Genomic DNA, 60948 nt, shown 5'->3' on the forward strand with positions numbered 1-60948 from the left:
CACTCCAGCCTGGGCGACAGAGCCAAACTCCGTCTCAAAACAAACAAACAAGCAAACAAAAAAATACATGGCACATCAAAAGTACTCATTAAATGACTTTTTTTTGAGACACAGCAAGACTCTGTCACCCAGGTTGAAGTGCAGTGGTGCAATCTCAGCTCACTGCACCTTCGACTTCCTTGGCTCAAGTGATCCTCTCACCTCAGCCCTCCTGAGTAGCTGGGATTATAGGCAAGTCCCACCACGCCCGGCTAATTTTATTTATTTTTTGTAGAGGCAAGGTCTCACCATGTTGGCCAGGCTGGTCTTGAACTCCTGGACTCAAGCAATCCTCTTGCCTCAGCCTCCCAAAGTGCTGGGATTACAGGCATTAACCACCACACCCGGCCAATGGATGTTATTCATAATATTTTAACCAAAATAATACTATGCTGTTCTATAGCCCCTTCTCCACCTTTTCTTCAGTCAACCACACATCATGAGTATCTTTCCATGTCTGCAAATACACTCCTATCCCATTACAATTAAAGCCTGACAAGCGTTTCACTGTGTAAAGCTTCCACAACGAATCTGCCAATCCCTTATTGCCCCCTCTTTAAACAGATATCTTGGAATTCAGGGAAAGAAGGTGGAATATGTACAAGCTTGTTAACTTCTTCCAAGTATTGATAAAAAAAAAAAACCTAAAAAATAAATAAAAATAGGGTAGGTTTTATGAGCCTTGAAACCAGGAAATAGTGCCAGCCCCGTTTCATAAACTCAGAACAATATTTCCCAGTACAGCTTGACTCAAATGAGAGAAAGTGCCATAATTTCCTTTAACACACTGTTCTCGGTACTTGATAAAAAATAACATAGAAGTTTTTCCATGCTACCTAAGACGGATCTATCTATATGGTGCTGTTCCTTATTCTCGTCATAACTTAAAGGGAAACTTTCACAATGTCCAGAGCCCTTTATGTCCTGCAAATGAAAGAGAAGGATGTCCTCAAATTTCTTGCAGCAGGAACCCACTAAGGTGGCACCAACCTTGACTTCCAAATGGAACAGTACATTACAAAAGGAAAAGTGACCACCATCAATCTGAAGAGGACCCGGGAGAAGTTTCTGCTGGCAGCTCGTGCCATTGAAAACCCCTCTGAGGTCAATGTCATGTCCTCTAGGAACACTGGCCAGGTGGCTGTGCTGAAGGTTGCTGCTGTCATGGGAGCCACTCTTATTGCTGGTAGCTTCACTCCTAGAACCTTCACTCACCAGATCCGGTCAGCCTTTTGGGAGTGTCTGCTGGTGGTTACTGATTCCAGGGCTGACCACCAGCCTCTCGCAAAGGCATCTTGTGTTAACCTGCCCACCATTGCCTTGTGTCCTCTGCACTGTGTGGACATGGCCATCCCATACAACAACAAGAGAGCTTGCTAGTGGGTCCAAAGTGGTGGACGCTGGCCTGGGAATTTCTTTGCACACGTAGCACTTTCTCCCATGAACACCCATAGGAGGTCATGCCTGATCTCTGTTTCTAGAGATCCTGGAGAGATTGAAAAAGAAGAGCAGGCCACAGCTGGAAAAGCTGAGACCCAGGAGGAATTTCAGGGTGAATGGACTGCTCCAACTCCTGAGTTTGCTGCTACTGAGCCTGAGGTTGCAGACTGGCCTGAAGTTGCGCAGGTGCCCTCTGGGCCTATTCAGCAGGTCCCCACTGAAGACTGGAGCACTCAGCCTGCCGCTGAAACTGGTCTGCAGCTCCCGTGCTCAGGCCAGTGAATGGGTAGGAACAACCACTGAGTGATCTTAAACTGTTCTTCCACAGGCTCTTAAGCAACATGGAAATAAGGCTGATGGAAAATAAACATTAATTTCTTAAAAAAAAAAAGTTGAAGAAAGGCTCTAAAAGGATCTGAGCAGTGAAATAAATTAGGTTGACCTCAGTGCTCTCATAACTTTTTATAACATCTTCCATCTTGGTAAACTCAACCATCTTATTTTTAAAAAATATTTACATTATGGAAATAAGGTTTTTACAGTGCTCCCCCAAATAAAATTACAATATAACATAGAATATGTTGTTATCAAACAATACATCTCACCTCTCTTTCACTGCTGCCATGCTCTCTTTACTCTGTACTTTTAGTTGAGAATCACAATCTTTTTTTTTTTTTTTCGAGATAGAGTCTCGCTCTGTCGCCGGGCTGGAGTATAGTCGCGCGATCTTGGCTCACTGCAACCTCCACCTCCTGGGTTCACACCATTCTCCTGCCTCAGCCTCCCAAGTAGCTGGGACTACAGGTGCCCACCACCATGCCAGGCTAATTTTTGTATTTTTGGTAGAGACGTGGTTTCACCATGTTGGCCAGGATGGTCTCTATCTCTTGACCTCATGATCCGCCCGTCTCTGCTTCCCAAAGTGCTGGGATTACAGGCGTGAGCCACTGCACCCAGCACAATCTTATTAATAGTTGTGTATGGAGCCCTGCAAGCAGAGCACACACCTCCTTCACCAACTCCATGGAACATTTCATGAAATTAATCTCAGAATCATGGTGTCAGAAAGAAGAGTCTTATTTTGTCACTTCAGTTAGATCATTAGTCACTAGGCACTTCCCTCTCCCCTTCCTGCTCAGGATCTAGTTTAACTGTTAGCTGTAAGTAGACTAGATAGAAGGTTTCAGGAACATACTAAGACTTCTGAGTTAGGCTTCATATTTAAGTGTTACCTCTGCCACAGCAGGCTGGGGACAGAGTTTATAATAGAGTTTCAATAATAATGATGAGCAATATTAATTTTCTGGTTCTTTTTATTAATATGAAATTCTTTATTTGGATCAACAGATAAATGATTATCAACAAAACAGTTTTCATTATGAGTGTAATTTTACTTCGACGAGCACGCTATAGACCTTTGGAACTATTTTAATGTAGAAAATGTATAGGTGTGATATAGAAAATACATTATGTTGGAGTTAAAAAAGGTGGTCTGTTACTTATTCTCATTATGTTTTCCATATGTTCTTTTGTAAGCATAAACATAAAATGTATGTAATTTCAAAATCATTTAAATATGCAATTTTTATTTCTCCATGCAACCTCCAATTTCAGGTGTTGTTTTTCAATTTATTTATTTAGAGACAGAGTCTCACTCTGTCGCCCAGGCTGGAGAGCAATGGTGCGACCTCGGCTCACTGCAACTTCCGCCTCCTGGGTTCAAGCAATTCTCCTGCCTCAGCCTCCCAAGTAGCTGGGATTACAGGCACCCACCACCATGCCCAGCTAATTTTTTGTATTTTTAGTAGAGACAATAGAATCTCATCTTTACCACTTTCCATCTGTGGCAGATTATATTTTCTGAGATGACACAACAGTTCTCCTCAGGCTCTTCTTAAAAAGTGACATTGGCACTACTCTCATCAAGGTTGGGCAGGGGGTTGGTTCCCTCTCCTTGAATCTGGACAAGCCAGTAATTATAGTAGAAGTGAAAGTGTGTGACTTTCCAGGTTAGGTCTTAAAAGGCAATATATAAAATATTACTCAACAATAAAAGGAACAAACTATTGATACATGTATAGTTGGATGGATCTCAATGTGCTTAGTGAAAAAAGCCAATCTCAAAAGATCGCATACTGTATGATTTCATTATGTAACATTCTGGAAATGACAAAATGAGAGAGATGGTTGCCAGGGGACAGGTATGAGGGTGGGAAGGAGCGAATGTGACTACAAAGAGACAGCATTGTGGGCTCCACACATGCACATACAAATGAGTGCGTGTAAAAACTGGCAGAACAGAATAAGTTCTGTAGCCTAGTTAACAGTTTTGTGCAAATGTCCATTTCCTGGTCCTGATACTGTTCTACAGTTATAGAAGATCTCACCATTGGAGGAAGCTGAATAAAACATTCATTAGACTCTCGTACTCTATTTGCAGCTTCCTGTTAGTTTGTAATTAATTCAAAATAAAAAAGTTTTTTTCTTTTTTAACAAAAGGCAATACCACTTTTACCTGAAATGCTTGCTTTTGAAGCCCAGCTTCGATGCTATGGGGAAGTCCAGGTCACATGGAGAGGCCATGTGCAGGACTCTGGATGACAGCGCTATCTGGAGTCCCAGCCAATAGACACATGTGGGAGGAAACATTCAGATGATGCCAGCCACAGCCACCATCTACCACAACTCCGTGGAAGCCCCCAAGTGAGCCTCACTAAGCGAGAATCGCCTAGGTGAGCCCAGTCAGCTTCCAGAACCATAAGAAGTAACTTAAGCAACTAAGTTTTGAGATAATTTATTATGCTACCAAAGATGACCAGAATACCATCAATGTGACCTGGGCCAGTCTGTGCCTCAGTTTCTTTTTTTATGAAACAGAGTACCTACACCACAAGGTTATTGCAAGCATAGAACAAGTAATCAAGCAAAAAATCTAGGACAGTGCTTATATGAGGTAAACAAATGTTAGCTACAATTATCATTACTGTGCATCCAAACTATAATAAAAGGGCAAAAAAGAGGCCGGGTGCAGTGGCTCACGCCTGTAATCCCAGCACTTTGTGAGGCCGAGGCGGTCGGATCACGAGGTCAGGAGATCGAGACCATCCCGGCTAACACGGTGAAACCCCGTCTCTACTAAAAATACAAAATTTAGCCGGGTGTGGTGGCGGGCGCCTGTAGTCCCAGCTACTTGGGAGGCTGAGGCAGGAGAATGGCGTGAACCCAGGAGGCAGAGCTTGCAGTGAGATCTCGCCACTGCACTCTAGCCTGGGCGACAGAGCGAGACTCCGCGTCAAAAAAAAAGAGAAAAAAGATATGAACTAGCCCACATAGATGGGATCAATTCCAAAATGACACTGAATGACTTTTTGCCTCTTATCCCCAGAGACTGAGACTAAGCCACTGGAACTTGGCAATAGAATGGCTTCTATCTTAGGCACGTCCTGAGATTACTTCTATTCTCTGATTTGCCTGTGGGGTAAACATACATTCTAAATAGAAGTAAGTGATGGTTCTGTTAAGTTGTCCCCCACTGAAACTTCGACTCCAGAGAAAGTAACTTTTTTCTTCTATATGGATAAAAGCCTTCAGACCCAAAGGTATTTGTGGGTGCTAATCTGCCCCCATGGGTCAAAAAACATTCTTTCATGGAAAATATCTATTGTGCGAACAACACTTGAGCTATTTTGGAAGTACATTATTATAATACACAGCTTTATAAAAGGCCTTGATGCTTTGTTTTTTTCCAATTTGAGCACAAAGTATGCTAAATCAAAGTATCTTTAAGGGCCCCCTTTCACTACATCATTTGTTGAAAAAAATTATGTGAAGCAGGTTATAAAAAGCAATAATTAACCTATACTCTATGATAATAATACCCTATAATTCCCAATGGCCAGGTGCGGTGGCTCACACCTGTAATCCTAGCACTTTGGGAGGCTGAGGCAGGTGGATCACCTGAGGTCGGAGTTCGAGACCAGCCTGACCAATATAGAGAAACCCTATCTCTACTAAAAATACAAAATTAGCTGGGCATGGTGGTGCATGCCTGTAATCCCAGCTACTCGGGAGGCTGAGGCAGGAGAATCACTTGAACCTGGGAGCCGGAGGTTGTGGTTAGCTGAGATTGTGCCATTGCACTCCAGCCTGGGAAACAAGAGGGAGACTCCATCTAAAAAAAAAAAAAAAAGAGAAAGAAAGAAATTCCCACCATACTCTTGCCTCCTGAAAGCATGGTTACTGTCAATGTCCTAATGGATAAGGGCAGCAGAGAATTTGGAAGAAAGATTAGGCAGAAGGGGAGGCAGAATTCATTAGGAGTGTGGGGTTGTGAGACCACCTTCAGGGAGTCTGAATTTTCCTCAAGGGTTAGTGCCTGGCCTGAAACCAAGGGAGGCGGTCAGAAGCCAAGTCAGCCCAAAGATGCTGACTGCAGCTGTCTGGCAGGGCAGCAATGCATAGTTGCAACAGAAATCCTTAGGTAGCATCTAGGTACCTAGAACTTCAGACTTTGGAAAATACCAAATCATTAAACCTTAGGTTCCAGTCCTTGCCCTGATCTGCTTGTTTTTTGAGTTTACCTTAGAATCTGGATTCACTATAGCTGACTCAGCCTAGTTCATCTTGTCAGTAATACTTAATCCCTGGACAGAAATAAATGAGAGAGGCTGGGCACGGTGGCTCACGCCTGTAATCTCAGCACTTTGGGAGGCCGAGGCAGGCAGATCACTTGAGGTCAGGAGTTCAAGACCAGCCTGACCAACATGGTGAAACTCCATGTCTGCTAACAATACAAATTAATAAATAAATAAACAAAATGAATGAGAGAGAAAACTGATGTGTTGAATGGGAGGGGAATTAGAAAGGGATGCTGGGGAAAGAAGAGGTCTAGACACATACACACACACAGAGATGATCAAACAGTTTCTTCGTTATCACTTTGAACTCTGTTCATTTATCACAAAAAAATTAAACAATAACCAGGGAGGCTCACCACAACTTCCTGCTGCAGCTGTGACAATGTTGTTGTAGTATATTTCATGATGTATCTGTGATTAATGGCCTTTTTCATTAAGGTTTTCCCATTCAAAGTGACTTGGAATGCAAATGTGCATTTCAGCCAGGAGATCGTGGGGAAAATATTGTAGAAATGCCTGAGAAGTAGGGCAAATGTTCTGGTAGCTACGGAACCAAGAACTCCTGACTTAACAAATAACTGTGTTTTACAAAGAGCCACAGGTGACCTTGCCACTCTCCTGACCCCCCTACTGAAAGTTCTTTTTCTTTCTGTCCCAGATAAGTTAATCTCTTTTTACTCTCTTGGTAGTCTCTTTCAGAGTTAACTACTTCCATTATAAGTGATGAAATGTATAAGGCTCCACTTCAGATGCTGGCATTGCTATGAGCATTGTCTTTCCCTTTACTGCAATTCAGAGTTAACACTTGATTCTTGGGGGTTTTTAAATTATATATATCTGTTTTTAGAGATGAGGTCTCACTGTGTTGCCCAGGTTGGTCTCAAACTCCTAAGGTGAAGCAATCCTCCTGCCTCAGCCTGCCAAAGTGCCAGGATTACAGGCATGAGCCAGCAGGTCCAGCCTGATTCTTGCTTTTTATATTCCAGTCTCAGAAGTAGTTTCCACTGTAGAAGTTATCTGATGACAGTCTTATTCTTTCTAGTAGTGGCTTACAATCAGGCTTAGCTTCTCCAGGAACACTACAAGATGGATTTAGTTTAAATATGTTTTAAACTAAAAGGCATTCTCTCAAATGAGTTTAAATGCATTTAATTTTTAGACAACCTACCTGACGTATTTTTCTTAAAGACAATGTCTCCACTCCAAATAAATTATTGTCAAAATAAATGAAGAGCTCAAGATGATATCAATCCCATTTGTGTGAAGTCCTGGTGTTATGTGGATGATAAGCAGAAGCCAGTTATGACAACAAGTGAGAGATCCAAAGTAATTGCCAAATTTGTTAACATTTTTCCATTTCTAAACCATCCTTAAAAGCAATCACTGGGCACGGTGGCTCACACCTATAATCCCAGCAGACAGGCCAAGGCAGACAGATCGCTTAAGCTCAGGAATTCAAGACCAGTCTGGGCAGCACAGCAAAACCTCATCTCCACAAAAAATACAAAAATTATTCAGGCTTGGTGGCATGTGCCTGTAGTCCCAGCTACTTGGGAGGCTGAGGAAAGAGGATCACTTGAGCCAGGAAGGTGGAGGTTGCAGTGAGCCGAGATTTTGCCACTGCACTCCAGCCTGGGTGGCAGAGGGAGACCCTGTCTCAAAAAAAATACATAAGTAGACTAAACAAAATAACAATTGAGTCAAAAGGTTTTGAAAAGTATAAAAAAAAAAAAAAGAAAGAAAATTATATATGGGGTCACACTGTTACCAGTGGCAAATCCGAACGTGTTTGCAGCAACCTCAATTCTGGCCTTCTCAGAAGAAAGAATTTGATCAAGGAGGCCGAGGCAAGAGTTAGAGCAGGAGTGAAAGTTTATTAAAAAGCTTTAGAGCAGGAATGAAAGGAAGTAAAGTACACTTGGAAGAGGGCTAAGTGGGCAACTTGAGAGATCAACTGCACTGTTTGAGCTTTGACTTGGGGTTTTATATGTTGGCATGCTTCTGGGGTCTTGCATCCCTTCTCCCCGGATTCTTCCCTTGGGTGGGCTGTCCGCATGCACGGTGGTCTGCTGGCTCTTGGGAGGGGAGCATGTGTAGTGTGTTTACTGGACTTGTACACATGCTCACTTGAGGCATTCTTCCCTTACCAGCTGAATCTTCCTAGGTGGTTATATACAAGTTAAATTCCGCCATTTTGCCTCTTAGTGTGCAAGCTTGAGCCCACTCACTCAATTCCTGAGAGCTTATTGGGAAGCTCCTTATCATCAGTTTCAGGTTTTTTTCTATCTATTGGGAGACTGCCTTTCCCTGGAGCTGGCTGCGACCAATTATTATTATTATTATTATTATTATTATTATTATTATTATTATTATTATTTTGAGACGGGGTCCCGCTCCGTCTCCCAGGTTGGAGTGTACTGGCGCAATCTAGGCTCACTGCAACTTCCGCCTCCTGGTTTCAAGTGATTCTCTTACTTCAGCCTTCAGAGTAGCTGGGATTACAGGCGTACGCCACCACAGCTGGTTAATTTTTTTGTATTTTTAGTAGAGACAGGGTTTCACCTTGTAGGCTTTTCATGCGCATCCGTGTGAAGAGACCACCAAAAAGGCTTTGTGTGAGCAACATGGCTGTTTATTTCACCTGGGTGCAGGAGGGCTGAGTCCAAAAAGAGAGTCAGTGAAGGGAAGGGAGATAAGGGTGGGGCCGTTTTATAGGATTTGGGTAGATAAAGGAAAACTACAGTCAAAAGAGGTTGTTCTCTGGTGGGCAGAGTGGGGGTCACAAGGTGCTCAGTAGGGGAGCTTTTGAGCCAGGATGAGCCAGGAGAAGGAATTTCACAAGACAATGTCATCAGTTAAGGCAGGAACAGGCCATTTTCACTTCTTTTATGGTGGAATGTCATCAGTTAAGGCAGGAACTGGCCATCTGGATATGTACATGGAGGTCACAGGGGATATGATGGCTTAGCTTGGGCTCAGAGGCCTGACATTCCTGTCTTCTTATATTAATAAGAAAAATAAAACGAAATAGTGGTAAAGTGTTGGGACGGTGAAAATTTTTGGGGGTGGTATGGAGAGATAATGGATGATGTTTCTCAGGGCTGCTTCGAGCGGGATTAGGGGCGGCGTGGGAATCTAGAGTGGGACAGATTAAGCTGAAGGAAGATTTTGTGGTAAGGGGTGATATCACGGGACTGTTAGAAGAAACATTTGTCATTTAGAATTATTGGTGATGGCCTGGATACAGTTTTGTATGAATTGAAAAACTAAACAGAATAAGAGAAGGAGAAAAACAGGTATTAAAGGTCTAAGAATTGGGAGGACCCAGGACATCTAATTAGAGAGTGCCTAAGGAGAGTCAGCATAGTCCTGCCAGCAAAGATTATTTATTTACTTCAAGAGTTAAGAGTGGCAGTTTGGGGATAGCACCAGGAGATATCAGCTGTGATGGCTTGGAGAAACAGTGTAAACTGGCAGTGTAAACAAGAGCAGGGCATGTATGAGTAGTTGAGAACAGTGAATAGGAGTGTGACTAGACAGAATATAGTAGGGTTGACAAGCTTTTTGGGGCACAGTCTAAGTTGGTCTGGTGTTTAGAATGAGACTGGGGCCTAATAAAAAGGAGCATCTATACAGGAGCTTAAATGGGCTGTACCTTGTAGCATTCCGAGGACAGGCCTGAATTCTGAGAAGGGAAAGTGGTAAAAGTATTGTCCAGTCCTTTTTAAGTTGGTGGCTGAGCTTGGTGAGGTGTGTTTTTAATAGATCATTAGTCTGTCACTGAATACTAAGAGCCTGAAAAACTGCTTGGCTGATTTGACCAATAAAGGCTGGTCCGTTATCAGACTGTATAGACGTGGGAAGGCTAAATTGAGGAATTATGTCTGACAGAAGGGAAGAAATGACTGCGGTGGCCTTCTCAGACCCTGTAGGAAAGGCCTCTACTTATCTAGTGAAAGTGTCTACCTAGACTAAGAGGTATTTTAGTTATCTGACTCGGGGCATGTTGAGTAAAGCTAATTTGCCAGTCCTGGGTGGGGGCAAATCCTCGAGCTTGAAGTGTACGGAAGGGAGGGGGCCTGAATAATCCCTGAGGAGTAGTACAATAGCAGATGGAACACTGAGAAGTTATTTCCTTGAGGATAGATTTCCACGATGGAAAGGAAATGAGAGGTTCTGAGAGGCGGGCTAGTGGTTTGTACTATAGCATAGCATGCCTTTGCTGGTGTGTGGTGATTAGGTCTGGTGGAACCGCCACCAATAAATCAAGCGTGATCAGGGTGAGGAACAGGAAAGAAGGAAATACGGGGAAATGGGGTGAATGTCAGATGGATCAGAGAAAGACAGTCATGGGGGTCAGGTGTGGTATCAGGAATAATGTGGGAGGCCGGATTGAAGTCGGGCCAGGAAGGATGGTAATTGTGGGAGACTCAATGAAGAGTGAGTACAGCTGAAGGAGCCGGGGAGCAGAAAGTATATGCGTCAGGTGTGAGGAAGAAAAATAGATTTTGGAAATTATGAGAGCTGTAGAGAGTGAGTTGAGCATAGTTTGTGATTTTAAGGGCCTCTAAAAGTATTACGGCGGCAGCAGCCACTGCACGGAGACATAATGGCCAGCTTAAAACAGTAAGGTCAAGCTGTTTGGACAAAAAGGCTACAGGACGCGATCCTAGTCCTTGCATAAGAATTCTGATTGCTCAGGCCTGCACTTCAGGTGTGTGTAATGAAAAGAGTTGGGATGAGTCAGGGAGAGCTAGAGTGGGGGCAGTCTCTAAAGCTGTCTTCAAGGAATGGAAAGAGGAGTGGGGAAAGGATTTAGGATCTATGGGGTCAGCTAGGTTTCCTTTTGTGAGTTTATATAATGGTCTTGTTAGGATGGCAAAACCAGGGATCCAAAGGCGAAAGTATCTAACCACGCCCAGGGAGGAAAGGAGTTGTTGTTTTGTAGAAGGAGTTGGGGTTTGAGAGATTAGTCGGACACGATTGGCAGGGAGACCACGTGTGTTTTTATGAAGAATTATGCCGAGGTAGGTAACGAATGGAGAGGAAATTTGAGCTTTGGAGGGGGAACCCGATATCCTTTGGAGGATAAATGCTGAAGGAGCAGGAGGGTGTGTTGTTGAGAAGACTCAAAGGAGGGGCTACAAAGAAGAAGGTCATCAATATATTGAATAAGGTGAGAAGCGGAGGAGTGGAAAGAAAGTAAATCAGGAGAAAGAGCTTGGCTGAAGTAATGAGGGCTGTCCCTGAAACCTTGTGGCAGCACAGCCCAGGTAAGCTGCTGGGACTGATGTGTGTCAGGGTCAGTCCAGGTGAAAGCAAAGAGAGGCTGGGATGAGAGGTGCAGGGGAATAGTGAAAAAAGCATCTTTAAGATCAAGAACGGAACAGTTAGTTGTGGAGGAAGGTATTGAGGACAAAAGAGTGTACGGGTTGGGCACTACAGGGTGGATAGGCAAAACAATTTGGTTGATAAGGCACAGATCCTGAACTAACTTGTAAGGCTTGTCTGGTTTTAGGACAGGTAAAATGGGGGAGTTGTAAGGAGAGTTTATAGGTTTTAGAAGCCCATGCTGTAGCAGGTGAGTGATAACAGGCTTTAATCCTTTTAAATTGTGCTGTGGGATGGGATATTGGCATTGAGTGGGGTAAGGGTGGTTAGGTTTTAATGGGATGGTAATGGGCATGTGACCAGTTGCCAGGGAAGGAGTAGAGATGTCCCATACTTGTGGGTTAAGGTAGGGGGGTACTAGAGGAAGACGCAAAGGAGGCATTGGATTGGGGAGAAGGGCAGCAATGAGATGCAGCTGTAGTCCAGGAATAGTCAGGGAAGCAGGTAATTTGGTTAAAATATCTCGGCCTAATAAGGGAACTAGGCAGGTGGGGATAACTAAAAGGAGTGCTTAAAACAGTATTGTCTAAGTTGGCACTAGAGTTGGGGAGTTTCAAGAGGTTTAGAAGCCTGGCCATCAATACGCACAGCAGTTATGGAAGCAAGGGAAACAGGCCCTTGAAAATAAGGTAATTGTGGAGTGAGTAGCCTCCATATTGATTAAGAAGGGGATGGACTTACCCTCCACTGTGAGAGTTACCTAGAGCATCTGTGATGGTCCTGTAGGCTTCTGAGGCTATTGGGCAGTGTCAGTCTTCAGCTGCTAAGCTGAGAAGATCTGGGAAGGAGTCAGTCAGAGAGCTTTGGGCCAGAGTTCTAGGGGCTCTGGAAGTGGCTGCCAGATGAGTTGAACAGTCCAATTTTCAGTAGGGTCCCGCACAGATGGGACATGGCTTAGGAGGAATCCCGAGCTGTGGGCATTCCTTGGCCCAGGGGCCAGATTTCCGGCACTTGTAGCAAGCTCCTGGGGAAGGAGGTTCTGGAGGAACCCCTGGCAGCTGTGGTTCAGGCGTCTGAAGTTCTTGTGTGCTGGAGATGTGGCTGGGGTTTGTCTCACAGTGGAGGCAAAGAATTGCAATTCAGAAACATGTTGCTACTTGGCTGCCTCTACTGTATTATTGTACACCTTGAAGTTGAGGTTAATTAAGTCCTATTGTGGGGTTTGAGGGCCGGAATTTAATTTTTGGAGTTTTATTTAATGTTGGGAGCAGATTGGGTAATAAAATGTATATTGAGAATAAGAGGGCCTTTTGACCTTTTAGGGTCTAGGGCTGTAAAGCGTCTCAGGGTTGCTGCCAAATGAGCCATGAACTGGGCTGGGTTTTTCATATTTGATGAAAGAGCCTAAACGCTCACTGATTTGGGAGAAGTCTGATAAAGAAAAAGAAGCATTAACCTTGACTATGCCTTTAGCTTCAGCTACCTTTTTAAGAGGAAATTGCTGGGCAGGTGGGGGAGGGCTACTCACGGAATGAAACTGTAAACTGGACTGGGTGTGAGGAGGGGAGGTGATAAAAATATTACGGGGTGGAGGAGCGGAGGCTGAGGAAGAATTGGGACCTAGCTTGGCCTGGCGAAGAGCAGCCTGGGGAGGAGGCGGAGAGGACAGATGGGTCTATAGAAAAGGAAGATTAGAAAGACTCAGCGACGCTTGGGGTTGGGACTGAGGGGACAGGTAGGAGGGAAAGAAGGAAGATTTGGGACGAGTTGCATTGGGCACAGAGACTAGGGAGGGACCGATGTGTAAAAGAATGCCTGGACATCAGGCACCTCAGACCACTTACCTATTTTTTGACAAAAATTATTTAGGTCTTGTAGGATGGAGAAATCGAAAATGCCGTTTTCTGGCCATTTAGAACCACTGTCCAGTTTGTATTGGGGTCAAGTGGCATTGTAGAAGAAAATAAGGCATTTAGGTTTTAGGTCAGGTGAGAGTTGAAGAGGTTTTATGTTCTTAAGAACACAGGCTAAGGGAGAAGGAGGAGGAATGGAGGGTGGAAGTTTGCCTATAGTGAAGGAGGCAAGTTTAAAGAAAAGGGAGAGTAGAGACATGGAGGGAAGCGGTTCAGGGGTTCTTACCCTCCAGAAAAGCAGGAAAGGGGTTGGGGCGTGGAAATAAGGGATCAGGGCACAGAGATATAAGAGGTTGGGGTGTGGAAATAAGGTATTGGGGTGCAGAGATACAAGGTTGGGTACTTGCCCCTCCCCCAGAAAAGCAGGACTTGCTGCTAAGGGTGAAGGAGAAGGGGTTGGGGGTTTCTTGCCCCCCAGAAAGATGGAGAAGGGGTAGAGACACAGAGAGAAGGGGTTGGGGTACTCGCCCCTCCCCTAGAAAAGCAGGACTTGATGCTAGGGGTGAAGGACCAAGGCAGGCATCCCTGCGTGTTCTGACACCTCTGAAACGTGGGTGTATAATCAGAGAGGCGCCCCTGCAATGATTAAACACCAAGGGAAGGCTACCTTCCCAGTCCGTGACCGGCGCCGGAGTTTTTGGGTCCACGGATAAAACGTGTCTCCTTTGTCTCTACCAGAAAATGAAAGGAATTGAAATTAAGAGAAGGGAGAGATTGAAGAGTGGAAAGGAGAAAGTGGTTGAGGGATAATGAGAGAGGTTGGAGAAGAGAGTAAGAAGAGGCCGCTTACCCGATTTAAAATTGGTGAGATGTTCCTTGGGCTGGTGGGTCTGAGGACCTGAGGTCGTAGGTGGATCTTTTTCACGGAGCAAAGAGCAGGAGGACAAGGGATTGATCTCTGAAGGGAGGTCCCCCGATCCGAGTCACGGCACCAAATTTCACTTGTGTTGGTGTGAAGAGACCACGAAACAGGCTTTGTGTGAGCAACAGGGCTGTTTATTTCACCTGGGTGCAGGCGGGCTGAGTCCAAAAAGAGAGTCAGCAAAGGGAGATTAGGGTGGTGCCGTTTTATAGGATTTGGGTAGATAAAGGAAAATTACAGTCAAAGGGGATTGTTCTCTGGCAGGCAGAGTGGGGGTCACAACGTGCTCAGTAGGGGAGTAGGGGAGCTTTTGAGCCGGGATGAGCCAGGAGAAGGAATTTCACAAGACGATGTCATCAGTTAAGGCAGGAACAGGCCATTTTCACTTCTTTTGTGGTCGAATGTCGTCAGTTAAGGCAGGAACCAGCCATCTGGATGTGTACGTGCAGGTCACAGGGGATATGATGGCTTAGCTTGGGCTCAGAGGCCTGACAAGGCTGGTCTCAAACTCCTGACCTCAGGTGATCTTCCTGCCTCGGCCTCCCAAAGTGCTGGAATTACAGCCATGAGCCACCACGCCTGGCCATGACCAATTATTATTTTAGAGAGACAGTTAACAACCGCCTGACCATCACCTAATGGTTGCCTGACATTCCTGGTGGGGGTGGGTGGAGCCCTCTTCTTCCCTGCTCATGCCTAACTAGCTACCTACTGTAGTAACACCAGTCTCATGATAGTCCAATAGAGCAACCATGCCATCTAGGTTCAGGTTTTCACTAATAAAAACTGGTATTGTTTTTGAAATTAGCAAGGGTGTGCTTGATTTGTTCTGCAGCCTCTGTCATAACAGGTTTTAGTCTTTCCTGGTCTCTGTTCTTCAAGTTTGCCTTTGATTGATTGCATGTAATCTTGGATGTACTTCTTTATGCTTCGTTTGTAAAGCTGCTTTCTTTCAAGGGATGGTTCTTGACAATCTTAACACCAGTGATTACAGTGCTTTCTGTACATTTTCCCTTTGGGCCTTCAGTGGAGGCATTTCCACCAATGAGGGAGTCATCAATGCTACTCTCTGTCCTAGTGACCATCTTCTCCTCCACCTCCAGGCACAGCCATCTCCTGGATCTTGTAAATGTTGCAGAACATCTCATCGTGGCTGATGAGGTCCTGGTGAATAATCATAATTGAGGCTGAAGGGAGAGGCAGTGGGGCTAGCTTAGCAGGAGCCCTGAGCTTGAGCAGTGCAGTGCTGGGGGAGAGGGGAGCCAGTGGAAAACCCCTAATAGGAGTTCTGAAAGGCATAACAATGACAGAAAACCCAGTTACCCATTTGAGAGAGTTTGTGGGTTCAGGAGTAGGAGAACGGAAATTGGGAATAACAGCTTGGAATAGTGGACCTCAGAGAAAGTTTCCTGCAAAAATTGCTGAAGCCAGCAAGGGGTAAGAAGTAAATAATACACCTTATATACTATCTTAAATTGTACCCGTTAGAGATTACTCGCAATTAATTATCATCGTCCTGTTTTTAAAATGGCTGACTAAACCAATGAAAACTTTTTGTAAATTTATTACATATGCCAGCTTTTCCCTAACCTCCTTTCATGGTTCTCAAACTTTGGCATTCATAAAAATCACCTGGACAGCTTGTAAAATTGGAAATTCCTGGAGTCCTGCCTTCAGAGTCTGATTCAGTAGATGGAGCCCAAGAATCTGCATTTGAATATTCACTTGGGTGTTTCCAAATTAATTATCCATTGTGTGTTTTACCTATCACTGGTGAGGCTCATATAGGTGACCCTTGGTTCACATTTTGAGAAACATTTTGTCTAGATGCACTGAGAAAATGATAGTTTGACCTCTGTTCTGCTACTTACTGGCTGACCCTGAGCAAGTCACTTTTATTCTCTGGGCCTCAGTTTCCTCTTGTGTAAAATGCAGTGGTAGATGATGGTAAGAATGAAATGAAAATACCTATAAAGGACCATATACATAAATGTAAATTCCCTCAACTGTTATTCTAGTTAAATACTGAAGACTTACTAGATTGCTTCCCCAAGAAATTGTGTTCTAACACCAAACTGAATTATCCAAACTTTTGAAATGCAGTCTATTTGTATCCTTGCATCTTGAACATGGTATAAGGTTGAACTTATTTACCAAATACCATGTGTCCAGAAAGCAATTTACTTTCTTTTTTTTTTGAGATGGAGTCTTGCTCTGTTGCCTAGGCTGGAGTGCAGTGGCGCCATCTCGGCTCACTGCAAGCTCCACCTCCAGGGTTCATGCCATTCTCCTGCCTCAGCCTCCTGAGTAGCTGGGACTACATGCAACCGCCACCACACCCGGCTAATTTTTTGTATTTTTAGTAGAGACAGGGTTTCACCATATTAGCCAGGATGGTCTCCATCTCCTGACCTCGTGATCTGCCTGCCTCGGCCTCCCAAAGTGCTGGGATTATAGGTGTGAGCCACCGAGCCGACCGCAATTTATTTTCTAATGCTACAGACTGTCAGCGTAAATGTTAAGGTCATTAATTTTGCATAGAACTTAGTCTGTACACTGCTTTCCCATAACTCTAGTTTACATGGGATAATTCCCCTTATAAATCCTACACACTGTGACATAGACCTAAGGTTTGTCTTGCTCTTACAATCTCAGGGCTCTGCAGGAATTCATTTTTCTTTTTTCTTTTTTTTTCTTCTTCTTTTTTTTTTTTTTGAGATAGGGTCTCACTCTGTCACCCAGGCTGGAGTGTAGTGGTGCGATCTCAGCTCACTGCAACCTCCACCTCCTAGGCTTAAGTGATTCTCCTGTCTCAGCCTCCCAAGTAGCCGGCATTACAGGTGTGAAAGGCCATCGCCTGGCTAATTTTTGTATTTTTAATAGAGATAGTTTCATCATGTTGGCCAAGCTGTCTTTTTTTTTCCCTTTGTATTGCTTTCCTAGTCTACTCAATCCCCATTAATTTAATAATTTTAATAATTTTAATTTAATAATTTTCCATAAGGTTTATGCACAAAAGATTAAGAAAACAGTGTTTAAGGAATTGATGATTTCATAAGATTTATATAGATTAGATTAAGGAAACAATGTTTAAGACATTGTCCATTGTGACTGAAACTTCAAAAGTGCCTACTTTTGAGTGTTTTGTTTGCTTTTTTTTTTTTTTTTTGGAGAGGGCATCTCAGTATGTTGCCCAGGTTGGACTCAAATTCCTGGGCTCAAGTGATACTTCCACCTTAGCCTCCAGAGTAGCTGGAACTCTAGGCATGTGCCACTGCACATACCTTTGCCTACCCACTTTGTATCTGAATAAACAACAAATCTGAATCTTCCATGAGCAATTCACATAATTATTGAAATAATAAATAGATTTACATTCGTTTTCAAAAAGTTGCCTGTGTAATTTGTACACGTGGTCCTCAAATGCCAATGTAGAACAATGCATAGGCTCCCGTCTCTTTTTGGTAGTATATAAATGGTGTAGTATTAAGTTTCAAGTCTAACTTACCACACTGTGCCCATTGTGTGTGCCCATTGGCCAGGCCAGTCCCTGGCACACAGTGCACCCTCAAAAAAATATTTGTTGAATGAATGCATAGGTTTGGAATTTCAGTGGGAGTTGAATTTCTCTTAGAAGCTTATTCAGTTGTTTATGTGATACTCTATATTTTGTTACCTGTGGATTATTTTACTACCTTTGTTCAAAATGATTCCTGATCAGATGGCAAAGAAAATCAGTTCAGAAGACCAGGTGCGATGGCTCATGCCTATAATCCCAGCCCTTTCACTGGACAATGTGGGCAGATCGTTTGAGGTCAGGAGCTTGAGACCATCTTGTTCACCAACATGGTGAAACCCAATCTCTACTAAGTACAAAAAGTAGCCGGGTGTATGGCCAGGCACAGTGGCTCACACCTGTAATCCTAGCACTTTGGGAGGCCAAGGTGGGTGGATCACCTGAGGTCAAGAGTTCAAGACCAGCCTGGCCAACATGGTGAAACCCCGTCTCAACTAAAAATACAAAAAAAAAAAAAAAAAAAATTAGCTGGATGTGGTGGTGGGCACCTTGAATCCCAGCTACTTCGGGAGGTTGAGGCAGGAGAATCACTTGAACCTGGGAGGCGGAGGTTGCAGTGAGCCAAGATGGTGCCACTGCACTCCAGCCTGGATGACAAGAGTGAAACTCTGTCTAAACAAGAAAAAGAAAAAAAAATTAGCCGGGTGTGGTGGCACATGCTTGAAATCCCAGCTACTCGGGAGGCTGAGGCAGGAGGGTTGTTTTAACCCAGGAGGCAGAGGTTGCAGTGAGCTGAGATTGCGCCACTACACTCCAAACTGGGCGACAGAGCGAGACCTCATCTTAAAAAAAAAGAAAAAGCTGGCTGGGTGAGGTGGCTCACGCCTGTAATCCCAGCATCTTGGAAGGCCGAGGTGGGTGGATCACAAGGTCAGGAGTTCGAGACCAGCCTGACCAACATGGTGAAACCCCGTCTCTATTAAAAATACAAAAATTAGCTGGGCGTGGTGGTGAGGGTCTGTAATCCCAGCTACTCCAGAAGTGGAGGCAGGAGAATCACTTGAACCTGGGAGGCAGAGGTTGCAGTGAGCCGAGATCACACCTCTGCACTCCAGCCTGGGTGACAACAGCAAAACTCCATCTCAAAAAAAAAAAAAAGAACAACAGCAACAACAAAGAAAATCAGTTCAGAAGATGGGAATGTGATAAACCTCATTTCTTTAAAAATCTTCAGATGCTTTTTACAGTATGATTCTCCAGAGTTGCCGGTGATAATTTTTCAGTTTGCCTTCATCTTCAGCCTTCTTCTAATATTTGAGCTGGATGTTTGCTCCTTCCTACATGAATTGGCTTTCACTCTGACTTCGTTTGACACTGATCTCCTCTGGTTGTCTTTCAGGTTGTTCTTTCTGTATCCTTCACTGATTCTTTTTATTTAAGCGTAGCCAATCATTGACCATCTGTTATTCTCGTTTTGCTATTCTTGTCAGAGAGTCTCTATTTTCAAGATTTCAACAGCTGTCTATATATCTGGTCCTGGCTTCAATCCTTCATCTTCAAATACTGCTTGAAATCCTCCAATTTGGGGGTTCTGCCTATTTCACACTCATTGGGTTCATAACTGAGCTCATTGTTTTGGAAGCAGCAATCTTCTTGGAACTTCTGTACTTTTGACAGTGGTCCCTTGATTCATTCATCCAGACTCAAAAAGAGTGATCTTTAAAATGCACTTCCTTCATTTTATTTTGGAGATTATCAGTGAAATCTCTGACCACTGAATGGATAATGTGGACACTAATATACTGTCATTCCAGAGAAGCCATGTGCCTAAAATTCTCCCGTGTGTCAGAGGGAGTTTGTGAGGCAGTCACCTCAGGCCTGATACTTTTCCAGTAACTGTCAGGGGAAATGGCATATGCAAGCGATGTGGCAGTCATACTGTGTCCGGAATTGGTGGGTTCTTGGTCTTGCTGACTTCAACAATGAAGTCGCGGACACTTGCAGTGAGTGCTACAGTTGAAGATGGTGTATCCGGAGTTTGTTCCTTCAGATGTTCAGATGTGTCTGGAGTTTCTTCCTTCTGGTGGGTTCGTGGTCTCGCTGACTTCAGGAGTGAACCTGCAGACCTTCACAGTGAGTGTTACAACTCTTAAAGGCAGCGCGTCTGGAGTTGTTCATTTCTTCCAGTGGGTTCATGGTCTCGCTGGCTTCAGGAGTGAAGCTGCAGGCCTTTGCGGTGAGTGTTACAGCTCATAAACGTGGTGCAGACCCAAAGAGTGAGCAGCAGCAAAATTTATCGTGAAGAGTTAAAGAATAAAGCTTTCACCGCAGGGGAGGGGACCCGAGTGGATTGCTGTTGCTGGCTCAGGCAGTCTGCTTTTATTCCCTTATCTGGTCCCACCCACATCCTGCTGATTGGTCCATTTTACAGAGAGCTGATTGGTCCATTTTGACAGGGTGCTGATTGGTGTGTTTACAATCCCTGAGCTAGACACAGAGTGCTGACTGGTGCATTTACAATCCTCTAGCTAGACATAAAAGTTCTCCAAGTCCCCACTAGATTAATTAGACACAGAGCACTGATTGGTGCATTTAAAAACCTTTAGCTAGACACAGAGTGCTGATTGGTGCATTTACAATCCTCCAGCTAGACATAAAACTTCTCCAAAACCCCACCAACTCAGGAGCCCAGCTGGCTTTGCCTAGTGGATCCAGCCAGTGGGGCAGGGGCAGAGCTGCCGCAAGTCCCACGCCGCATGCCTGCACTCCTCTGCCCTTGGGCAGTCGATGGGACGGCAGGGTGTGGTGCCCCTCAGGGAGGCTCTGCCCGCACGGGAGCCCACGTGGCGTGGAGGGGAGCTCAGGCATGGTGGCCTGCAGGTCCCGAGCCCTGCCCCACCGGGAGGTGGCTGAGGCCTGGCGAGAATTTGAGCGTGGTGTGGGTGGGCTGGCAGTGCTGGGGCACCCAGCAGCTGCTGGCCTGGGTGCTAAGCCCCTCACGGCCCTTGGCCGGTGACTCCAGCCGGCTGCTCCAAGTGTAGGGCCCGCGGAGCCTGCGCCCACCCAGAACTCGCGCTGGCCCGTGAGCGCCACACGCAGCATCGATTCCCGCCAGCGCCTCTCCCTCCACACCTCTCCGCAAGCAGAGGGAGCCGGCTCTGGCCTTGGCCAGCCCAGAGAGGGGGTCCCACAGTACAGTGGCGGGCTGAAGGGCTCCTCAAGTGTGGCCAGTGGACGCTGAGGCTGAGGAGGCGCTGAGAGCAAGTGAGGGCTGCCAGCACGTTGTCACCTTTCAATACCGCTGAACTACGTGAGGTAATCACAACTGTGGAAAAGGGCAAGAATTAAAGTACTAATTGTACAGATCAAGATGTTGCTTATCTTGCCATAGCTTTAGGATATTTGAAGAATGTGTTCATAGAAAATGAGACCCAAGTTAACTCCAAATAAGTTCTGAAAAGCATTCCCATTATAATAGTAAAGAATCATACTGAAACACTGTCACAAAACCAATGACTCAAAACCCAAGCTGTCTGACGCTCAGCAATGGTACAATCGCAGTAGCCTGACCTATAAAAGTACCCTCACCTAGAGGTTGTGGGTCCTATGGGACACTGATTTACCAAGATAGTGTCAGGATTAGCAGACATACTCCAATCTACTTGTTGGATGAATTAGGTTCAAAAATCAAAGAAAGGAAAAACCCTTCTGTAACGAAGTAGATGCTGATGGAAAGGCCAGATTAAAAACATTGGCTGAGCTCCAAGTTGTAAGTTTTCATGGAATAGAACAAGAGTGTGGTAATTAATTTGCAGTAAAAAATAAGTCACCAACAAGCAGGGTATTTCAAACAATAAAAATACAAACATGATCAAAAGAAAAGTAAACTTGCTGAGTAATTCTAACAAAGGGAGTAACTGCAGTGAGGAAATATGGAACATTTAAAATAGGTAAGAATAGCTCTAGAATATTAGAATAATATTTCAGGGTCAAAGTTAAGTTGTTAGCTTTTTATTTTTTGTTTTTGTTTTTTTTTTTTGAGATGGAGTCTCGCTATGTCACCCAGGCTGGAGTGAAGTGGCATGATCTGGGCTCACTGCAACCTCTGCCTCCCACTTTCAAGCGATTCTTCTGCCTCAGCTTCCCAAGTAGCTGGGACTACAGGTGCCCGCCACCACACCCAGCTAATTTTTGTATATTTAGTAGAGATGAGGTTTCACCATATTGGCCAGGCTGGTTTTGAACTCCTGACCTTGTGATTCGCCCACCTTAGCCTCCCAGACTGCTGGGATTATAGGCATGAGCCACTGCGCCCAGCAAGTTGTTAGTTTTTAATCACGTATTTTAAACATTTTGGAGTTTACTCAAAAAATTCAGAGTTAAACCCTGTAGGAAATGACTGAAAAGCTTCTGAAGTGGAAAAAAAAAGGAGAAAATTTTGAAATTGGTAAAAATTTAGGGACTAGAACATAGGAAAATGTGATTCAGTTAGACTGTCTTGAACGTTAGTCTCTGAGCATATAAATAATGTGCAAAGCATTATTTTCCAAATAAAACAAAGCAAGACCAACTAGGAAAAGGATAATTCTCGTGTAGAAATCAAATGAAAGCTTTAAAACCAAATACTCCTAACAAGAAAGTGTCATGAAGTCATCCAGGTAAAGCAATGTAGGTCCAAAAAGCCCACTAAAGACCCTCAAATGTCTTTACTCATAATACTTAGTATATAGTCCAGTTAAAATTCCAGGGCAGAGCACCTTCCTGGAGAGAGGCTTCATAAGCTTATATTTGGAAAGGTTAAAGATGATTTGAAATTGTGTCATCTATCAAAGGCAAACCAAGAGGCTTTGTCAAGAGGGTGAGCCTACACTGCAGAGAAAGTTTTTGAATTTATTCCAGAAGAATGTTGTCCTATGCAATTAGTCCAAGGGATTAAGAACAGGTTTCCTAATATACTTTTAAAAACTTTTTATTATTAAAAAAGGATGCAGGCCGGGCGCGGTGGCTCATGCCTGTAATCCCAGCACTTTGGGAGGCCGAGGTGGGTGGATCACGAGGTCAGGAGATCGAGACCATCCTGGCTAACACGGTGAAACCCCGTCTCTAGTAAAAATACAAAAAATTAGCCGGGCATGGTGGCGGGCGCCTGTAGTCCCAGCTACTCGGGAGGCTGCGGCAGGAGAATGGCGTGAACCCCGGGGGGCGGAGCTTGCAGTGAGCCAAGATCCCGCCACTGCACTCCAGCCTGGGTGAAAGAGCGAGACTCCGTCTCAAAAAAAAAAAAAAAAAAAAAAAGAATGCAGTAAACCACACAAAACAAGTGTATAATGTAGTAAACCATTACAAGGTACTCTTGTAATCATTACCCGTATAAAGAAATGGAACACAGCCAGATGCCCTAGAAGTCCTCATGTGCCTATCTCAGTCATACTCTGTCCCTGTTCCCATTATTACCTGAAAGTCCATCGTGTGGACTCCATAATTTAGTCTCAATAATAGAATTTGAAAGTCGATATCCCCATCTTTCCAAAAAGTCAGTAACTGGTGACAACCCTAGCACCCTAGTACCTTCCTTTGCTTCTACCCCAGACTTGTTTTTTAAGTTAAGTAAGTCTCCAGTCTCTGGAGATCCATCTTGAAACAGGTGGTCTTTCAACAATACTTTCTGCTGAGACATTGTCTGGTTAGATCTGGAAAGGAACGTGTGGACCAATACATTCTATTGGTAGAAAAGGAGGATCGCACGTGAAAGCTCTTCTCGGAGGAAGCCTCACTTAAGAAAAGTGAATCATACTACTAGGTGGCTTAATATACAAGACAGTATACCCAAATTAACTGTTTGCAAAATATGTTACAATCCTGACACAACCCAGCTTGATAGGATTCCCACTGGCCAAATGTGAGACAATCTAAGCATCAAAATACATGAAGATGGCGGTAAATTACAGTCATTGAATAAAATAAGAATCTGTGAGTCCGGGCTGGGCGCAGTGGCTCACGCCTGTAATCCCAGCACTTTGGGAGGCTGAGGCAGGTGGATCCCTTGAGTCCAGGAGTTCGAGACCAGCATGGACAACGTGGCGAAACCCCATCTCAACAAAAAAACACAAAAATTAGCTGGGCATGGTGGTGCATGCCTGTTGTCCCAGCTACTAGGGAGGCTGAGGAGGGAAGATCACTTGAGCCTGGGAGGTTGAAGCTGTGGTGAGCTATGAGCATGCCATTGCACTCAAGCCTGAGTGACAGGGCGAGACCCTGTCTCAGAAAAAAAAAAAAAAAAGAATCTGTGAGTCTATACCAATAATACCAATATAGACGAATGGAAGGAAGAGAAAGCTGTTCTTTATGGTAATATAAATATATACTCTTTTAATGCTAATATGTGTAATAATTATAGAAGGTGTGATGGAGTTATAAAATCATCAGTGGACGTTGAAACAATGGGTGAAGCTTGATGATGAGCAGTGTGCATACACAGCATCTCCCTACACGTTACTTACATTTACAAAGGAGAGAACAGTAAATTCACAAGGCAGCTACCACCTTCACCAAATAAGCAAAGCTAATTTCACCAATGTGAGGACAAACCAACATTATGCGTCCTTCCCCCTCTTCCCGTATTATCATACACTGAGAAGGATGCTGTATCACTTGACAAAGATACAGTTTTGCTTGGCCGAACTTTAGTCAGGCTTCTGAATCTTCTGCTAGGTCCATCTGTGTATTTTCTCGTAAAATCCAGTTTTAGCAAAGGACCCTGCCAAGTCACTTTAGCAAGGAACCCCCACATTATTGATATCTGATCATCTTCAATGTGTGATCATATTCCTCATCTTCCACCATCTCCTGGGTGATGTCTGATCATTCTGGTCTCTCTTCAGCAAGAATCCTGTTGGTTGCTTTAGCCAGAATCCCCCTCACCCCTGATGTTTCCTCTTGGTAATTTTCCATCCATTGACCCCACCCTGCTCCTTGGCTATAAATTCCCATTTGCCCATGCTGTATTCAGAGTTGAACCCAATCTGTCTCACCCACTGATTTGAGATCAGTCTCAAATCCATCTACCTGACTGACTAAAATTAACGGTTTATAAAGTAGGGAAGAAATGTAACAACATTCAGGGAAACAGGAATTAGGGAGGAGTAAGGAAGAGGAGTTGGTCAACAGGAAGCAGGTAATTGCTTCACAATCATGATGGGTGAGGGGTCTGATGTTTCCTTGTTCAGATGCAGTCATCTGGTAAATTCCAATTCCTTGATGCTATCTGAGAGGCCTGATGGTTTATTTCTTGAGAAAGGAACTCAGATAAGACAAATGTAACTTTTTCGTTTTAAGACTAGGAGGGCCAATTTCTATGTTTATTCAGAAAAACCATAAACATTAGTTCTATGGGACAATTGGGCCAGTTTCATAAACAATGCTACAATATCTGCAAAATTCACCTACTGCAGAGTCTGAGATATCATCCAAATTCAGAGTTCTTTGAGTTTCTTGTTCCAGAGGAATTTACAGTTTGGAAGCTACATTCTCCCTAATATTAAAAATAGGGGTTGTGAAAATCTCTAATACTAGAGAGGTGAGTGCGAAACTTTTATCAGTATTGATATAAATATTCAAAGTCTTCATTATCATTATTATCATTCTTTATATTAGTTTCTAATTTGCTTCTTAATAAGGAGAGCCAAGACCCTTAATTTGGGGGAAATATTTATTATGTAATATTGAAGTAGATGATAGGTCACTTGCTAGTATTGTAGAAGGATTTTATGTATCAAGCAAGAACACAGGGGAGCTGTGATTCTGACTGCTAAGATTAAATTTTAAATATTTTCAGTTAGAAATTCTTCCTAAGAAACAGTACCTACGATTTAGAGTTTTGAAGTCTGGAACTCATATGTTCCCTGTCCCTGGATCCTGCTGCCTTCAGTGTTGTGCTAAAGAGCAGTCATTTTCTAGGTCAACAATTCTGACCCTCTAGTTGTTACATAATAAACCATCAGCCTCTGAATGTATTGGTCAGCATCTGTTCATTTGCTAATTATTTTAGAACATTAACTGGTTCTTGGCCAAATGCTGATCCTGATAGACATTAGGCCAAATGTTGATCTGCACTCACCAGGTCAACTCTGAGGATGCTTGTGAGTGCTGGAGGAACTATTTAAAATCACCCAGTCCAATGCCATCATTTTGTTGTATGTGATGCTTTCATCTCCTACCCAAACCTGAAATGTGAGTCCCAAGTTCTGGTCCAAAATGGCCACTGATGTATTTTGCAACTTTGGTCAAAGTAGTAGAAACAAAACACTTTTTTTTTTTTTTTTTTGGAGACGGAATCTCACTCTGTTGCCCAGGATGGAGTGCAGTGGTACAATCTCAGCTCACTGCAACCTCCGCCTCCCCAGTTCAAGCGATTCTCCTGCCTCAGCCTCCTGAGTAGCTGGGACTACAGGTGACCGCCACCATGCCTGGCTAATTTTTGTATTTTTAGTAGAGGCGGGGTTTTGCCATGTTGGCTAGGCTGGTCTTGACCTCAAGAGATCCGCCCGCCTCGGCCTCCCAAAGTGCTGGGATTACAGGTGTGAGCCACCATGCCCGGCCCAAAACTCTTTTAAAATTTATTAAAATCTTGTTAATGAAAGAGGAAATGGATGCTCTAACAGTTATGAAGTTTACCAGGCAAAAATCTGAAAAAAGAGTAATAAGTTTATTTTTTTAAATTTTTATTATTTTTTTGAGATGGAGTCTCATTCTGTTGCCCAGGCTGGAGTGCGGTGGCATAATCTTGGCTCACTGCAACCTCTGCCTCCCAGGTTCAAGTGTTTCTCTTGCTTCTGGTCCTGAGTAACTACAACCACCATGCCTGGCTAATTTTTGTATTTTTAGTAGAGACGGGGTTTCACCATATTGGCCAGGCTGGTCTTGAACTCCTGACCTCAAGCCTCCCAAAATGCTGGGATTACAAGCATGAACCACTGTGCTCAGCTGAGTAATAAGTTCAGATGAGAAGAGGAGAGTGCAAAACACATTTTATTTGACAATTTTTTTTTGGATGTAAAGTTTAAAATGTTAAAACAATTTGAATTTTGTAAGAAGCCAAATATCTAATAATCTGAAGAACACTACATTTAACCAGTATATTGGACATCAAAGGGCTTTAAATATGTTTTCGGCCGGGTGCGGTGGCTCACGCCTGTAATCCCAGCACTTTGGGAGGCCGAGGTGGAAGGTCAGGAATTCAAGACCAGCCTGGCCAACATGGTGAAACCCCATCTCTATTAAAAATACAAAAATTAGCCGGGCTTGGTGGCTGGCGCCTGTAATCCCAGCTACTCGGGAGGCTGAGGCAGGTGAATTGCTTGGACCCGGGAGGCGGAGGCTGCAGTGAGGCAAGATCACACCGCTGCACTCTAGCCTGGGCAAAAGAGCAAGACTCCATCTCAGAAAAAAAAAAAATCTATTTTCCAAAGAGAGAAAGACCTGTGGCCTTTTGGAAGAAAATATCAGCTCCACCTTTAAGTTAATTATTAATAACATCTCTAATTTTTTGCTTTCTCATAAAAAAATCAGTGCTATAGAGTCAACTTCTTAAGACTTTGGTGAGAATTAAATGAGATAGTATGAAGGCACATAAAAAGAATTTACATTCCTTTTCCTTATAATCCCAATCTATCCTATTAAAAAAACTTACAGGTATTAATGTTAAAATGAGTCACTGGCATGTCGTTATATTGAGGCAAAGACTAGTTGAATTTATCAGCAAAAAGCCACCAGAGCAACAATTATTATGTGTCTTTTTTTTTTTTTCCAAGGCAGAAGAATTTTTTCTTAGTACAGAACAAAATGAAAAGTCTCCCATGTCTACCTCTTTCTACACAGACAAGGCAACCATCCGATTTCTCAATCTTTTCCCCACCTTTCCCCCCTTTCCATTCCACAAAACCGCCATTGTCATCATGACCCGTTCTCAATGAGCTGTTGGGTACACCTCCAAGACGGGGTGGTGGCCGGGCAGAGGGGCTCCTCACTTTCCAGTAGGGGCGGCCGGGCAGAAGTGCCCCTCACCTCCCAGACGGGGCGGCTGGCCGGGCAGGGGGCTGACCCCCCCCCCACCTCCCTCCTGGACGGGGCGGCTGGCCGGGCAGAGGCGCCCCTCACCTCCCTGATGGGGCGGCTGGCCAGGCGGGGGGCCGAACCCCCACCTCCCTCCCGGACAGGGCGGCAGGCCGGGCGGTGGGCTGACCCCCCCCACCTCCCTCCCGGACGGGGCGGCTGGCCAGGCGGGGGGCTGACCCCCCAACCTCCCTCCCGGACGGGGCGGCTGGCGGGGCGGGGGGCTGACCCCCCCACCTCCCTCCCGGACGGGGCAGCTGGCGGGGCGGTGGGCTGACCCCCCCACCTCCCTCCCGGACGGGGTGGCTGGCCGGGCAGGGGGCTGACCCCCCGACCTCCCTCCCAGACGGAGCGGCTGGCCGGGCAGAGGAGCTCCTCACTTCCCAGTAGGGGCGGCCAGGCAGAGGCGCCCCTCACCTCCCGGACGGGGCGGCTGGCCGGGCGGGGGGCTGACCCCCCCACCTCCCTCCCGGACGGGGCGGCTGGCCGGGCGGGGGGGCTCCTCACTTCCCAGTAGGGGCGGCCGGGCAGAGGTGCCCCTCACCTCCCGGATGGGGCGGCTGGCCAGGCGGGGGGTTAACCCCCCCACCTCCCTCCCGGACGGGGCGGCTGGCCGGGCGGGGGGTTGACCCCCCCACCTCCCTCCCGGACGGGGTGGCTGGCCGGGCGGGGGGCTGATCCCCCCACCTCCCTCCTGGATGGAGCGGCTGGCCAGGCAGAGGGGCTCCTCACTTCCCAGTAGGGGCGGCCGGGCAGAGGCGCCCCTCACCTCTCGGACCGGGTGGCCGGCCAGGCGGGGGGCCGAACCCCCACCTCCCTCTCGGACAGGGCGGCAGGCTGGGCGGTGGGCTAACCCCCCCACCTCCCTCCCGGACGGGGCGGCTAGCCGGGCGGGGGGCTGATCCCCCCCACCTCCCTTCTGGACGGGGCAGCTCGCCGGGTGGGGGGCTGGCCCCCCCACCTCCCTCCAGGACGGGGCGGCTGCCGGGCGGAGATGCTCCTCACTTCCCAGACAGGGTGGCTGCTGGGCGGAGGGGCTCCTCACTTGTCGGGCGGGGCGGCTGCCGGGCGGAGGGGCTCCTCACTTCTCAGACGGGGCGGTTGCCAGGCAGAGGGTCTCCTCACTTCTCAGACGGGGCGGCCCGGCAGAGACGCTCCTCACATCCCGGACGGGGCGGCAGGGCAGAGGTGCTCCCCACATCTCAGACGATGGGCGGCCGGGCAGAGACGCTCCTCACTTCCCAGATGTGATGGCGGCCGGGAAGAGGCGCTCCTTGTTTCCTAGATGGGATGGCGACCGGGCAGAGACGCTCCTCACTTTCCAGACTGGGCAGCCAGGCAGAGGGGCTCGTCACATCCCGGACGATGGGCGGCCAGGCGGAGACGCTCCTCACTTCCCAGACAGGGCGGCAGCCGGGCAGAGGCTGCAATCTCGGCACTTTGGGAGGCCAAGGCAGGCGGCTGGGAGGTGGTTGTAGCGGGCCAAGATCACGCCACTGCACTCCAGCCTGGGGACCATTGAGCACTGAGTGAACGAGACTCTGTCTGCAATCCCGGCACCTCGGGAGGCCGAGGCTGGCAGATCACTCGTGGTTAGGAGCTGGAGACCAGCCCGGCCAACACAGCGAAACCCCGTCTCCACCAAAAAAATACGAAAACCAGTCAGGCCGGGCGGCGCGCGCCTGCAATCGCAGGCACTCGGCAGGCTGAGGCAGGAGAATCAGGCAGGGAGGTTGCAGTGAGCTGAGATGGCAGCAGTACCGTCCAGCTTCGGCTCGGCATCAGAGGGAGACCGTGGAAAGGGGAGAGGGAGGGGGAGGGGGAGAGGGAGGGGGAGGGGGAGGGGGAGAGGGAGAGGGCTATTGTGTGTCTTATATTCTAATTTATGTAGATCTCTATTCCTTTTACAAACTACAGATTATATAGGTTATAAAATCTTTTACTGAAAAATCTTAAAAATCTTACATGAGATGAAAATATTTATTGCCTCTTTCTTGATGTTAACTAGAAGCAATGCTTTTTTTTTTTTCTACCACCTGAGTGACCTGACACTGGTTGATCTCATGTGAAAATTGATTTTTATTTCCCTTGCCAGGAGAGCTCATGTGGTTTGGATTCTAACTTCAATTTGGTCAGGAATAAATTGCCCAAGCCACATGGGCCTCCCCTACTTCACGAGAACTTCCTCTCAACAGGGTGTTCTAGGACTGTGGGCTTGGATTTGGATGTATTTTAGGGGTAGCACTGAGGGAAATTGGTCAAAAACTCATTCTGAATAAGCTCCATGCCATGGGATTCTGAAAGGCTCCATGTTTCATTGGGCCTTCAAGGGGATTTGTGTAGAGCAGTGTCTGGGGCCCAACTCCAAGCTTGCTAGGAAGGTAGACTAGAAATTACCAAAGATCCCCACCCCAACTCACTGACTTCTGATGTGTGAGAGTGCAAAAGCTCACCAGAGCCTCCCTCCCAGAGATGCTAGGACGTGGAGCAGCCTTTCCCTAGGTGTGAAGCCAGAAAGTGGGAAGCATCTTTGACTTGCTGCTGTCCCTCCATCCCCACATATCCTTGGTCTTGCCAAGACCCATCCATTCAACTTCCTTATCCCAGGGATTATCCCCTTTTCTTCCTGGTGCCACTGTTCCAGTCAGATCTTCATCATTTCCCACCTAAAGTATTGCAACAGCCTCCTAACTGGTCCTCCTTCCTCAATTGCACCCAACACCCTCCTCCTCACCCCAAACCATCCATTCTTTTTTCGTTTTCTTGAGACAGAGTCTCACTTTGTCACCCAGGCTGGAGTGCGGTGGTACGATCTCGGCTCACTACAACCTCCACCTCTCAGGTTCAAGCGATTCTTCTGCCTCAGCCTCCCAAGTAGCTGGGACTACAGGCGTGTGCCACCACGCCTGGCTAATTTTTGTATTTTTAGTAGAGACGGGGTTTCACCGTATTGGCCAGGCTGGTCTCGAACTCCTGACCTTGTGATCTGCCTGCCTTGGCCTCCCAAAGCCACTATCCATTTTTTATCAAAGTTTCCCAGAGTGCTATTTTTAAAAATAAAAATATGATCAAGTCCCTTATTTCTTAAAAGTCTTCACTGGCTCCCTAATCATTTACAAGATAATGACTAAACTCCTTAGCATGTGCATAGACATAATCTATTCTCTAATATTCCTTAATTCTTCCTTTAGTTCCCTCTTTGGTCCTCTTTCCTTTCACTGCAGGATCTACATCTTACTATTTACTTATCTATTTCCACCATGGTAAACTTTTTAAGAGCGGAGAATTTTTTCAGATTACACTCCTATGGCTAGGATGTGGCATGGTGCTTCGCATCCAATAAACAGAAACGCAGAAGAATGGTAATTAGCACTTAATTTTAATTAAAATCAACAGTTCAGGAGAAGATAAGGACTAGAATAGTGTTTAATATCAATTTCTGAGAAATCACATTTATATAAAAGAAATAAAACAGGCCAGCAGAAGTCCAAAAAAGATTCAGCTTACATTATTGCACTTGGATGAAATATGCTATTTAGAGTAGCATAATATTCAGGCCAGGCCAGGAGGAGAAAGAGAAAAATAGAGAGGACAAACCTCCAGGTAGTATTTATTCCGGATTCCAAACTCTCCTGTGGCCTAAACAGTATCTAGTCTATTGGAAACATTCAGCAAGGTCTTTACAAAAATGACTGCAGTATCTTCAACACATTTGAGTTGCACTCATACTTTGTTCCAGTCATGTGCAAGTTTAATGCACAGCTCTACCTCACAAAACGGGACATCTATGACACCAGAACTTCCCTGTGCCCAAGGTCATGGACAGGAGGGGAAGGCAGTGAATTTCTACTTTATGCATATTTTAGGGAGCAATACTGTGGCTATCATTTACCCTTTTGAGCAATCTTGATTTTGGTCATTTATAATTAGAACGTGAGAAAAAGTGACAGTGAATACAAATGAGTACTAACCGAATTCGAAGGCTGGTACTAGAAAATAAAATAAAAATTTTAAAAAAGTCCCTTGCCATGTTCACAAAGGTGGCAATAACTGTATATATAAGAAAAAGGCTGTAAACTTATAGAAAAGATAAACTCTGGCTTCTAAACAAATTACAAAATTGATTTTGCCTTTATCCTTGAGTGTAACACAGAAAAATGTAAACCTGTAGACCTAGTTACCAAAAGACAATTATCTTTCTCAGCTCAGGTATGAACTTAAAGTTTGGCCTGAGCTAGTTTGATCTTCAAGTTTTCTCCAAGTTTATCCATGAACTCAAATGTATTCAAGTAATCAGAACGTTGCACACTAACGGGGAGGAAAAAAAAAGAAAATTTAGTTTGTCTCTGATATGGTAGCAGGTAGTGGTAAAGTCCTAGAAATGCTACTTAAAATAGTATTCTATTTGTTTCTGGAAGAAAACGCATTCATGTTAGTAAGCTACAAAATCTATAGACAATGACTATGTTCAGGGTTCCTGGGGCTGACCCAGGCTCAGTACTCAGGCTCTCTAGGCAACCGGCAGTAGAGACTCATCCATACATACTCAGTTAGGTTTCTTGCTATGTAGCTTTGGGGGTGAAATTATCATGGACTTTCGGTTCAGACTAATGCTGCTGAGACCAAAATCATCACACTTCTTCCTCATTCTTAAACATAACAAAACTTATTCAGGGCATAGCCAAACCTTTACCCACCTTCCCACAAACTGTTACATGTCCTTAAAAAAAGTTATAATGTTATTATTTCTATCAGTGTCTTAAGAAAAACAAAAGACAGGCCGGGCCTGGTGGCTCACGCCTATAATCCCAGCACTTTGGGGGGCCAAGGTGGGTGGATCATGAGGTCAGGAGATGGAGACCATCCTGGCTAACAAAGTGAAACCTCGTCTCTACTAAAAATACAAAAAAAAAAAAAAAAAATTAGCCGGATGTTGTGGCACAAGTCCCAGCTACTTGGGAGGCTGAGGCAGGAGAATCACTTGAACCCGGGAGGCGGAGGTTGCAGTGAGCGAAGATCACACCACTGCACTCCAGCCTGGGCAAAGCGAGACTGTCTCAATAAAAAGAAAAAAAAAAGAAAAACAAAAGACAACGGACAAGATAACATAATCCTGCTGACAGGTGCCTATTAAATAGGCTACAAAGGTATTCCACTGATAAGACCATTTCGAACACTGCAATCTTTTTTTTTTTTTTTTTGAGATGGAGTCTCGCTCTGTCCCCCAGGCTGGAGTGCAGTGGCACCATCTTGGCTCACTGCAAGCTCCGCCTCCCAGGTTCACGCCATTCTCATGCCTCAGCCTCCCGAGTAGCTGGGGCTACAGGTGCCCGCCACCACGCCTGGTTAATGTTTTGTATTTTTAGTAGAGATGGGGTTTCACTGTGTTAGCCAGGATGGTCTTGATCTCCTGACTTTGTGATCCACCCACCTCGGCCTCCCAAAGTGCTAGGATTACAGGCATGAGCCACAGTGCCCGGCGAACACTGCAATCTTGTTGGAAATTTAAATTAAGAAACATGCAGTGACCAAGTATATCCCCATTATGGGGTATACTGACCCTACCTGGGACCTCTGCAGATGCACTGGTTGAGATATGGAGACAGTCCCCCCAGGATACTGGCTACCATGTTCTCAGAAAAATTCTCAGTAAACATATGGGCTGTCAAATATTTGCCCAAATATTGGTTACAGATACTTAAGGGACTGTAATCAATTGCACACCTTAATCTTGTGCTGCTCACTTTTCTCATGGGTAAGTTAAAGAAAATAAAGGAGTAGAATAAAATAGCCTCTGAAGTACCTTTGTTTCTATTTGTCTATAATCTGCTTCTTAAAATTAAATAGAACCTTTTCGTTCAATGATTATCAACTAGATGGGATGTCAGCAAATTACAGCCCAGCACATGAACCAAATCGAGGCTGGTTTTGAACATAAAAGTTTGATTGGTACCAGCCACACCATTTGATTCTGTATTGTCTATGACTGCTTTCCTGCTACAATGGCAGAGGCAAAGTTGAATAGTTGTGTAGTTTGCAAAAAGACTGTATGTTCCACAAAGCCTAAAACGTTCACTATCTGACAATTTACAGATATCTGCTGACTCCTGAACTAGATGATGAATAACAATTTATATAATTCCAGAAAGCACCGATGCTCTGAGCCCAGTGAGGATAAGTGTTAATTTGACCATAGAAACTAGGGCATCTTATACTTACTTGGGTAAACCTTTAATGCAAGCAGCCAAGTCCTTGGTCATGAAGCCAGCCTCAATTGTCTCAACAGAGACTTCTTCCAAAGCATTTGCAAAGAAGGCAAGCTCTTTATTGTTATCAAGCTTTGCTCTGTGGGCTAACCCTCTGGTCCAGGCAAAAATGGAAGCTAAAAGAGGGGAAAAAAAACACAACACTCCAATCATCCTAGTTATAGAGGTTTCCAAATGTCTCATAGTTCCCAAAAACAGAATAGTTTTTTGTTTAGGTGACAGACTTCTTTAGATACTAACCACATAGGCTAGAAGTTTTAGGAGAGTTAGAAATATTTCACCAAACAGAAACTTTAAAAAAACACGTTTTCATGGCATGGTACTAGTGTTTGAAACTTAAGGCATTTTCTAATTTGAAAAAGGTCACAATCTCTTCTATCTCTTGTCTATATTGGTCTCCTTTTTCCAGGCTGTAATCTCTTTTTGAAGTGCTATCTTTGAAACTTGTTAAAAGGATCTATCCATGTGACTTTTAGATTTGTAGCCTTATATGACATTTCACTGCACCAGAGGTAAAGGAAAATGCTTGTTGATAACATTCCTCTCTGTAACCTATGTTCTCCCACAAAACAGAAAAGCAAATATTGTATATTTTAAGAAGCATATTCAAATAGATCTTATTAGTAGAACAAATCAGCTACTTGGTGATGACTTTGCACACAAAACACTGAGCAGCCAAGGGAACACATCTGGGCTGCTTTGGAGAGCACTCTCTGGTGAGAAATCAATGTAAACACCATCTTACCAATGGGATTGGTGGACGTCTCCTGTCCTTTCTGGTACATGCGGTAGTGACGGGTTACAGTCCCGTGGGCAGCCTCTGCTTCTACTGTCTTGCCATCTGGACAAACCAGCACGCTGGTCATCATCCCGAGAGAGCCATACCCTGTAAGTAGCGGAGCATGAAGCATTGGGTCCAACTGCATGAAGAGCATTGAGTCTCTCAGAGATGAGAGCATAAATGACTCAATCTTGATAGGTCTTGGTAAGCAAAGTAAACAAGAGCACATGGAATCACCAATAATTCTGCCTTTCAGAAGGCAGGATCCCCGCTCCAGTTGTCAGAGCCAATGGGTCTGGAAAGGCTGCATTTTCCCCTCACTTATCTCAGGGATACCTACTCCTTGATGGAGGGTTCAGGGTCCAACTGCCTACATTCCACTCTAGTTCTATGACTTCATAGCTACTGCGGCTCAGTTTTCTTATCTGTAAAATGGGAGTAATAACAGCACCTACTTCACTAGGTTGCTGTGGGATTAGATAAATATACATATATTCATAAATATATATGAATATATATTTATATTCCTTAGAATAGTACTGGACACAGTGAGAGCTCAATCTATTATTGTTATTCTTATGTGCAATGCTCTGCTGTTCTGGGGAAATAAAGATGGACGAGAGCTGTCTCTTAAGAACCCTCAAGCTGCTCATACACTTGCTGGGACTGGGAAGAGAAGGCAGGTAAACACAGGATCGGCTGGATCTAAGAACATCCCAGTTGCCCTTCCTCGCTCTCTTTCATACCCTCAGTACAACAGTTCTCCTCTGTGGTTTCTTATTGAAAGAACCACATTACAACTCTTATATCTATATAATTGATTTTCTTCTTTTCTCCATTTTTGCTACCTCCCAACATCACCTGTGAAGTTAATAATCAACCACGGAGTCATCACAAAGCAATAACACTCGTTCCTCTGTTGCATTCAGTACAGATGATTGTGAGGATGTAGAGAAACAGAAGGACGGTAAGGAGAATTGTGTAACTCATTTATCTGGCAAAAAGTTATCTTTAACCAGGTTGATCTACTGATTTTCAAACTGAGAGGAGATGTTTAACACTGATAAGAGACAGAAAAAGTGGTACTTCTTGGGAAAAACAAACATAATTAAATTTAACAAACATTCATCTGGGGAGATTCAAGTTCACACAGCTACCAAGGGCAACTGAAACTGAAGGGCAACTTGGTGCTGAGGAAACCAGGCGCTATGTTTCTGTTGATTTGGCCCTTACCCCATGCATGAAACTTCTCCTGGAATTTCTGTAAACAGCCCCTAGGGTTCTTTGCTCAATTGATTTGTGTGTAAGCTAAGCAGTAAACAAAAACACTTTTTCTTTGTTGTTTTTGAGACAAGAGTCTTGCTCTGTTGCCCAGGCTGGAGTATAGTGGCGTGATCTCAGCTCACTGCAACCTCCGCTTCCCAGGCTCAAGAAATTCTCATGCCTTAGCCTCCTGAATGCCAGGGACTATAGGCATGTGACTGCACCTGGCTAATTATTGTAATTTTTTTTTTTTTTGAAGTAGAGATGGGGTTTTGCTATGTTGGCCAGGCTGGTCTTGAACTCCTGGCCTCAAGTGATCCACTGCCTTGGCCTCTCAAAGTGCTAGGATTACAGGCGTGAGCCACTGTGCCCAGCCAAACACATTTGTTTTATATTCTACCAGAACAGCAGCTGGCAGAGGGACATGAGTAGGTCCTGCTGCCCAATAAATGAGCTTTGCAGGCACCAAAGCTTGGTTATGACATGATCAGGCTCCTCACTTTATCCCTCCTTGCCTGAGTGCCCTGGTTTTTTACATTTTCACCAAAGGACAAGGAGGGCAGGGAAAGGGAGTGATTTTCAGATCAGGTAGGCTTTAAAACTTCAAGGAGTGACACTGGAGCCAGGAGTGTCAATCCACTAATTTACTTCCCATGTGGTCTTGAGTAAATCACTTCTCTAGTCTGAGCTTAATTTCCTTAGCTGTCAGGTAAGACGGTGGACCTGGAGGTTTAACATTCCAAGATTTTACAACAAAGGACTACAAAACTCCCCTTCCCAAATTAGAGAACTACCCTGGAATGACCCTGTTCCTACAGGCCAGGCTCCACCTCTGTACCTTGGGCCACAGAGTCCGACTGCACATCACCATCATAGTTTTTACAGGCCCAGATGAAGCCTCCCTCTGATTTCATAGCTTGGGCCACCATGTCGTCGATGAGCCTATGCTCATACCAGATCTTTTGGGCTTCAAACTGGGACTTGTACTGCCTGGGAAACAAAAGGGAAAAGAGAATAATAATAAAGAAAATTGATTTTGTTAGGGATATCATCTGCTTGTCCTAAACAGAAGACGGGACACACAAGAAGCAGCATATTTTAGTAGAAGTAGCAGAAACTCAGGAATCTGACAGACATTGGCTCAAATCCTAGCCCGATCATTTTCTAACTGTAAAACTCAATTTGACTATCTGTAGGAACAATTTTACCCACCTTGCAGGGAAGCCGTGAGAATTAAGTGAGACAGTAGAGTATCCCAATGACTACTTCACTTTTCAGTTTTCATTATACTATAGATCAGATTCTTGAGATTCAGCTTATTTTTAAAATACAATTTTGAAAAGACAGTTCTACTTCTTGGTGTCATTCAGGAAACTAAAATATATTCCAGTTAGTTTCTGGGCTTGGTATAGATGGGCAGCAGGAGGAATCAAATGCCTCAGGCACATTTTGGCCTGAACACTTGCACCTAAAGGGAGTTATGCCAATCTTAAATATTAACACATGCTCACCTCCTGTGCTGTAGAAGCCAGTGTTGTTATAAACTTAGACTTAAGTTCAAATGACTCCACTAAAACAGAATTTTAAATTCTTTTTTTTCTTTTCTTTTCTTTCTTTTTTTTTTTTTGAGACGGAGTCTTGCTCTGTCGCCCAGGCTGCAGTGCAGTGGCGTGATTTCGGCTCACTGCAACCTCTGCCTCCCGGGTTCACGCCATTCTCCTGCCTCAGCCTCCCAAGTAGCTGCGACTACAGGCGCCCGCCACCACGCCCGGCTAATTTTTGGTATTTTTAGTAGAGTCAGGGTTTCACCGTGTTAGCCAGGATGGTCTCGATCTCCTGACCTCGTGATCCGCCCGCCTCGGCCTCCCAAAGTGCTGGGATTACAGGCATGAGCCACCGTGCCCGGCCACCAGAATTTAAATTCTAACAATGGGCTTCAGAAAGAATGGAAATGGGTCTGACTTAGAAACTCACACATGAAAAATTAGAACTTATCACTAACAGCGTACGTTTATTTAAACATTAAAGAACCTGGCTCTGAAAAAAATTCACGTGGGGACCTTATATAAGAACATGTTTATCTTATAAAAGCAAGTCAGAGTGGTTTTGTTTCACTCCTGCTAAACCTCAGTTTTGCCCTTATTTTTAAGAGACAGTGATGATTTTCACTCAATTTCCCCAGAATCATAGGGATAGGGAGATACATACTCTATATGCAAATGTCAGCTTACTTGAGAATAAAGAAAAAGTTAAAAAAGAACTATAGTTACTTGTCATATATCTCCTGAAAGATGTCTTTAAAACGCCCATCATATTTCTTCAGAATAGTGTTTTTGGTGCTCAGATACAAAGGCCAACTCTTAGACAGAGCCATTTGGAAGGAACTGTGTGCAAAATCTTCAATTGACTTATCTTGATTATACATCCCCATGGCAACACCACCACCCTCTGTAGAGGAGAAACCAATGAGAGGAAAAAAAGGGAGAAGAATAAATGTAATGTAGTTGTAATAAGGCTAAAATCACCCACCACAACCAAATGTCCTACTTCTCAGCTCTCACATCTGAGACTAGATTTCAGAAGTCCCAGACAGGTTTCCAACCTGAATATTCCACAAATTTCTGAGGCACATAATGAGAGAAAAGCCAGTTCTAGATAAGGACATTCTAACTTGTTTTGGAAGGACAATAGAAATGAAAAAACATACAGTCTTTAAAATCCTGAAGATGCAGAAATACCAAAAACTGATATGAACCAGAAATACATTTAAGAAAAGGCAAATAATTTTGAAACTTCTTTTACATACTGATATGGTTTGGATATTTGTCCCTTCCAAATCTCATGTTGAAATGTGATTCCCAATGTTGGAGGTGGGGCCCGGTGGGAGGTGATTGGAACATGGGGTTGGATCCCTTATGAATGGCTTAGGACCATCCCCTTTGGTGATTACGTGAGTTCTCGCTCAGTTAATTCACTTGAAATCTGGTTGTTTAAGAGTCTGGGACCTCCCCCTTCTCTTTCTCTTGTTCCCGCTCTTGCCATGTGATACACCTATTGTCTGTTTGCCTTCTGCCAAGATTGGAAGCTTCCTGAGGCCCTCACCAGGAACAGGTGTTGGAGCCAGGCTTGTACAGCCTGCAGAACCATGAGCCAATTAAACCTCTTTTCTTTATAACTTACGCAGCCTCAGGTATTTCTTTATAGCAACGCAAGAATGGACAAACACCCTACCTTTACAATTCCCAACATCTATTTTAAACTTTAGGGGTGTACTCAATCCTCAGTTATTGAGAAAAACTTACATTTCAAATACTGAATGAAAATTCTTATAATCTCCTGGAGGATACTGAGCACTCCTACTGTAGTTGGTAGAAATAAGTAGAAATAATTATGCTACATGTAATCACTGTGTTTTACAACTATTATTGAACTTTGTTATTACTTAAAGATAGAACTTGAATCCATGCCAATGCTCAGGGTTAACTTGGGTTCAGGGTGAAAGGTGCTGAAGCCTGCAGAACCAGATTCCAATAGATATTATTTGGAAGAGGCAAGAAAAACAAAAGGTAGGTGAGTGTTGGGTATTTTTGTTTGTGTGAGTGCTTTCAACAACTTCAATAGTGAAGGAAAAGGGCCCACTAATTATTTCAACAACTTTTGGGTGGGATTTGCCATCAAAGGTAGCAGGGTAGCTGGGAAAGAAAAGGCAAAAAGCAAATGTTCTAATTTTTCACAGGATAAATACCCAGAAGGGCAAGAAGAAAACTTCAGCAAATATATAAGGAAACCTCTTCCAGATACAAGAGCCCTACCAGAGCAAAGGGCAGGATTATATGCTGGGTGATTTGAGAATATTAATATTTAATGTATATAATTCATGCACAGCAGATTTCTGCCAACCTTCTCTCTGTGCTTTAAGATAAATGCATAATCATCTCCTTGTCTTTGCCTAAAGGCATTTCCAATTAAGTGGGTAACCCTTTTGTGCCTTTATTCATGCCACAGGAAGGTATGGAAGCAAATTACTTCTTTATGTCAAGTTTTGGGTTTTGCAAAAACACTGTAGATTCAGATTATATTTTTAGGCAGTCACATAACTAACGTTATAAAAAGCAATAAAAATATTATCTAAATCATTTGTTTAAAAAAAAAAGCAGCTTATGCTACAGTCATACATACCTTCAAAGTTATGTACCAGGTATGTCACCTTTTGGGTTCCGTCACTTGGTGTGTAGGTTATCTCTACTTTTCCAGGCCCAGGAACAACAAAATCAGTTGCTCTGTACTGTGTAGGGGGGAGAAAGGTATAAAGAAAAAAAAAAATACCCTAGCAGGAATTGTAAGGAAAATATTCATATAATACAGACCTAGAAGACACCTAGACAAATAGGGCAGTATGTCAAACTTCTTTTTTTTTTTTAGGAGATGGGGATGAAGAGGTCCAGACATTCCCCTAAATCAGTAAATATTTATTAGGTGCCTATACGAGGTATAGGAAAGTTTTCTGAGCACTGATCTGAAGAGGACAGAGAATAACATAAGCCACTTTCCTTTAGGAAGTTTACAACCCTATAAAGACATATATAAGTGAAAAGCAATATAAGAGCTTTCAAATGCCAAAAGAGGGTATTAGAACCCCCCCCCCCCCGCCAAAAAAAACTATAGGATGACAGAGGAAAAGAGGTGACCATGGAAGGAAGTCAGGGAAGTCTCCCTAGAGGGTGATGATAACAATACTAATTGTAGTACTGAGGTAGCTAATGCTTTGTCCTTACTCTATGCCAGATGCTTTAAATGCTTAACTTGCATCATCTCATTTGATTCTTTTTTTTTTTTTTTTTTTTTTTTTGAGACAGAGTCTCGCTCTGTCGCCCAGGCTGGAGTGCAGTGGCGCGATCTCGGCTCACTGCAAGCTCCGCCTCCCAGGTTCACGCCATTCTCCCGCCTCAGCCTCCCGCGTAGCTGGGACTACAGGCGCCCGCCACCACGCCCGGCTAATTTTTTGTATTTTTTAGTAGAGACGGGGTTTCACTGTGTTAGCCAGGATGGTCTCGATCTCCTGACCTCGTGATCCGCCCGCCTCGGCCTCCCAAAGTGCTGGGATTACAGGCGTGAGCCACCGCGCTCGGCTCATTTGATTCTTACATCAGTCTTACAAGGAGGGAGCTATGATATAGTAGAAATAATGCATCCAGGGTCAAAGGACTTGAGGTCTCGTCCTTACTTAGGCCATCGGGGCTCGGTCTCTCATGGTATCATTGTTACTAGTGTTATAGGACTTGTTCATATGGAGCAATCAAATCATTCTGGGAGCAGCTACAACGGGATGATGATGATTTTTAGGAAAGGGCTGTTCAAGGACAGGCACCTCCCTCATGGGCCTCAGCTACTCAGTGGAATAATATGCCTGGCATATACTAGACATCCATAAGTATTTGCTGCATTGTATCTTCTTCAATGAATTGAATCAGATACTTGCAGAGTTAGGTACCAGCAGGCCCCGGCCACATCTATATGTGTAGAGAAATACTAATAACAACTGGTGAAAGAGCAGTAAGTAACAATAAAGATTAAACACCTACTTTACACAGAACATTTTTGACATATAAAATCCATAAAGTAAATATGGGTGGTAATTTATTACTATTTCTGAAAAGGGAGAAACTGAGGTACCAAAGCACCATAAATGCTTTGTATAGGTTTATGTATATTTAAACAGTCCGCGAATCAACCTGAGGTTTGAAATTCTCTTTCTGGACTTTAATAAATAGAATGGCCATTTTTACAAATGACTGATGCCAAAATAATTAAAAAAAAAAAAAAAAAAGAGGAAGGCTGGGCATGGTGGCATGTCTGTAATCCCAGCACTTTGGGAGGCGGAGGCAGAGGCGGGCGGATCACAAGGTCAGGAGTTTGAGACCAGCCTGACCAACATGGTGAAACCCCGTCTCTACTAAAAACACAAAAATTAGCCGGGCATGGTAGCATGTGCCTGTAATCCCAGCTACTCAAGAGGCTGAGGCAGGAGAATTGCTTGAACCCGGGAGGCAGAGGTTGCAGTGAGCCAAGATCACACCACTGCACTCCAGCCTGGGCGACAGAGCGAGACTCTGTCTCAAAAACAAAAAACAAAAAACAAAAAGGATATACGCAGAAAAAAGGCACGACTGAACTGGAAAGAATCTAGGGTGATTTTTACAAGATTAGCGAGTTTGCACCACTGCCATCTACCTTCCCTTGCTTGGGCCCCTGGGAGCTATTTCTGAAGGCTTTGGCCAGGATGAAAGGATAGTTTTAGCCACAGGGTGGAACAAAGTTAGCTGACCCCTCAAGGACTAAACTGTTTACCCTCAACACACTGTTTTCAATGATGGCTACATTAAAACCTCTGGATTTCAGCATGAGAGATTCCTATTTTTAAGGTCCTTTTAAGACATAAACTACTTTCTGTGAAAGTCTGAAACCTCAGTTTCAACACTGAACTTTGATTTTGTTTATTTGGCAGTTTTTTTGCTTAATTTGGCAACAAGCCTACTGGTACAGAAGTAAAGAAGCAATACTTTTTTTCCAGGCAGGAAGGAATGCTTTAGTAAGGCTGCTTTCAACTACCGAGTCAGTTTTTTTTTTTTTCTTTTTCTTTTTCGAGACAGGGTCTTGCTCTGTTGCGTAGGCAGTGGTGTGATCATAGCTCATAGCTGTAACCTTGAACTCCTAGGCTTAAGGGATCCTCAGGCCTCAGCCTTCCAAGTAGCTGGGACTATAGGCACATGCCACTCCACTCAGCTTCGCCTACTCACTTTGTATATGAATAAACAACAAAACTGGCTCTTCCATGAACAATTGACATAATTATTGAAATACTTTTCATTTTTGTAGAGACAGGGTTCTGCTATGTTGTCCAGGCTAGTCTCAAACTCCTGGCCTCAAGCAGTGCTTCCAACTTGGCCTCCAAAGTGCTAGGATTACAGGTGTGAACCATAGTACCCAGCCAGTTTTTTCTTTTATGCATGATGGGATCATGTTTAATACAATCTTTGGTGGTTCTCAAGTTTGCACATTAGATTCACCTGGGGAGCTTTAAAATGCCTGAACCCCATGGAATTCAGATTTTAATTTGTGTAGGGTGGTACTCAAGCATTGGAACTAAAACAAAGAAACAAATCAAGCAAAGCAAACCAAAACCACCAAAAAAACTTGTAAGGGGATCCTATTGTGCAGCCAGTGTTGAAAACCACAGATCTGGTTGAACCATATGAAATTACCAGCATAAAAATGGCAATATCATATGGTATAACTGAATAAAAGGATAAAGGGAAAAAAACAGCATGTTTGAAAAAAAATGTGTTGAGATGGACGCCTATTTGTAAGTTTATTTGTATTTGCCTTTAGCTAAATGTGTGTAAATATACAGTTATACATATATGCATTTCTCAATTTCATACCTTGCTTAATGGGTGTAGATACCAAAAGATAAGAATAAAACGCATACAAGTTGGAAATTTCTGGGCCATGAAAAAAAAAAAACATGCAAAATCACATTATTGCCAACATGACTTACTTGATCCCCATAAGCATGACGACCTATGATGATAGGTTTTACCCATCCACTCACAAGCCGGGGGATATTTTTGCAGATAATGGCTTCTCTGAAGACCGTGCCACCCAGAATATTTCGTATGGTGCCATTTGGTGATTTCCACATTTGTTTCAACTTGAACTCCTCAACCCTCTTCTCATCAGGAGTGATAGTGGCACATTTGACGCCAACATTATATTTCTTTATAGCTTCTGCAGCATCCTTGGTGACTTGGTCGTTGGTGGCATCACGATTCTCTATGCCTAAATCATAGCTTGAAAAAGAAAAATTAGAAGCAAATTTTTTCAGACAAACGGATAGTTATAACCTCTAACTACAGTGATGGCATATAGAGCTCACTATGCAGAAAGCGAAGGCTCCGAGTACACCAAAATCTGCCAAGTTTTAGCATTAGCACACCCTAAACACAGAAGATGGGTGCCAACTATAAAGAGAACTAAGAGAGGCTAGACTGCTGGGCTGCCCCTCCTCTTGTAATGGGAAGCTGTCTATCAGGAAAATGAATGGAAACCATCAAACTCTGCCCTTTGCCTCCTGTTTTTCACCAGATAGAGGCAATAATGGCCTGGTTTCTCTCCATGTAATTAGTATAATTAAGTGTAAGTCTAAGGACCACCTTTTTCCCTTAGTAAATATTGCTCTTTAAAAATAAAAGGGGGTGGGAGGGCTTAAAGGATTTTTTGTATTTTGACATTAAAGTGGTGGGAGGTAAAGATGTGACAGTTGATGCCAAAAATGCGAATGACTCCTTCATTAATGCCAGTTAGTCATAAAATGAGCCTTTCCCTTTTTTTTTTTTTTTTTTTTTTTTTGAGACGAGTCTCGTTTTGTTGCCCAGGCTGGAGTGCAGTGGCACAATCTTGGCTCACTCAACCTCTGCCTTCCTGGGTTCAAGTGATTCTCCTGCCTCAGCCTCCTGAGTAGCTGGGACTACGGGCATGCACCACCATGCCCAGCTAATTCCTTCTGTAATTCTTGAGCAAGTGTTTGTTCTGGAAACAAGCCTACAGTTTATTGGGTAAGTAAAAGAATCCATCAATGGTTTTGTACATACCAGAGAGTAATAGCTTAATATACACCAACACTAAGATTGCAGGTCATTCAGAGCTGAAAGAATGTTGGTTGTCCTGGGAGCATAGAAAATGACTGCAAAGCTTTATTTGAAGCATGCAATAGTTTGTTAAAAAGCAAGAAAACAAAATAATGTAACAATTTATTCTGTTCTCCAAGGATTTAAAGAAAAGTTTTTCAGCTCTTAAAACCTGCCTCTAGATTTCTTTTTGGTTCCCTTATCTTCCTTTCTTAGATCTCCTACCCAACTCATGATGCAAACAAAGAGATAGTAATCTTGACATATTTCCAAATAAAAATAACTCCCAACCGCTTCGACTTTAGATAATTCATATAAATCTAACGAAGTCATGTCCTTTGTTATCTTCTTGCATAGGAAATGCTGATCCAATCCCAACTCCAACAGAAGTATGATCAGTAGTTTTCAAGTTCCTAGGAACCATTTCTCATAAGGAGAATCTATCAGCAAATTAGTAGATTTTTTGCTTGTCTTCTTAACATTTCTAAGAAGATAAGAAAGGAAGGAACAAATTGCCCAGACCACTGTCCAGCCTACATAAAACAAACTATCTGCTCCATTCTCCTGAAAAAGAACCAGTCAGTGATAATAATAGGAATTTTGGAAAAATTTAAAACTTGTTTGAGCCTTCAAAAATTATCTAGTCTGCAGCCACCAACTTTTTTCCTCCTAGTCATAGTGACTACCCTTTAAAACTCTTCATGATTCTAAACTAAAGAGGCTCAAAGCATCTTTAGTTGCAGCCATTATAAGGAAAAGAACCCTGCCAGTTCACCTACTGTCATGTAAAGTCCTGAAATAGGAGTTCCTAAGATGCTTTTTTTTTTAACCTAGTTGGAAGATGTTTTTATGCCTAATTTCCTATGTTTGGTTGACTTCTGCAAGTATTTATATCTTATCATGATTTCTATTTATCATGATTTCAATATAGACATCAGCAGCTTAGGTTTAGAACAATTAAAAAGTATGTTTAATGACATTATGTGAATTAAATGTCTCCACTCAAACAGGTCCTTAGGACAAATTTTGATGACTAATTCTGGGCTGAGGCAAACACACTTAGAGTTGCCAATAGTTTGGCTGAAACGTGTTGCTCAATATTTTTCTATGCCAGTCTTCAGCCACTTTACCCCTTTAAAAATTCTATCTCTACCTAAAGGTACAAAGAACAGAAGCAAGTTTATGAAAAACACAGCGAAAAAAATGAGAGAATTACATAGACTTTTGCATCTGTCCCCAAGCACTTTATACACAGGGCAAAGGGACACAGGATTTAAGGGAATTTTGCTGGAAAGGAGGGGTTCAATTAAGAAACATCATGAATTCTTTCTGCACTACAATTGTATGAAAAGGGCAAAAGGTGAGGAATGAAAAGGAAACAGGTCCATTGACTAAGTAGGGTGATAGAAAATTGAGTTTGAAATGACAAAATTGTGTTAACTGCATTTAGTTTACTGTTTCTTACATCCTCTCTTATTTCCCTTTTCTCAATACATTGTACTATTCTTAGCCACTGCTTTATTACAAATAAAACCTTCACAGGAAACAGAAGGTTAGAAGAATCTGAAAATCATTCTTTCCCTTATAATTCTTGACTTTTAGATGATAAATCCAGTTTTTCTAGCAGTATGTTAAAATTAGAAGATTCATCTGAATATATTTAGGCTTAAAACAAACTTTATTCACAAAACACAGCTATATCTATATAAAAAAAGCTAACTTCACCTCAAAATAATTCAGATTACATTCTTTTTTTTTTTTCCTGTTTCTCCTTCCCTTTTTTTTTCTTTTTTTTAAAAAAGTGATGGGGTCTCACTCTGTTGCCCAGGCTGGACTTGAATTCCTGGTCTTGAGGGATCCTCCTGCCTCTGCCTCCTAAGTAGCTGGGACTTCAGGTGTGCACCACCATGCCCAGCCAGATTATCCTTTCTGAGTTTGCTACACGGAGGGGTAACCCATTTACCTATGTAGATCCAATTCCACATAGGGAAAAATGAGTTTCTCTTTAATCAATTCCCAAATGATTCGTGTCATTTCATCTCCTTGCATCTCTACCACAGAACCGCCACTGATTTTTTTGGACATTTTGACTTCAATAAACCTAAAAAGAAAAAAAAAATACATGCCTTGTCATTTATTTCATTATAAAGTGAAATATATAAACAATGTAGTGTTTATATAAACAACGTAGTGACTACTAAAAGAACAATTCATGCAATTCAATTTATGTGTAGTTGAATAAAAAGCTAGTAACACCAATTCTATTTACCATTAGAATTGAGTATCTTCTCTGAACAAAGTATTGTGTTATGTTTCACATGCGGTTTCTGAGCTAGCCCTCATAACAATCCAAAAAAATGGCCATCATTTCATCATTTTACTTTGTTAAAAAAAAAAGAGCTTTCCCAAGTCCACCTAGCTAGAGCGTGGGAGAGCCTGACCCTATAACGTGCCCTTCATAATGCAATCATTATTCTCAACTACTGGTTTGTCTTAAGAAATGAGATTATTTCCACAATCTCATGTTTATTGAACACTTCAGTCCAACTCATCATTTTACTGGGCTCTCAAGATGTGCAGAATGGTGAGTGCTAGTATTTCTCCTCCTTTAAGAGGCTGTTTTTGTTATTTAATAAAAATAACTAGCCATGAGGAGATTCACCTGGTTCCTGTGACCCATATTCAGGGAAACTTTAAGTCTAAAAGCGAGATGAAGAATTCCTGGTGGAACTGTTTTCCTAGAGAGAACACAGACATTGGAGATGTGGGGCTAAATACAACAAAGTGATTTCTCCATTAGAAGAATCTCTATACAGTAGGGCCACTGCCCAGGACCCAAGCATGTCCCTGTCATCTTCTTGTGGCTGTTCACAGGCAAGGGTAAGCTGCTAGTGAGTGGGATAGGACAAACTGTTCATTGTCCTAGGAAGACAGCACTTTAAGGATAGGGTGTGGGGGTAGCATATACAAATCAATCTGATTCTCAGAGAGTGCAAGGTTGGACCCTTTGGAAGAAATGAAACTGTCCCAGCTTGTCCATAGAGGCAGAAGAAGCTCTGAGCCTGCTAAAAGTTATCTATTCCTTCTAATGATGCTCTAATCGAAACTCTTTTTTAATCCAACAACACAGCTGCAAATTGCTTTTATTCTCTTAAGGACTAAAAAAGTCAAGAGAATTGACTTTAAAGAATTATTAGATAAGAAGCCTAAAATAGTCTTTCTTGAAAAATTGAGATAAAGTAATTTGGTCTTTAAATAAAAATGTAATGATTAGTAGACAGTAAGCCTCTGTTTCTTGACAAGCCTGGATGTATTTCCAATCCCCAGGCCCATTTTCACTTCCCAAATTCGCAATTCTAGAATTCTTCTTACTAGTGTTTAGGAGATTCCTTTGGGGAACCTTCTGGAACTGAACTAGACTAAAAGAAATGAACAGAATGGTGTGGATGAGTCAATTACTTCCCATTTGTAATGTCAAGTATAATTTGTAGTACAGCCGAAAGCATATGATTCAGTTCATGTTTGATTCCACTGTCACACCTATCCTTGTTTTAAAACAAAGCAAAAAAGGAGGCAGTGAACTTATCTGGTTCCTGATAATACACTTCCATGGCCATGTCCCTATATAGTATGATGCAACAGTCATGACATGGCAATTTATTCTTGATGGCAAATACAGTTAATAGAGGTCAAATATTGAACCTAAAATGTGAAGACTGATATCTTTTTAGTTCACTGTTTCCTTCTCAGTTAAAGCAACTGTACTCTCTGCAGTAATCTTTCTTTATCTCATAATGCATACTTCAGACGCTTCAGGTTTTCCTCACATTACTTAGCCATGAAATTTTTACCATCTTTTAACTAAAACAGTGAAGCTTTATTGTTACTACCATGTGGAACATAATTGTATTTCTTCTGGATCTGATTTCCATGGGATGGGCTCGAGGCCCCACTGGACTGACTTCTCCACCTTTGTTGCCCCTCAGATTTTGTCTCCAACCCAACCCCAACTTCAGAAGGAAGGGCTGTTCCAAGACCAGCAGGCACCAGCTCATTTAAAGTAGCTGAATCCTATCTCCTAACATAATTGTGCAATTCCAGAAAATAAACCTGGAATAACAATACAGAGTAGTTTAATGAAAAAAAGAGCCATTTAATATTATTTTCATCAACCTCAAGTTTTTGGCCAGATTGTTTTTTGCCGAATTCATGAACTACAATAATTTCTGGGCGAAAAGGATCTCTTGCAGATAAGACACTATATTAAAAGAAACAAGGAAGCTGTTGGAATTCGTTGTTGGAAATATTCCTCACTCATTCCCTTGCAGTGCCTCGGCCTGCCCCCAAGACCAGTTAAACACTGTACTGCCACATCAAAGAAAGTACAGAAGGGGGAAAATTGCTAATTCTCACCTTGACAGTGAATGAATTTCTTATCACCCCAGTTCCTCCCAGTCTTGCAGACTCAACTGAATGTAGTTTAGCGCCTAAAACAAAACAAGGAATAAAAGTGTTAACATACAGAACACTCACAGGAGAATTTAGCTGTTTTTAGTACCTGCCAGACAGCCCAGTTTATCCGGTTTAAAGTACAGTGCTGATTGTACTCGGAGGGACAAAGGCCAGTTTTAGGCCCGCAGGCACTTTCCAAATAAAGGTCACGGGAGCACAACTTATCTCTGCGCGTGCGAGGGCGTGCCCCCGCTTCGCCGCCCGTTAGCAGGTCTTGGGGTTTGCACGTCCTTGCTCTTGGCCTGCACCCGTCCTTATGGCCGTTGTGCAAGAGGGCTGCAATCAAGGCTGGATCGGTACCTCCTTCCAGGTCTCCACGCCCGCCCCTCCCTTCCCCTCCCCTCCCCTCCCCTCGCTGGTGCTGGGACCTTTTAAACTCCAGGCACCCGGAACTGGCGGGGGTGTTTCCCCCAGCCCCCTCTCGCCCCGTGTGGCCTAGCGACCCCTCTGAAGGCCGCTGGAGCTCCGCCCCTCCACGCCCCCTGGCGGACGCGAGGGATCGGCTTCAAGGCTATTCCTCGCCGCCTGAGTTCCCTGCAGACGCCCGTCTGCGGCTTACAGCCTTCTTTGCATCCAGCCCCCAGCTGCTGCACGTTTTCTTCCTCCTACACTCCAGGCTTAGTCTTCTACATGCATTCTTGCAACTTCCACCCCTCGATTTTCCAACCCAAGTGCAGACCTGATTTTCCCCTTGTCGTTGCATCCAACTTCCTCACCGCCCAGTTTCTCCCTCCCATGCCCAAAAGCAGGCCTTCTGCATATCCAAGCATCCAGCATGCCCTCCTTCCCTTTTCTTTTCCCATTCTCAATACCTGGATTTGTTCCCTTCTTTGCACGCAGGCCTCGACTCCCTCCACACCCAAGATCTGCGCTTTTTTCCTTTACCCCATTCCTGTCTTCTGCGGAATCAGAGCCACCCCTCCACAGCCAGGGACCGGGGCCGCCCCTTGGAGCCTGAGGTTACCTGCCGGGATGATATGCTGGCGAAGAGTTGGGGCGCCACAGCCGCTCACAAGCTCAGACTCACAAGCACAGCCTGGCAATCCCAAACCGGACTCCCAGTGCCTCCGCTTCTGAAGTAGACTCTGCAGAAACCCGGGACCACAGGGCGGGTCCGAGCTTTTCCTCTTCCCGGCTTTGTCCCCTCCCAGGCCCCGCCTCCTCAGCCCACCTCCCCCAGCCCCGCCCCCGACACGTCTCCAATCGCCACGCGCCAATTCCCGTGGGATGGGCGGAGTCAGCGAGAGGGGCGTGGCCACAGTCAAAGACGGAGAATCCATGGTGCCACTTTCCCGGTGATCCCGGTGGGGGAAGGAGTTGCCGCCCGGCAGAGATTCAGTCCCGAATCCCGACAGCGAAGAGACTTGTATGCCACCTGCAGGCCGGGGAGCGGGGCGCGCTGGGGCTGCACCACCCCGAACTTTGTAACAATCTAGAGCACCACAGAGTGTTTCCAGGTCGGCACAAAAGCGAACGGGACAGGGCGCCCCGGGCGGCGGCAGCTTGGCCGGCCCGCTGCCTAGCGCGCCTCCGAGGGGCGGTAATGGAACATACCTTTGGCTGAAGAAAGAGTGCTCCCGGCCAGCGCGGGGTCGCCTAGGGGGTTCTGCGCTGCCTAATGCAAAGGATGGAAAAGTTACAGAAGCAGGTCCTGACACCACCTATGTCTAGGTCTTTAGAAACTCCATTGATTGTTTGCATTAGAAGATAATGAATGGGATTCTTATTATTTTCTTTTTTAAGACAGGGCCTTGCTCTGTTGCCCTGGCTGGAGTGCAGTGGAGCGATCACCGCTCACTGCAGCCTTGACTTCCTGGGCTCAAGAGATCCTCCCACCTCAGCCTTCCGAGTAGCTGGGATTACAGGTGCACACAATCACACTCAGCTAATTTTTCTTTCTTTCTTTTATTTTCTTTTTCCTTTGGTAGAGATGGGTTTCAGCAGCCCAGGCTGGTCTCGAACTCCTGGACTCAAGTGATTGGCCCTCCTCGGCCTCCCAAAGTCCTGGGATTACAAGCGTGAGCCACCATGCTCAGTTGGCGGGGGATTATCTGTGATCCAATGAAGTTGGACTAGAGATGTGAAGCCTTAGAAAACGGTGGATTGAAAAAAGAATTTTAGTCTCCTCCAGAGATTATATTTTGTGTGCTCATTGCTCTCAAAAACATGAAAATAAAGAGTATTTTATATTGTGATTTGTAGGACAGTAGCATGCTTGTATATTGCTGCCCAGAATTTAATGCTCCAATATTTATTTATTTATTTATTTATGAGACAAAGTCTTGCCCTGACACTCAGGCTGGTGCAGTCTCGGCTCACTGCAACTTCCGCCTCCTGGGTTCAAGTGATTCTCCTCTTTCACCTTCCCAAGTAACTGGGACTACAGGTGTGCCACCATGCTAAGCTAATTTTTGTATTTAGTAGAGACGGTGTTGCACCATGTTGGCCAGATTGGTCTCAAACTCCTGACCTCAAGTGATCCGCCTGCCTCGGCCTCCCAAAGTGCTGGGATTACAGGCGTGAGCCACCGTGCCCAGCCTCCAAAATTTATTTTTAAAAATTATCTCTAACATTGAATTAGTACATTATTCTTTGAAGATAAACTGATCTACGTGGTACTACTCAAGGTGCGCTTTGGACACCAGAGGGCACTGGTATTTTTCCCGAGAGAAAAGAAAAAAGCATACACCTTGTCAACTTGGTTTTTGAGGTGGCTTAAGGGATATTGGCAGCCACCTCCATTTATTCCTGTAGAACTGTTTAGAGAGGTATATGAGCTTTTTGAAGGGGGTCTGACTCTCCACACCTGTGGGTATTTCTCATCAGGTGGAACCGAGAGACTGAGAAAAGAAGTAAGACACAGAGACAAAGTATATAGAAAGAACAGTGGGCCCAGGACACTGGCGCTCAACGTGCAAGGACCCGCACCAGCGCTGGTCTCTGAGTTCCCTCAGTATTTATTGATCACTATTTTTACTATCTTGGCGAGGGGAGTGTGGCAGGGCAACAGGGTGATGGTGGGGAGGTCAGCAGGAAACATGTGAGCAAAGGAATCTGTATCATGAATAAGTTCAAGGAAAGGTACTACGCCTGGATGTGCACATAGGCTAGATTTATGTTTCACTTTACACAAACATCTCAGTGTAGCAAAGAGTAACAGAGCAGTATTGCTGCCAGCATATCTCGCCTCCAGCCACAGGGCGGTTTTCTCCTATCTCAGAATAGAACGAATGGTCAGCTTTACACTGAGACATTCCATTCCCAGGGACGAGCAGGAGACAGAAACCTTCCTCTTAACTGCAAAGAGGCCTCCCTCTTTCACTACTCCTCCTCAGCACAGACCCTTCACGGGTGTCAGGCTGGGGGATGTAAGGCCTTTCCTTTCCCACAAGGCCATATCTCAGGCTGTCTCAGTTGCAGGAAAGCTTGGACAATACCCAGGCTTTCTTGGGCAGAGGTCCCTGCGGCTTTCCACAGTGCATTGTGTCCCTGGTTAATAGAGAATGGAGAATGGTGATGACTTTTACTAGGCATACTGCCTGCAAACATACTGTTAACAAGGCACATCTTGCACAGCCCCAAATCCATTAAACCTTGATTCAATACAGCACATGTTTCTGTGAGCACAGGGTTGGGGCTAAAGTTACAGATTAACAGCATCTCAAAGCAGAATAATTTTTCTTAGTACAGATCACAATGGACTTTCTTATGTCTTCCATTTCTACATAGACACAGTAACAATCTGATCTCTCTTTCTTTTCTCCACTCTTAATTTTCATCTTGAATCTGATGCCCTAAGTCACCTGAGACTGTAGTTACTTTATATTATATCAGGTTCACATTGCTTATTACCCCTTTCTCACTACCGAAAGTAAGCATTCATATCCATTCTTGTTCCCAAAATAATGTAGGGCAGCCATAAAAACACATCAAATATAGCAGAATAAAAACATTGACTATAATTGGGAAAAATAAGGTTAAAAAATGAATAGCTATAGGATGTTATATAGAACCAAGGCAAATTCAATCATCAAACATGTTATATCAAATCCTAAACACTTGCTAGAGATGGCTGCAAATTTGGCTTTAAGCCAATGTAGTAGTAAAGGTGGCAGTTATTGGAGTCTCAGCATATAAAACAGTGTTTCCTAAGCCAGTAATGGAGGAGTTGATTTTCCACTGAAAAATCTGGCCGGGTGCAGTGGCTCAAGTCTGTAATCTCAGCACTTCGGGAGGCCAAGGCAGGAGGATTGCTTGAGGCTAGGAGTTTGCAACCAGCCTGGGCAACATAGGGAGACCCTCTTTATACAAAACGAACAAAAATTAGACAGGCAAGACTGCGCCTATAGTTCTACCTACCTGAGAGGCTGAAGTGGGAGGATCACTTGAGCCCAAGAATTCAAGGCTGCAGGCTCCAGTGAGCTATAATTGCACCACTGCACTCTAACTGGGGCAACCAAGCAAGATCCTATCTCTTAAAAAAATTATTTTTCAGATCCCTAGGATTGACATTAAAATATTGCTATAAATATGCATAAAACTAGATATATGCTCCTTAGGCTGACAGCTCATACAACTGTAAAATAAAAAAATTTATAGATAAAATGACTAGAAAGAAAAGTAGAAAACAACACATTACCATTAATATCACTTAAATACAACAAATAACATTTAGCTGAAATTAAATTACTTCTTGAAATGGGAAGATGAAGCTCACTGGTTATGTGCACGTTCTTTTTTTTTTTTTTTTTTTTTGAGACAGAGTCTCGCTCTGTCGCCCAGGCTGGAGTGCAGTGGCGCAATCTCAGCTCACTGCAAGCTCCATCTCTCGGGTTCACGCCATTCTCCCGCCTCAGCCTCCCGAGTAGCTGGGACTACAGGCACCCACCACCACGCCTGGCTAATTTTGTTTTCGTATTTTTAGTAGAGATGGGGTTTCACCATGTGAGCCAGGATGGTCTCGATCTCCTGACCTCGTGATCCACCAGTGTTGGCCTACCAAAGTGCTGGGATTACAGGCGTGAGCCACCGCACCCGGCCATGTGCACGTTCTTTTTTACATAGCCAGCCTATTTTACTGGATGACATACGATGGTTCATTTAGCCCAGCACCCCTCTCTATTTGGTTAATATTTCATGTGTTGACATCATTTGTCTTTCATTTAGCCAGTAAAAGAATCTGAGTATTTTAATAGTCTGGCCCCACATACTGTTATAAACACAAATGGAAACACAGGCCATGAAATTTCTGTAAGCATTTGGTTTTGACACACTCATCCAGATAACAGGATTCTCATAAATATTCTACTGTGGTTGTATTTTCATTTTGATTATCTAAAAAAAACTGAGGTAGAATGAATAGAGCTTGGTCATTGATTGTCCATGAAGATTATGAGAGAGATAACGGCAAAAGGGAATTCTGAATTTGGAGTTTGGGAGACAAGGTGCAGTTCAACAAAGAAGGAATATACATAGAGTCACAGATCTGATGGCCAAGATCATGGGTTAAGTTTAAGGTTTCTTAACTTTGCGATGCCATGGGACAGCAAGATGATGTCCAGGAGGCAGTTGGCCTCATCTGCAGTTCAGAAAGGGTGGGCTGGAGAAAGAAATTTGGGAATCTTTAGCATGTGTTGATAACAGTTGAAGACAGAGTATATATTATCTAGGACTTCAAAGTAAGGAGAAAAGTCAATCTCAGTGAGAACTCTGAGGGACACTTACGTCTTAAAGGTCAGGTAGAGGAAAAGGAGCCCCCACAAAGAGAATGAGAAGGAGAGTCTGGGGGTTAACAAAGAATCAGCAGAGCCTGATGTCATAGAAGCCAACAGACAAGAAAGTTTTCAAAAAAGAGGGAGTACTACAGAGAGATTAAAAGAAAAAGACAGGGTCTGAAAATAATTTTGGCAAAAGGAAGACCTCTTGAATGCACTTTTAGTAAAAAGGCTCTATGAGGATGAAGAAGATAGAAGTGGAATGGTTCTATGAGGATCAGAAGATAGAAGCCATACTACAGGGGACTGAAGCATGAATGGGGGGTATGGAAAGGGAGACAAGAAAACCTTTTCAAGAAGGTTGATTGTAAAGTGAAGAAAAACACTTTTTTATTTTTGATACGGAGTCTGGCTCTGTCACCCAGGCTGGAGTGCAGTGGCACGATCTTGGCTTACTGCAACCTCCACCTCTACGGTTCAAGTGATTCTCCTGCCTCAGTCTCCTGAGCAGCTGGGATTACAGGCACGGGCCACCATGCCTGGCTAATTTTTGTATTTTTAGCAGAGATGGGGTTTCACCATATTGGCCAGGCTGGTCTTGAACTCCTGACCTCAAGTGATCTGCCCGCCTTGGCATCCCCAAATGTTGGGATTACAGGCGTGAGCCACCACGCCTGGCAGAAAAATGCTTTTAAAAGTCTTAGTCAACATACTATTGATGCCTACATATTTTAAAAAATCATTTGTATTACTTCCATGTTGGTTGTGTTGGTTAGAATGGATTTGATTATATTGCTTTCATGTCATTTGTGTTGGTTTGTATTGGATGTTTCCTTTTTGTTTCTTTAATGTTTAAATGGCTGTGACAAATGTCTTTATCTTACTTTTTTAAAACACAGATCAATTCTTTGGGCTAGATTGCTAGAATGGGAATTATTAGATCATGAAGTATAAATATATTTAAGGTGCTTATTAAATCCACCAAATCATTTTCTAGGGGGGAATATACCAATTTATATTTTCACATGCAGTGTAAGAGAGTGCTAATTTTATTGCATCCTAGCTGGAACTTAGTTTCATAATTTTTACAAACATGTCTGCATCCCTACTAAAAGGAATTGGTGCTCCTTTGAGAGCTGATTGATTCTAGGCCCGGGGCAGGGAAAGTTCAAGATGAGCCTGCTGGGTCAAAAAGTAAGGAAGTGCTCTCAACAAATTAGGTATAGCAAGAATATGCCTCAACACAATAAAGGTTATATATGACAAACCAACAGTTAACATCATTTCAACAGTAAAAAAGAGCTTTTCCTCTAAGGTCAGGAACACGAACAGGACATGCACTCTTGCCACTTCTATTTAACATAGTACTAGAAGTCCTAGTCAGGGCAATTAGGCAAAAGAATGAAATAAAAGTCATCCAAATTGAAAAGGAAGAAATTAAATTGTACCTGTTTGCAGATGACATGATTTCTTTTTTTTGGAGACAGAGTGTTACTCTGTCACCCAGGCTGGAGTGCAGCAGTGAGATCTTGGCTCACTGCAACCTCTGCCTCCTGGATTCAAGAAATTCTCCTGCCTCAGCCTCCTGAGTAGCTGGGGCTACAGGCATGCGCCACCATGCCTGGCTCATTTTTGTATTTTTAGTAGAGATGGGGTTTCAGCATGTTGGCCAGGCTGGTCTCGAACTCCTGACCTCATGATCTGCCCACCTCTGCCTCCCAAAGTGCTGGGATTACAGGCGTGAGCCACCACACCTGGCAGGTTACATGATCTTATACATAAAAAACCCTAAAGACTGCACCAAAAAACTATTAGAATAAACAAATTTAGTAATGTTGTAGGATATAAAATCAGTATACAAAAATGAGTACTGTTTCCAAATATTAACAGTGAACTATCTGAAAGAGAAATCAATAAAACAATCCTATTTGCAATGGCTACAAAAATATATTAAAATACTTAGAAATAAATACGGGCAAGGCGTGGTGGCTCACACCTGTAATCCCAGCACTTTGGGAGGCCAAGGCGGGCAAAGCACGAGGTCAGGGGTTTGAGACCAGCCTGGCCAACATGGTGAAACCCCGTCTCTACTAAAAATACAAAAAAAATTAGCTGGGCATAGTGGCGGGCGCCTGTAATCCCAGCTACTCAGAAGGCTGAGGCAGGAGAATCGCTTGAACCTGGGAGGTGGAGGTTGCAGTGAGCCGAGATGGCCCCACTGCACTCCAGCCCGGGTGACACAGTGACACTCCATCTCAAAAAAAAAAAAAAAAAAAAAAAGAAATAAATTTAACAGAAGTAAAAGACCCGCACACTGAAACCTATAAAACATTGATGAAAGAAACTGAAGAAGACAGAAATAAATAAAAAGACATCTCATGTTTATGGGTTGAAAGAATTAATATTGTTAAAATGTCCAAAGTGATCCACAGATTCAACGCAATCTCTATAAAAATTCCAATGACTTTTTCGCACAGCTAGAAAAAAAACTCTAAAATTACTATGGAATGACAAAAAAGGCTGAATAGCTAAAGAAATCTTGAGCAAAAAGAACAAAGCTAGAAGCATCATACTGCTTGATCTCAAAATACACTACAAAGCTACAGTAATCAGAACAGCATGGTACTGGCAGAGAAACAGACAAACCAACTGAACAGAATAAAGAGTCTATCAGTTAATAGGATTGCTCATTTTTTAAAAAAAATAAAAAGTGAAAAAAAGAATAAAGAGTCCAGAAGTAAATCTACCCATTTACAGTCAATTGTTCAATAAGGGGCCAAGAATACACAGTAGGGAAAGGATATTCTCTTCAATAAGTAGTAATGGGTAAATGGGATATCCATATGCGGGAGAATGAAATTAGAGGCTTATCTCATACCATATATAATAATCAACTCAAATAAATTGAAGACGTATGTGTACCACCTGAAACTGTAAAAAATGAGAGGGAAAAGCTCCATGACATTGGTCTGAGTAGTGATTTTTTAGATATGACCCCAAAAGCACAGGCTACAAAAGCCAAATAGACAAATGGGATTACATAAAACTGAAAAGTTTCTACAGAGCAAGGGTTACAATCGACAGACTGAAGAGACAACAGAGAACAGGAGCAAATATTTGCCAGCCATACATCTGATAAAGGGATAATATCCAAAATATATAAGGAACTGAAACAACTCAATAGTAAGAAAGCAAATAATCTGATTATAAAATGGGCAAAGGATGTGAATAGACATTTCTCAAAAGACGACATACAAATGGCCAACAGGTATATGAAAAAAAAAGTTCAACATAATTAATCATCAGACAAATGCAAATGAAAACCACAATGAGAGATATCACTTCACACCTATTACAATGGCTATATCAAAAAGACAAAAGATAACAAGATTGGAGAGAAAATAGAGAAAAGGAAACCCTTGCACACTGTTGGTAGGAATGCAAATTAGTACAGCCATTATGGAAAACAGTATGGAAGTTGCCAAAAAATTTAAAAATAAAACTATCATGTGATCCAGCCATCCCACTACAGGGTATATATCCAAAGGAAATAAAATCACTATTTTTTCTTTTATTGAAATTAAAAAAAATCTTTTTATAGAGATGGGGTCTTGTTATGTTGACCAGGCTGGTGTTGAACTCCTGGCTTCAAGCAATCCTTCCATCTTGGCCTCCCAAAGTGCTAGGATTACAGGCGCGAGCCACTGTGTCCAGACAAAATCACTATTTTTAAGAGGTATCTGCACTCCCATCTTTATTGCAGCATTATTCACAATAGCCAAGATATGAAATCAACCTAAGTGTCCATCAATGAACAACTGAATAAAGAAAATGTGGGGCTGGGCACTGTGGCTCACGCCTGTAATCCCAGCACTTTGGGAGGCTGAGGCAGGTGGATCACGAGGTCAGGGGTTCAAGACCAGCCTGGCCAAGACAGTGAAACCCCGTCTCTACTAAAAATACAAAAATTAGCCAGGTGCAGTGACAGGCGCCTGTAATCCCAGCTACTCGGGAGGCTGAGGCAGGAGAATAGGGGTGGGGTGGAGGTGGGGGGGGGTGGGGTGGAGGTGGGGGGGGTGGGGTGGAGGTGGGGGTGGGGTGGGGTGGAGGTGGGGGTGGGGTGGGGTGGAGGGCGGAGATTGCAGTGAGCCCAGATCGCACCACTGTACTCCAGCCTTGGTGACAGACTCCATGTCAAAAAAATAAAATAAAATGTGGTATATATATACTGTGGAACATTATTCAGCCTTAAAAAATAAGGAAATTCTGTCTTTTGTGACAACATGGATGAACCTGGGGACATTATGTTAAGTGAAATAAGCCAGACACAGAAATATACCACAAGATCTCATATATATGGAATTTAAAGATGTTGAACTCATAGAAGTAGTGGGTAGAATGGTGGTTGCCAGGGGTAAGGGGTGGCGGAGAGAGAAAAAGAACAAAAAGTAGGATGTGCTCAAAAGGTAATGGAGGCATGTCAAACGGACTCAGGATTCTGCTGGAAGGGGCTCACAACAGCCAAGGCGGGGACACCTGGAGCACAGAAATGAATAGTGGCAGTAATGAACTATAACATGTTGGAAAAAAATGAGTCCAAAGTCATACTAACCAATATAAAGAAAGAAAGAAAAAGATGGAACCCTATTAGTTGCAGAAAATTCAACTAATACATATAGAGGAATAGAAGTATGATATCATCGAACAATAATTGATTCAGCAAGAATCCTAAATCTGTGCTTGAATGAAAGTTTTTGAGGAGGATATATACACAGAAAAATAATCTCTCTACAGATAAAATTCATCTGGAATTAATTTTGGATGTCTAGTGTGAAGTGAGAATCTAAAATGATTTCTTTTGCAAAAACAGCCCAGTTTTCAATCTCTTTTCCACATAAATTAAACTGCAAGCTAATATAGATATTAGACGGTAAGCTTCTTGAGGACATGGACTGTGTAATGTTCACATATATTTTTATTTTTTAGGCTAGTCAAGTGAAGCAGTGGGATACGTTCATAATTTTATCCTTAGTGTAGTGCTTCTATAACTAACACATTGCAGGTTAAATTAGGGACTCAAAAATATTTGCGGAGTGCACTTTTTTTTTTTTTTAACCATAGATGGAGTTTCTACATACACTGCAGTCGTCGTGGCTGGGCAATTTATTCTTTTCATATGATCTCTGTACCTATTTTATACTTTATTGTAGGTTTATGAAATATTAACATATGGTGATAATTACGAGGGTCTTTTTTGCTTATCTTAAATTTTTTTTTTTTAATTTTTTTAAAGGAAGGCAGAGACTTGAGCATCTTTATGGGCTGAGGAGGCAGAGTCATTGGAAAAGGGGAGGTTGCAGATACGGTGCAAGCTCCCAGACAGGAGAGGGTGAATTGGGGGCCAAAAGGATTGAGCTGGGGAAGAAGAGGCCCCTTCCTCAGAGAGATGAGGGAGAAAGGCAGACCAGGGCAGATGTGGATGTAGGTAAATGTTGTGGTGGGGGGGGGGGGGGAGGAATTAGGTTGTTAAGGGTCACGCCCAGATACCTTGGGATTTTTCACGTGGGTATAAAATATGATTCTCTGATGAGAATGATAGTCAAGGTAATGTGGGGGTCGTGGTGGTGATCTGACGCAGCAGTAATAAGGAATGGGAGAAGGTGACTACAGACTCCCAGAAAGATTGCTGAAGGGCCCAGCTGAGGATGGTGACTGGGATTTGCACTGGACTCAACCTGCAGGTTTCGATGGTGCTTTCCAACTCCAGGAAAACTGGGTTGGGATTTGACAAAACTCTTGAGGAAAAGGACTCACAGAATTTAAAACTGCATTTCCCTTTAGGTTTCGTCTGCTTTCCATCCTCCCCTACCAAGCCC

General features: G+C 43.6%; 1 protein-coding gene, 1 long non-coding RNA gene and 1 pseudogene across 5 annotated transcripts; 1 reads left to right on the forward strand and 2 right to left on the reverse strand.

Moving 5' to 3' along the window:
- Positions 1–7458: 7458 nt before the first annotated feature.
- LOC101150172 (translationally-controlled tumor protein-like) lies at positions 7459–15401 on the reverse strand (annotated as a pseudogene).
- A 15808-nt stretch (positions 15402–31209) lies between these two features.
- On the reverse strand, positions 31210–50545 carry IDH1 (isocitrate dehydrogenase (NADP(+)) 1). 3 transcript variants are annotated; one of them, XM_004033131.5, is made up of 10 exons: positions 50323–50545; positions 49260–49333; positions 46810–46947; positions 43718–44009; positions 40339–40444; positions 38430–38607; positions 36998–37149; positions 34861–35001; positions 34069–34231; positions 31210–32157 (listed from the first exon to the last, which is right to left on the reverse strand). In XM_004033131.5, the coding sequence occupies exons 3-10, from the start codon at positions 46929–46931 to the stop codon at positions 32067–32069; spliced, it is 1245 nt and encodes a 414-aa protein (XP_004033179.2). In that variant the 5' UTR covers positions 46932–46947; positions 49260–49333; positions 50323–50545; the 3' UTR covers positions 31210–32066. The 3 variants fall into 3 exon arrangements, with proteins under 3 accessions (XP_004033179.2, XP_004033180.2, XP_063551238.1); XM_004033132.5 differs by lacking the exon at positions 50323–50545 and adding an exon at positions 49727–49880; XM_063695168.1 differs by lacking the exon at positions 50323–50545 and adding an exon at positions 49405–49705.
- Positions 50546–50604: 59 nt separating this feature from the next.
- On the forward strand, positions 50605–51553 carry LOC129531946 (uncharacterized). 2 transcript variants are annotated; one of them, XR_010129692.1, is made up of 2 exons: positions 50605–50815; positions 51287–51553. It is a non-coding gene; the product is annotated as an uncharacterized lncRNA (long non-coding RNA). The 2 variants fall into 2 exon arrangements; XR_008677454.2 differs by lacking the exon at positions 50605–50815 and adding an exon at positions 50827–51006.
- The last annotated feature ends 9395 nt before the right edge of the window (positions 51554–60948 follow it).

The sequence above is a fragment of the Gorilla gorilla genome, chromosome 11, assembly GCF_029281585.2.
Source record: "Gorilla gorilla gorilla isolate KB3781 chromosome 11, NHGRI_mGorGor1-v2.1_pri, whole genome shotgun sequence".
Classification (NCBI taxonomy): domain Eukaryota; kingdom Metazoa; phylum Chordata; class Mammalia; order Primates; family Hominidae; genus Gorilla; species Gorilla gorilla.

Bases quoted from the DNA above. Each gene is read 5' to 3' on its own strand.
- IDH1 (XM_004033131.5), bottom strand. From the start codon at position 46,931: ATGTCCAAAAAAATCAGTGGCGGTTCTGTGGTAGAGATGCAAGGAGAT. The intron at 40,445-43,717 runs GTAAGTCATGTT...CCCCCTACACAG, and splicing joins GTCATGCTTATGGGGATCAA to TACAGAGCAACTGATTTTGT. The intron at 38,608-40,338 runs GTATGTATGACT...TCTCCTCTACAG, and splicing joins CCTGGTACATAACTTTGAAG to AGGGTGGTGGTGTTGCCATG.